This window comes from Panthera tigris, chromosome E1 (genome assembly GCF_018350195.1).
Source record: "Panthera tigris isolate Pti1 chromosome E1, P.tigris_Pti1_mat1.1, whole genome shotgun sequence".
In the NCBI taxonomy this organism is placed as follows: domain Eukaryota; kingdom Metazoa; phylum Chordata; class Mammalia; order Carnivora; family Felidae; genus Panthera; species Panthera tigris.
In genome coordinates this window covers 39964014-40026600 of record NC_056673.1, presented here as the reverse complement: position 1 = coordinate 40026600, position 62587 = coordinate 39964014, and the positions used below count along the sequence as shown (strand labels likewise).

At 53.4% G+C, this 62587-nt stretch overlaps 3 protein-coding genes across 3 annotated transcripts; all 3 read left to right on the top strand.

The window, feature by feature from the left end:
* Positions 1-9513: 9513 nt before the first annotated feature.
* On the top strand, positions 9514-15406 carry KRT9 (keratin 9). Its single transcript, XM_042966389.1, has 8 exons — positions 9514-10146; positions 11269-11351; positions 11470-11626; positions 11900-12061; positions 12772-12897; positions 13023-13246; positions 13625-14028; positions 15122-15406. Exons 1-8 carry the CDS (start codon positions 9514-9516, stop codon positions 15139-15141), a joined length of 1809 nt encoding a protein of 602 aa, XP_042822323.1. The 3' UTR covers positions 15142-15406.
* Positions 15407-47160: 31754 nt separating this feature from the next.
* KRT19 (keratin 19) lies at positions 47161-51023 on the top strand. The gene is made up of 6 exons (XM_042967234.1): positions 47161-47645; positions 49348-49430; positions 49647-49803; positions 50108-50269; positions 50384-50509; positions 50640-51023. Exons 1-6 carry the CDS (start codon positions 47229-47231, stop codon positions 50892-50894), a joined length of 1200 nt encoding a protein of 399 aa, XP_042823168.1. The 5' UTR covers positions 47161-47228; the 3' UTR covers positions 50895-51023.
* A 4843-nt stretch (positions 51024-55866) lies between these two features.
* Positions 55867-60292, top strand: KRT15 (keratin 15). The gene is made up of 8 exons (XM_042966950.1): positions 55867-56578; positions 57460-57542; positions 57683-57839; positions 58322-58483; positions 58570-58695; positions 58892-59112; positions 59419-59444; positions 59977-60292. Exons 1-8 carry the CDS (start codon positions 56063-56065, stop codon positions 60066-60068), a joined length of 1383 nt encoding a protein of 460 aa, XP_042822884.1. The 5' UTR covers positions 55867-56062; the 3' UTR covers positions 60069-60292.
* The last annotated feature ends 2295 nt before the right edge of the window (positions 60293-62587 follow it).

The following is a 62587-nucleotide window of genomic DNA, read 5'->3' as shown; positions in this document are numbered from 1 at the left end:
CCTCCCCCAGCCCGATAAGCACACACACACTTGCACATAATTCATGAGGTTCCTGGGTCCCCTAAGGCTCATCAGTGGAGGTCCACAAACCCAGTAAGAACTCATGCTTTACTGAGACGTTGTCACTTTCCATCCCACCTGCTCTTGTCTCTAGAGCTGGGAGAGAAACTGCCTACTTTCAGTTGACATAGGGCAGGTTGGTTACCATCTCCATGCCTCAGTTTTCACATCCATAAAGTGGGCACAATGACGGTACCTACCTCATGGGCTTTTTGTGAGGATTTTCTGGAAGAATGAATGTAAGGCCACCAGCACAGGACCCGGCACAGTGCAGGCTCAGGCACAGCTGTGAGTAATACTGGGGGAGCTACCTCTCGCGTGTGGTGATTTGCCATCCATGATGAGGGCATTTTTAGAGGCTTTGGGAACAGACAGACTGGATTCTAACCCTGACTCTGTTCTGTATTATCTCTGTGATCTCGGAGAGTCTGTTTCCCCACTTATATAGTAAGCGTGGGGAACTCTGTTTCTTGCAGTTAATATGAGAATCCAGCAAGTAAATGCACAGTAAGAACCTGGGCTGTAGGTTGCAGGAGACTTCTCTGGTGGAAGTGTCTTTTTTTCTTTTCTGTAGGGAGCTGGAAAAGGAGGAGGAAGGGGAAGATCATCTGAGTGCTAGTGAAAATTCCAGAGGTAGGTAGGGCTCATTGCCCGGAGCTAGGAAAGAGTTGACTAGTCACTGTATCAGTTTCAAGAGCTCATTCATTTGGCTGTGTGAATGAAACTTCTCGGGGGGTGCCGAGGATGGGACGTGGGTTAAAGAAAGACTTAGTCCTTGAGAGCAAGGGACCCAAAAGCCTAGGTTTTGGAATTAGACACCCTGAGTTGGAGTCCCAGCTCCCACACTGATTAGCATGGAAGAGTTTGGACAAGATCCTCTTTTACAAAATGGGGAATGAAAACCCTTACCACATAAGGCCAATGGTAGATAGAATGATCTCATGCAGGCAATGAGTTTAGCTTTGTGGTTGGCACATAGTCAGTGCTCTATAAATGGTACAGTAAAAGGGTGAGTTGTTAGGAATTGGAATGAAGTGATGTTGATTTCTCCTCCCCTCATCTTCACCCCAGGGAAGAGACGCCTGCTTTGTGCTCCTGAAACTCTGGGATGTCTTTTTACCTGAGTTTTGTCATTAGGAAGAGTTTACCTGGGGTGATCTCTGGGGGAGGGTGTGTCATTTTGGGGATGAATGCTTAGTTTTGGAGGTATGTGAGGATAGGCCACTCAGGGAGGAGGGTGCTTGGAAAAGTTTCCTTGGATCCTGGGAAGGGGTAGTTTGGTGGTCCTAAGAATGATAGTGCCCTGGTGCAGAGGGCCACACGTTACCCCCGAGGATGGTGGACTCTAGGGTCTAGTGTTCCCAGCTGGGCGATGAGCTCACATGTGGCAGAAACCCGGGGAAAAGTTCACATTTGGGAGGCCACACGGACCTGGACGAAGAGCAAAACCTTTCAGCGGTTGCCAACGAAGACTGAAGCCTAGAATGTTCCAGATTGCGTAAGAATCCCCAGACATCACTCTGTCTTGGAGGTGGTGGCAGACTAAAGCTTCTCCACCCCCAAAAGAGATTTGCCTTAGAGGAATATAGAATGTGAGATTTCTTAGACTTGAAGGTGGTGGGGTGAGCTTCCTCCTCTTGACTGGTTGCCATTGACGTTTGGAGGGAGTATAGGGGGTGTGGGCTTGCTTGACAGTAAAGATGGCGGCTGGAGGCCACCTGGCTGACAGCAGGGTCAGAAGTGGGAAGCGAGGAGCTCAAACATGGGCCTCGAGGGACTTCCACCCTATCTGGGCCCCAGAGAAAAAGAGCAGGTGGAGCTGCCGTACCAGAGTCCCTCATGGAGGCCACCCCTCCTTGGGGTCCCCTGCCATCATACCCCACTGGGAAGAGCAGAGTCAACACTCTGGGCCCTGCTGCTGACCAGTGCTCTTGCCCACAAGGCCTGGCACCACAAGAACACACCCGAAGACCTGGGTCAGCCACTCTGACAATGGCGAGACTGCCTCCCCTCCCACCACCCCAGATCGGAATGACAGGAAACCGAGAAAGTGACTCCACAGCACAGTCTAGTGGAGGTAGGAGGAGTGGCCTCTTAGCGGGCCGGGGCAGGTCACGTGACCCTCTGGCTCCACTTCCGCAATTTGGGAAGAGCCATCCTCTCTCCCCGCCCTCGCACAGCGCACAGCGCAGAAGGGCAGTGCTGGGAGAGTCAGGGAGACGGCTCTTCCAACCTCCTCAACTTAGGGCCACAGCGGCCCGCTCTAGGTCATACAGACTGAAAGTGGACCGGGTGCTCAGGCCTCTGGTCCCTGACCAGGTTTGCGCTCCATTCCTGTGTGTTCTCTCTCAGGCAGGGGATGGAGCTGAGAGCCCCAGGGGACGAGCATGAATTTTTTTCCCAACTCACTCCGAGGTTTCCATCTTATGGGATAGGCCCACCTTGAAATTCTGGGTCCTCGTTAGTTTGTGGGAGAAACTTGACTTTTTATTGTGAGAGGAACTTAACTGTGCCCTGGGAACTCTACAGGCCCAAGTGGCACATCTCCCTATGGTTATCGGATCTGGCGAAAGGCCCCTCCCCAAGGCCACAGATGACCTGGTTTAGGCAACGTAGCCAACTAGTCCTATAGGCTAGCGTCAGAGGGGGCAGCCCCAAGGAAGCCTGAGGCCCCGGAGGCTGGACGTCCTGATGTCCCGGCCTGGCCCACCTCACTGAGCTTAGATGTTGCCACAGAGGGGACAAGAGGACGCTAGGGACTCCAGGGCAATGGCCTGGCTTCAGGCAGATAGGACAAACACGAGCAGCTCCTCCTTTGTCCTTTGCTGGGCCAGCACATTCCTGCCGGGGCCTTCCTGTGACGCACTATTAGCTGTAGGGCCAGACCGGGGAAAGGAAGCCTTTTCCTTTGAGGTACTCTGATGAACTTTGGGGGCATTTTGGCATGGGAGAAAGGGGCAAAAGACACAGAGAGATAGAAACAAATGCATACAGACAGAGTCAGAGAGAGAGAGAGAGACAAGATAATGACGGCCTTGGGCTGGGATTAAGCAGTGAGGATCCTCCCTCCCTCCCTCCCTCCCTCCCCCCTTCCTTCCCTCCTTCCTTCCCTCCCTCATACATAGTTGTTGAAATTTACATGTGGAGGAACTTGGGGGTGAATTGAGACGGACGGAAACAAGGAGAGAGACAAAGTGGGGGAAAGCAGAGAGAGACCCAGAAGGCGTGTGAGGCTGGGAGAGGGAGCCCTGAGCCCGTGTCCATCTTAGCTCCCACTCACGGCAGGACAAACCGTGTTCCGCCTTCTGTTTGTTTAGCTCTGTGACTGTGGCCAAGACACTCAGCCTCTCTGAGCCTCAATTTGGACACCTGTAAAATGATTTAAAAGTTAGTATCTACCTCATTCAACCGTTGTGAGGATTAATTGTGAAGATTACCATAGGGCAGGCAGAGCAATGGGGGTCTTGCCTGGAGCCGTGGAAGTTCCTGATGGAAGAAATCATGATCCTCCAACCTTTGTGTCCTCTTCTTCCCCGTCCCACTGAGCATAGGTCCTCGGTCTTACTAGGGGCTCAGCAGACCAGAGGGGTAGACTGATAATAAGAGAGAGGACTGAGAACCCAAGTTGTCCACCAGGTTCCGGGGGAAGGTAGGGGGCAGGCACAATGCCACTGACAGGAAAATGTCCCATTAGGTGCTGGTCCTACACCAGCAGCTTTACATTAGCTCTTTTAAACCTTGCACTTTGGCCGCACTGGCCTTCTGCCTTTGCAGTCACGTTGCTTCTTCCCGCCTCAGGACATTTGCACATGCTATCTATATCTTCCCGAGGACACTTCTACTCACCTTCACTTAAGTGTCTTTTTCTCAGAGAGACCCTCCCCGATCTCCCAGATGGGGTCACACCTTTGTCATGTGCTCCCCATTTTCCTACCAATAGTACTCACCCCAGTTTTGAATTATATACCTTTATTCTTTTAAAAAAATTTTTCTTTGAATATTTATTTTTGAGAGAGAGAGAGAGAGAGACAGACAGACAGAGTGAGAGCAAGGGAGGGGCAAAGAAAGAGGGAGACACAGAATCCAAAGCAGGCTCCAGGCTCTGAGCTGTCAGCACAGAGCCCAACACGGGGCTCGAATCCATGAACCGTGAGATCATGACCTGAACCAAAGTCAGGTGCTTAACCAACTGAGCCATGAGGTGCCCCTATATACCTTTATTCTTGAGGGTCTGTTTTATCCCATAACTGTCCAAGAAGGTAGGTAGGGCTTATGTCTGGCTTGCTCACCACTTTATCCCCAGCACTCAAGACAATGCCTGGAACACAGTAAGTATTCAAGAAACGATGAATCCAAACTTACAGTGAGGAAGTTGAGATTCAGCGAGGGGAAGCGACTCTTCCCAAATTGAGTGGGAGAACTTGGCTTCAGACTCAGACCTGTCCGGGCTCCAAAAGCTAGTGCCCTGAACCTCTTTGCCAGGTATGCCCTCGCACCCTTGCCCATGACCCCTGGTGTCATGGGGTCTGGTTAAGTGGGGGTGATGGCAGGCACTTAACGTGTGAGGAAAGAATTAGAACAGGTGCAGGCGCCTGGCGCTGAGCCAGTGGGAAGTCCCTGCCTAGATAGGTAATGGAGGGGCGGGCCCATGCGCCTCGCCCAAGCAGCCACGCAGGATGACTAAGGGCCTTCCCTGGGCCCCACCTGGGGCTCAATGACACAGCAAGTCTGGGGTGTGAGCGGCTGGTGGCAGGCAAGCAGAAGGGCTCTTGTGGCCAGTGGAAGCCTGTCCTTGTCCCCTCATCCCCCCAGTCCCCTTAACACCTGCCCTGTGAGGACACCTCGCAGGTGGGATCTGGTTCCCTGTCTGTCCCTCTGCCTGTCTGAGTCCCAGCAGCCCCTTCCCTCCCACTCCCCCTCTGCAGGCAGGGCTTGCACCGAGCAGGCTGGAACCAAGGGTGCAGGTGGCAGTCTCGCGTGTGGGGCGGCAGAGGCAGCGCCGCTCCTCCTCGGGTCCCTGGGCTGTGTGTGCGCCATTTCTCACTCACCTTCTGGAGGTTTCCTGCAGGAGGTGGTCGAGGTGGGACTCGGAGGGCAGCCCCTGGGCCCTGAGAGGGTGGGAGAGTGAGCCATGTCACATGGCCCAGAAGAAATCGCTCACTAAGGCCAGGGATCTGTCAGCCTCCCCCGTCCCTGAACCGATCTCGCGCAGCCTGGGTCCTTGTGCCAGACAGAGAACTTGGGGGAGGGAAGGGACGGCACCCAGGGGCTTCTGGAGGAGGGCCTCATTTCCGGGCCGTAGGGTGGTCCAGTACAGCAAGCTGCTCTTGGCATTGGAAGTAGAGCCGGATGCGGAGAGGACAGGTAGGGGTGGGGGGGCAGGGCTGCACATGGGGAGTAGCTGGACATTCATCCAGGGACCCCTCCAGACGGGCCTGATGCATGCACTGTCTTTATGGCCCTGACAACTGTGTATGGAAGGGCTTCTCATGAAGAAACAGGCCAAGGCCCCAGGGTAGGGAGAGTGCGGCCGGGAGGCAGCCCCTTCTCTCTCCACACCACTGCTTCCCTAAGCCCCGATGAGGAGTGCCAGATGGAGAGAGCAGAGAGAGAGCAAGGGCTCAGGAGAGGGTGGCAGGCACTGGAGATGTGCAGGGGCGGCCCAGATGTGGGAGAAAGGCCTGGACCTCTTAGCACCCAGGGAAGGGAGAGGAGCTGCCAGTGACCAGGGTTCCTTCAGTGCAGGCAGAAAATTGGCCAGAGAAGTCCAAAATTCAGGGGACAGCCAGAGGTGACAGTCAACCTGGAACACACGGCCTGTTAAGTCCTTGCCTTGCTGGTCCCCTGGGAGTTGGGCGTCCCCACGGGCGACCTGGCCTTCCTGTGTAGCCACAATGGAAGTCTGAGGATTACAGCCTGCAGCTCTGAGCTGAGGGAGGGTTAGGGCCAGCCCGGAGCTGGGGGAGTTGAGGAGGTGGCTGGGGCAGGGCTTGGAGGGCTCGGGAACAGGGCTGGGTAAGGGTCGTCTGTCACTAGAGCCATCTGGGCAGAGGTGCCCCCGCTGGGACCTTCTGGTCAGGCAGGCAGGTCTCAACTGCCTCGACACAGTCATGCATGGACGTTCAGGATCCCCCAGCACGAATGCATTTGCAGAGGATGCACGCGCAGGGCCCCAGAGGTGCTGCTCAGCTAGCTCTTGCCTCCCCTGTTCACCCCGGCTGCCCCGACCCCTCCTCCATCCAGCTCGGGCACCGAGACCTGGGCTTTGCATCCCAGAGTGGCAGCAGCTCATGGGGATCAGGGGAGGAGGTAAAAAGGAAGGGGCCTTCCCAGGGTTCCAATCACATGGCAGGTGCTGGGGTCACCAGCAGAGCTTGGCGGGAACCTGGGAAAGGTTTACAAACAACACTCTTGCCACCGAGTTTCCTGTGTGTTAGGCATTCACGAAATGCCTTCAATATTTTATGTATCACCTGTTTAATGTTTTATTTAATATTTAATATTGATATTTCGTACTGCCCATTTAAATAGTTAATGCATTTTGGTACATCTGTTCACCTTTCATGTCTTTTTGAAAATTTTATTTATTAAAATTTTTTTTAATGTTTATTTATTTTTGATGGGGAGAGAGAGAGAGACAGAGCACGAGTGGGGGAGGGGCAGAGAGAGAGGGAGACACAGAATCTGAAGCAGGCTCCAGGCTCTGAGCTGTCAGCACAGAGCCCGATGCGGGGCTCGAACTCACGGACCGCGAGATCGTGACCTGAGCCGAAGTCGGACGTTTAACTGACTGAGCCACCTAGGCGCCCCTAAATTTTATTTATTTAAAAATTTTTTAACATTTATTTATTTTTGAAGTAGAGAGAGAGAGAGAGACAGAGCTCTAGCGAGGGAGAGGCAGAGAGAGAGGGAGACACAGAATCTGAAGCAGGCTCCAGGTTGCGAGCTGTCAGCACAGAGCCCAATATGGGGCTCGAACCCATGAACTGTGAAATCATGACCTGAGCCAAAGTTGGAGGCTGAAGCGACTGAGTCACCCAGGCGTCCCTTATTTTTTAATTTTAGAGAGAGAGAGAGAGAGCGAGCAAGGGAGAGAGACAGAGGGAGAGAGAGAGAGAGAGAGAGAGAGAGAGAGAGAGAGAATCCCAAGCAGGCACCGTGTTCAGTGTGGAGCCTGACTTGGGGCTCGAACCCACAACCTTGGGATCATGACCTGAGCTGAAATCAAGAGATGGGCACTCAACCAACCCATCTCAACAAATGCATGTTTATGAAGGAAATCCTATGTTACTCTATTACTAGCAAAAAATGAAAACCAGAATCACTTGCCAGAAATGGAAGGAAATAAATAACTTAACTGGACACTGTTGCTTCCTGAAGGTTCTGAGCCCAAGGCCAGCTTTGGTCTGTGAAACAGCGATTGGTAGTTACAGATGGGTGTTGAAGGGGCTGTAGAATCCAAATGAGATTTTCTCCTTGACTGATCAGGAAATTGAAAAATGGAAAAAGGGAATGTTTTCTTACCATGTGACTCTATTATTTAGCAGAGTCTCTGTGCATTGCCTAAAAGCATCTCAAGAAACACTGGTCCTTTGTGAAGCCTAAGCATCCTTTAGCTACAGCACAGAGGTCATTGCCTTTTCCAGAAGCTGTTGCTGACCACCCCGGCCTCTCTCTTTTCACCTTTGTTTCTCTTTCAGCTCTTAGCACCTCCTAACTGGAATGACCGGTCGTCGTTCCTTTATTCCATATGTGTTGGGATCCTACTTGGACGAGACACGGTGCTGGGCACCAGGACAAGTACAAGATGCATAAGCACGGGAAACTGCAGTGGAGCAAAGTGCAAAGCCAGAGGGAGAGAACGCAGGAGGGCTTCCCGGAGGAGGGGGCACACAGATGGTTCGCTAGAGATGAGTAGGAGTCTCTGGGTAGAAAAGACGGAGGGATATTTGGACTGGAGCAAACTGGAAGCCCCGAGCATCATCTGAGGTTTGAAGGGTGTTTGGGAGCGTTGCGTGATTTGGTTAGGGGGTCTGGGGAACGGCAGCAGGTCAGGCTGGAATGGAAAGATTAGCCTGGGCCTTGAGTGTCAAGAGTGTGGACCTTCTCTTGGGGGTGAAGGGAAGTCAGTGGAGAACTGTGGTCACACCCAGGTTGGGAAAGACCACTTTCCCCAGGGGAGGAGCCCGGACTGAGCGAGGCAGGGAGAGCCGCTGCGAGCTGATGGTAAAGATCCAGGAGGGGGCAGAGTCCAGAGGGCCTCTGGGGCTGAAGGATCAGAGGTGGTGAAACGGTTTCTGGAGCCCTTCTCATGCGTCTCTTCCTAGGAGATGGGCACACCATTAACATCATCCTTTCACAGAGGAGAGAACGGAGGCACCGAGTAATTACATCACGTGGCAGAGCGGGCAGTGGGGGTTGCCTCGGGTAGTCTGGCACCAGAGTCCACTGCCTTTCTTACCGCTGTCTCCTGGCCCTGCTCACCAGAACACGCTTCTGACCTTCTGCCAGGAGCGGGGGGCTTGCGCATTCCAGGAGGGCTGGGAAATCGCACATCTCTGTATCTCTCAGGGCTCAGTACGGACTAGGCAGTCAACCAAGGTCAATTCCATACCCGCTGCTGGGCCCTGCTGAAGGATCAGGACAGTGGAGCCCCTTGCCTTCCTGCTCCAAGGTCAGCCAGCCTCAGTACCACTGTCTTTATTCAGTCTTTCTCCCCGCGTCCTTTGTGTGAACACCGCTTGCTATTTCCGAGCGCTGGTGGGCATGTGGCTGTGGTTGTGGTCTTTCTGCCATGTCATTTGCTTCCTTCGTCAGACTGGGGTTTCTGAGAGCAAGGACCGGGTTCCCCATCAGTCTGGGGCTCCGTGAGGACAGGGGCTGGGCTTCCCACAATCACTGGCAGCTCTCTGTGGGCTGGGGCTGTGCCTCCTCCATCCTCGGGGATGACCCCGTGGTCCCCCAGTCCTAGCCCACCCACAGTGGGCACAAGGTGGGAGCAGGGAGGGGTGCACACAGTGATAACCATCAGTGGGGGAGAAGACTCTACTCCTAGGAGTTCCTATCCCAAAGGGGCTAAGTCTCAGACCTGCTGCCGGGCCGGCTGGAGACCAAACTCCAGGATCTAGGTCACCCCCTTGGCGGCAGAGCTGATTTATGGTCCCCCTGACAGCCTAATATCACCAAATTACCCCACACAATGGAGAGAGGCTGGGCTGCCTCCAGGGAGTGACAGAAGGACGCTGAGCCTGGGTGGCATTGCCGCCTCCCGATCGCAGACCTCCTTCAGGTCTGTGGGGGGAGGCTGGTGCTGACAGAGGGCACACCCAGACATGCCACCTTCAGCTGGTGGTATAAGTAAGAAGCCTTGGGGACAGCCCTGTACCCTGCACTCGGGAACTAGCGGCACTCTGACGACTGCCTCCTATCCCACGAGCTGCAGCAGGGCCAGCCATGAGTTGCAGACAATTCTCCTCCTCTTACCGGAGCCAAGGCAGCTCCAGGGGCGGCGGGGGCAGCATGATGTCCTCTTTCGGTCGCGTCAGCTCCTCAGGGGCCGCTGGAGGAGGGGGCCGATTCAGCTCTTCCAGTAGCTACGGAGTGGGGCGCTCCGGGGCCTGTGGGAGGGGAGGTGGTGGCAGTTTTGGCTCCAGCTACGGTGGAGGATCTGGGGGTGGTTTTAGTGCTGGTAGCTTCGGTGGAGGTTCCAGGCGCTTTGGTGGTGTGTCTGGAGGGGGCTTTGGGGGTGGATCTGGAGGAGGCTTTGGAGGCTTTGGGGGCTTTGGGGGTGGATCTGGAGGAGGCTTTGGTTTTGGTGGCGGTTCTGCAGGAGGCTTTGGGGGATCTGGGGGCTTTGGCGGTGACTTTGATGGTGGTGCTGGTGGTATTCTGGGCGCTGATGAGAAGACCACCATGCAGAACCTCAATTTCCGGCTGGCCTCCTACTTGGATAAGGTGCAGGCACTAGAGGAAGACAACAATAAACTGGAGGGTAAGATCCGGGAGTGGTATAACAAGCAGGGACCCATGGTCTTCCAAAAGGATTACTCCCCCTACTATGACACCATCGAAGACCTCAAGAACCAGGTAGGTGGGGAAACTCTGATCTTTCTCTCCTGGTGTCTCTATCTCTGTCTCTCTCTTTTTCTCTCTCATACACACACACACACACACACACACACACACACACACACACACTCACATGCTTCATCAACTTTCAGAGTCTGGGAAGAAGAGAGGACAGGCTTAGGTTAGCATGGGGGAGCCTGGGACTGGTTGTGGGGGGTCTCCTCTTGGCCTGACCCTAAGTTGGGAATGGAGAGGCAGTGTGGAGGGAGCACAGTGATGGAGGCACTGCCCTGGGAGCCAGTGATGCAGTCCTGGGTCTGCCATCAATTCACTATGCCCTCTCTGGGAAACCTGATGCCCTCTCTGGATCTGTTCTCCTACACATTTAATGCATGGGATGGGCAGACCAGCTCTTGTCCCTGTTGGTTCGAAACTTCTGTAATGATATGAAAAAAAAAAAATCCTGTTTGGAGCATATCGTGTGGCTCAAGAGAGGGGGTAATCTGTGCGTGTCTCTCCTCTCACTCTTTAAGAATTTCGAACTTTCTAGTTTGGGAAACTTAGAAGTTGTATCTCTTCTTTCCTACTTGGGCTCCTAGAGGGGCCTGTCTTGGTCTTTCCAGCTGGACACAGACACACATGCTGGTTGTTTAAGGGGATGAAGAGGATCTAGAACTCCGGGGATGGAAGTAATCTACTTTTCCATACCCCCTACCTGCCCTTATCTACTCATCCTCCTATCACCCATTCATCTATATACCCACTCATCCATCCAGCCATGTTTCTATCTATCCACTTATTCATCCACTCAATCTAGTGAATGACCACCCTCAGTGTTGCCTCCGGCAGACAAAGTGATGTACCAGACTTGGTCTCTGTCCTTGAGGAGCTCTCAGTTTAGCTAATTTGCTAAATGAATGAATGAATGAATGAATGAATGAATGACTGTCACACTGAACATCCTTGCTGAAGTCTGTGAGGGGTATGTGCCAGGTACCAGCTGTTGGAAGCTTCTCCTACGTTTTAAGCATCTTCCCGGATGGGGCCATCATCTCTTATGGCTTTGCCTGGCCTCTTGCCTTCCCAGCAGTGGGTCATAGCAGAGGAGCATGGGTTCCATGCCGTCTCCTCTGTTTTTAGATTCTGGACACCACAGTGGGCAACCATAAGACTCTCCTGGATCTTGACAACATTCGCATGACATTGGATGACTTCAGGATGAAGTGAGTCCGGCTGCCACTCCCTCTGCTGTCAACAATCTTTCTCCACCCCCTAGTGCTCTAAATGTCCCAGTAGGGACTTGTGCCCTCTTGCTCATTCCTACCCATGGCTGGTCTGCAGGTATGAGATGGAAAACACCCTGCGACAAGGAGTGGAGGCTGACATCAATGGCTTGCGGAAGGTGCTGGATGATCTGACCATGCAAAAGTCTGACCTGGAAATGCAGTATGAGTCTCTGCAGGAGGAACTGATTTTCCTCAAGAAGAATCATGAGGATGTATGATACTGGCTACTTATGGCTTATTGAGGAGTGGGAGGAATGGAAGTGCAGAGACAATGGGGGGACAGCTATGGGGCATTGCCTGGGAGACACCCTCTCCGTGACTTTTGAGGACACTCTCCCAGTGCCTCCTTAGCAGTTCCTATGGTGGTGGTTGGGCTTTGCCTTCCCAACTGTGCCCCTTTTTTGTACCTCTGGGAAAGAGGGAGAGCTAAAATGTGGTGGAGAGGATCCTACCCCTTGACCTCATAGACCCATCATCCCTGGCAGGAGATGAGTCAGCTGACTGGGCAGAACTCTGGGGATGTCAACGTGGAGATGAATGCTGCTCCTGGCAAAGATCTCACCAAGATCCTCAATGACATGCGCGAGCAGTATGAGAGGATCAGTGCTAAGAACCGTAGGGACATTGAAGAGCAATATGAGACTCAGGTGAGCAGAGCGGGCTGCCCATTCAACCTTCTCTCCTTCTTCCATGCATCCCTCCATTCCTCCACCCTATCCCTCTCTCCTCCCACCCCTCCATCTCTCGGTTCAGCTGTCTTCCATCCAGCTTCAGTCATTGCCCACAAACATGATTACTGAGTGGCTTGTCAGTGACAGCTTTATGTGAAGTCCTAATGTCTCAGACATGAGCCAATAAGATTGCTGCTCTCAAGAAGCTCACAATTTATTACATGTGTGAACAAAGGCAGGGCATGAACAACTCATGTAAGTCTACGTGCTATCAGACCCCCCAGTAGAGGTGCGTGGTGTGCCTCTTATACCACACTGAGCTCTCTGATGTCTTCCTTTCTCCTTGAGCCTCCAGAGCCTACCACACGACCCTGGCACATGAGGGCATGGTCTCTAGTGTGTGTGTGTGTGCTTGTGTGTATGTGTTTGGGGGTCGGTTTGAAATGAGGTTAGAAAGGTGGTTTGGGGACAAGTGTGAAGAATCTTAGAGCCTTTCTGAGAGGGAATGTTAAGTTGAGAGAATTGGATTACTCTGGCTGGCTAGCAGACCCAGGACTCAGGATAACTTGTCTTTGGTTTTGGCTCACTCTTGGTCCTGGAGGCAAAGGTCCGGGTGAGTGGGGCAGAACCTTCTCCATTGCAGCTTCTGGTCCAGCCTGGTTCTCACTGAGTTCTTGGGTTTTCAGATGAGCCAGATGGAGCAGGAAGTGACGAACAGTGGCCGGGAGATGGAGTCCAGCAACAAGGAGGTGACCCAGCTCCGGCACAGCATCCAGGAGATGGAGATTGAGCTGCAGTCTCAGCTCAGCAAGGTTGGCTGTTCTTCTCTAGACCCTCTGCCAACGTGAGGCACAGGAGGCTTGACATAATCCCCAGGAGTGGGAAGGGGAGGAGCTATGATGTAGCATCCCTCTTATAGCCTCCTCATGCCCCCTAGAAATCGGCCCTGGAGAAGTCCTTGGAAGACACCAAGAACCGCTACTGTGGCCAGCTGCAGCAGTTGCAGGAGCAGATCAGTAACCTGGAGGCTCAGCTCACTGAGATCCGGGGAGAGATTGAGTGCCAGAATCAGGAATACAGCGTTCTGCTCAACATCAAGACACGGCTGGAGCAGGAAATTGCGACTTACCGCAGCCTCCTTGAGGGTGGCCAGGAGGACTTGTAGGTGCCCCAGGATTCTGTGGAATCCCTAGGAATTTATAAGTCCCTGACATTGCATCTGTCTTTCTGGACACAGGCAGTTGGGAAAGTTCCTGTAAACTGGGTCTGATGGGTTGAGGACTTCTTCATTCGGTGGGGGAGCCTCAGGGCATCTGGGCTTTGGGAAAGGAGGTTGGTAACAATGAGAAAAGGGACTACTCCGTGTTCCAGGGAGAGGGAGGCTCTCCTTTCCAGCTGTGGTGCCAGCCTAGTCTGTCCTCTAGCTTGCAGAAGGAAAACTCAGGAAGATTCCCATTTGGGTCTTGACTCTGTCCAGGTCCATCCTTGTATATGTAGTGGGGTCTCTCATTTTCTCTCTGTGTTATCTTTCATTCTCAGTGAATCTCATGAATCTGGACAAAGGCGCTCTGGAGGTGGCAGAGGAAGTGGATATCACGGTGGAAGTGGAGGCAGTCATGGAAGAGGATCCTGGGGAGGAAGTGGAGGTAGCCATGGAAGAGGAAGTGGAGGCAGCTATGGAGGAAGAGGTAGTTCTGGAGGAGGAAGTGGAGGTAGCCACGGAGGAGGAAGTGGTGGCAGCTGTGAAGAAGGAAGTGGATCTGGAGGAGGAAGTGGCGGCAGCTACGGAGGAGGAAGTGGATCTGGAGGAGGAAGTGGCGGCAGCTACGGAGGAGGAAGTGGATCTGGAGGAGGAAGTGGTGGCAGCTATGGAGGAGGAAGTGGAAGATCATCTCAGTCCCAGTCCTCTTCCTCAAAATCTGGTGAATGTGATGATACACAAGGTAAGGGACAACTCTAGCTCATGGGGTCAGGGAGGCACGGGTGTTAAGCTGTCATGGTACCACCCCTTTTTGAGTATCTTTGAGCTTCTCTAGGGTATACATACTCTGAACAGAGCTAGGTTTTAGGGAAGTCTCTAGTAAGGTGTTATAGACTTGCCCTTATTTCTTAATTATCATTAATTTTGACAAACCTTTGGGTGAGGCTAGGACCAAATCTACATGGCCTGAGTCTCCATAGCTTAGGAGTTTGGTTGGAAATTGTGCATTATCTTATATATTTCCCATCACACCCTATGAGGTGGTATCATTATTCCCATTTTAGAGATAAGGGAAATGAGGTTCAGAGAAGAGAAGTAGCTTATGCAAGGTCATACAATCAATAAATGAGGAACTCAGCTCTGTGGGTCTCCACAGCCAATACTTTCCATCATCATGAGGATGGGAAGACCTGGATTGGCAACATTTCAGGTAGAAAAGAGGTTCAGGTACTGTAGTCAGTGGTTGGCTCATACAAGTCAGTTATATGGTGCAACTATCTAAAGGGGCATACACTGAACAGCAAAGTCTAATGTAAGAGTCACACCGTGAAGTGGTCTCTAGGTCAGAGAAAGTTTCCCCTTGTGCATGTTGAATTTTATGAATTATATGAAATTGTAGTAAAAAGTCTGGGTAACATGACCGGGGATGTTTAGCTCAGAGAAACCTTGAGGTGCATGGAAGCTGTCCTTGTCTAGGGTGTCTGGTGTGGTTTTGTGCAACAAGAGGAACCACAGGGCCATGGATGGGCATGTATGGGCAGAGGCTGGGCCATCCTTACCTCAATATCCAAGAAATGTACTAATAAGGCTATTGAATGGAAGAGGGACCAGGCTCATGAAACTTCATCTTCAGAAATGGGAGAGTATCAGTCAGGGCTGCTGCAGGAGAGCTTTAGGAATTGGATGGGGGCCACTAGGACCCCAAGGTCCTTCCAGCTCTTTGAGCTCCAGTCTCCTCGCTCTCAGTTTGCCTATCTTTCTCTAAGTCTTGGTTTCTCTGTCTCGTGTTCTAAGTCCTCCCTTCTCACCCTTACCTCTCTTCCATCTCTCTACAGGCTATCAGATTCGATACTAGAGCTCCTGTAAATGTTTTTGGCTCCGCCTCAGCTGAGTGTCCCCCAGACGGGCAGCCCCCCGACAAAGCCTGCTTATTGCCTTCTGACATCAAGGATGGCTGGCAACGAGTCCCAGGACTCATTTGGGACTGGGCTGAATGGGCATGTGTGCCTCTGGCTGCTCACTGGCTCCCTCCCCTAGGAGGGTTGGGGAGACCTGTCTTCCAACTGTCTGGTCTGGGGGTGATCCCACTTCCTGCCTGATCTCAATTTCCCAATAAAGCTTTCCTACTGCAAATCAAACTTGGACTTTGACCCATTTGTTCTTTGGGATTAAGAAAGGAGGTGAAGGGAGAATCAACTGAATCCACTTTGCAAAGTGTTGGTCAGGTTTTCTATCAGTTGACTTTTGCTTGTAACAAAGCAACCCACGATTTAGTGGCTTAAAATAATAATCATTTATTTAGCTCATGATTTTGCAGTTGGTAGTTTAGACTGGGCAGTTCTATTTTCCTTCAAGCATCTGTGGCCAGCTGCAATTTGGCTAGCTGCTCTGCCTCTGGGGCTTGGCTACATGCTGCCTGGGGGTGCTGGGGGTGAATGACACACATACTTCTCATCCTCCAGTTGGCTAGCTCAAGCAAGTGTCTCAGGAGAGTGAGTGGTAGTGTGCAAGGCCTCTTGGGGCTTGGGCTCAGAGTAGTCACTTTGGCTCTATCTTACTGCCCAAAACAATCCCAGCCTTGGCCAGATTCAAAAGCAGGGGAAATAGACTCTTCTCGATGGGAGGAGCTACCAAGTCACAGGGCAAGGACATGGATATAGGGAGGGCAATGACTGAGGCCAGTTTTTGCAAACAATCTGCCATAGCCTATTAGCAGGTCCTATGTCTGGTACAGAGAGAAATAAGGCAAACACAATGTGGTTTTTGCTTTGGAAGATTTCACAGATGGCAAAAAATATAGCCCAAATAAAAGAGCTCCAAGGCAAAGTAAGGGATATTGTATATCCCTTGACATATATCCCTGTCAACAATGTTGACAGCAGCCAACAATGTTCTCCAAAGATTCTGACAGGCCTGATATAGAATTACTTTTCCTGACAAGGGATGGACAGCCCCTCAGCCTGTGTTCCGGATATTATCACAGCTGATGTTAAACCCCCCAAAGCTTGGAAGCTTAAAACAATAACATTGATTTGGGGGCTTGGTGGGGACAGCTCACCTCTGTTCCACTTGGTGTCATTGTGCCTCACAGGCTGGAGTCATTTGAAGTCTTACTCACCTGTCTGGCACCTGGGCTGGAAAGACTCAAATGTGGGGGCTGGCCCTGAAGGGGCTCCTCAGTAGCTTTGTATGGAGATTCTCAGTGTGACCCTTCCAGCAGGGTAGCTTCAGGGTAGCCAGAATTCTTACATGCTGGAAGAAGTTGTTTTGCTTTATTATCTAGACTTGGAAGTCATGCAGGGTTCCCCTCTGTTGTAGTGCTCGGGCCTGCTTAGATCCAAGGGAGGAAGCATAGACCTTGCAGGGGGCAGGATTCTAAGATGACCCCAGTTATTCAATCACACATGAACCTAGGTATTGCTGCAAAGGGATTTTGGAGAAATAATTAAGGTCTCTACTGTGTTGACCTTAAGATAGGGAGATTATCCAGTGGGCCTGACATAATCATATAAGCTCTTTAAAAGGAGAGAGTTTTCTCTGGATGATCATAGAAGAGGAAGTCAGAGATGTGAAGCGCAAGATTTTGATTTGCCATTGCTGGCTTGAAGATGAAAAGGGGCATATGGCAAGAAATGTGGGTGGCCTCTAGAAGCTGAGAGCCACCCAGAAAAAGGGGACCTCAGTCCTCCAGCTGCAAAGAACGGATTTTTTTCCAAAAACAAGAAAGAGTTTGGAAGCAGATTTTCCACCAGAGTCTCCAGATGAGGACTCAGACTGGCCAACATCTTGATTTCAGCCTTGTAACACCCTTCACAGAAAACACCTGCAGAGCTGTGAGCTAATAAATGGGTGCTGTTTTAAGCTTCTACATTTGCAGCAATTTTTAAAGCAGGAATAGAAAACAAGTACAGATCCCATATCAAGATGGAGGAGTGTCAATGTCACATTGAAGATCAGCATGTGGAATGGGATATAGTGATCTTCGGAAAATACACTTTTAAAAAACACACTTTAAAAAAAAACACTTTATTTATTTGTTTGGAGGTGGGGAGAGGGGCAGAGAGAGAGAAGGAGAGAGAAAATCCCAAGCAGGCTCCATGCTGTCTGCCCAGAGCCCGATGTGGGGCTCGATTTCACGAATCATGAGATCATGACTTGAGCCGAAATCAAGAGTTGGATGCTTAACCGACTGAGCCACCCAGGTGCCCTGGGAAAGCAAAATATGCCACAGATTGGCCAAATTATTGGGGGAGAGGTTGCATAAAGGTAAACTTAGGACAACAAGTGACACGGAAGCTCAGGAAAACCCAAGACCCTGGGGTTTATGAAGATGGAAGCTGGATAGTGTCTCTGGGTCCAAGATGGCTCTAGCAAGTTGCTGGAGCAGTGAGAATTTGTGATCATTTCGCTAGTGCTCCACCCTTACTGTGCCACTGGTTACTCTCTTCTCTGGTTCTCTTCCTGCTTCCAGCTGTCTTCCTCTCCTACCACTTTAATCTTCTCTCTACCTTTCTACCTCAAGATTGTCCATCTTGAGTCTGAGGCTTCCCAAGGGAGAAGCCAGAACCTTGCTTTCCCAACCTCCCTTGCAGCTAGGGCACGTGCATGTGACCCAGCTCTGCCAATCAGGTGCTCCCACACAAGACTTTGATTTGAACGTGAAGGAATCTAATATGGCAGGAACAGAGCTGGGGCAGAGACACACAGGGGATGTTTTTTTTTTTTTTAATTTTTTTAACGTTTTTTATTTATTTTTGGGACAGAGAGAGACAGAGCATGAACGGGGGAGGGGCAGAGAGAGAGAGAGACACAGAATCGGAAACAGGCTCCAGGCTCCGAACCATCAGCCCAGAGCCTGACGCGGGGCTCGAACTCACAGACCGCGAGATCGTGACCTGGCTGAAGTCGGACGCTTAACCGACTGCGCCACCCAGGCGCCCCAACACACAGGGGATGTTTACTGAGGCCACAGTAGTGGTGGCCCTGCAGGGATATGCAGTGCCCAACATGAACAGTTTGAGCTGCAATGTCTGTCCAGCGGCAACAGCCGTGGTGTCTTCCTGGCAAAATCCTTTAGAACGATTTGAGCATTGTTTCTGGTTGCATATACTCCAAGTCTGATTCTCTGCATATCCTGGGAAAGACGTACTTCTTTCTCTGTAGATGAAAGCAAACACATTCTGTTATTCTTTGCTCATTGGGATAAGGAAAGAAGAGTTTTCCACATCAGGGGCCAGAGACTATGGTGGTCTGTTCTAGTACATAGACCAAATGTGGGTCAATGATTGCTATTGGAATAGCCATGTGATAAATCGTAAAATAATCATTCCCTCACATCTGTTCGTATTCTACACAGGGAAAATGGCAAGTTAATTGGGAAGTGATCAGAGGCATCAACTCTGAATTTATCAAATCTTTTCTGAGGTGCTAATCTCTGTCATTCTCTTAGAAATGTCGTGTTATTGGCTCTTCTTTCCACACTCATCTTTACTCCATGGATCAGGGAGCCATTTATTGACTATATAGATTCCATTGCAGACACTAGGAAATAACCACAAGATGGGTCTAGGGTACTACTGAGCTCACGAGAAGCAGACTTAAATCAAAACTCCACTTGTGGGGCACCTGTGTGGCTCAGTTGGTTAAGCATCTGATCTTGATTTTGGCTCAGATAGTGATCTCACAGTTTGTGGGTTTGAGCCCCGCATCAGGCTCCATGCTGACAGTGCAGAGCCTGCTTGGGATTCTCTCTCTCCCTCTCTCTCTGCCCCTCCCCTGCTCGTGCACCACCCCCTCTCTCCTTTTCTCTCAAAATAAATAAATAAACCTAAAAAACCCCCTTAACTTGCTATCTGATCCTCTGTATTGGTCAGGTTCTCAGGTGCAACCAACAAAAGCAACTTTGCCTATTTTAACAAGTAAGGGATTTATAAGAGCTCTTGATACTTTGAAGAATCAGCAGGAGACAATTAGGAAACAAAATTGGGGCTGAGTTTCTAATGTCTCCCAAAATGACACAGCAGAATGGGTCTGCCAAGGGCATTGCTGCCTCTGGCATGAGTAGGGAGTTTCCAAGTCAGGATGTGGCCTGCTGAATTAAGAAACAGCATCCACAGCTAGAGCTTCAGAACCAGGCTGTCTGTGCCATTGAGCCAGCAAACTGGATGTCCCAAGTGGAGCCCATTTCTTCATATACCTCCCTTCTAAATTAAGGATCACATGGTGCAGAACCTCATTTCAATGGCAAAGGAGGCTGGGAAATGTAGTTTTTGGATGTACCTGGGAAAGAATAGTGATCAAAATGACAGATATAACATAAACACGCATAAGCTTCCAGTCTTGAACCACAGTGTTGTGCTGCTAACCTCCAATTTTCAGGGATTAGAGTTAGTGTGGAGCCAGTGTCCAATAATCCATGAAAGTCTGGGTACTTTTCTCCCCCCAGTACATAGCTACTCTTGTAAATGCCCACAGGTTCCTATGGGGAAGATTAGGAGGTAGACATACAGTATGTGCTTATAATTTATGGCAGAGTCCTTCCTCAAGGGTACCCAGACTTCCTTTTATTCAGAGTTCTCTGCATCTATGAGACAGTTCTGATTTAGGAATTCAATGAGTCTGTCATTCTCCGTTATGGGGCTTACGACAAGCCTATTCTTGACCTAAAGGTTTCTTTTTGGAGTGTGGGGTAGGGAAGTGGGGCAGGTGTGGAAGACCGACTTGCTGATATCAGTCCCACATCCTTCTAGTAAGCATTCCTGTACTCTAAAGGCCGATAATCTTAGAACTATCTTTCCCAGACTCCCTTACAGCTATGGCTGTAGGAGAAATTTAGGTTTTTCCCAACACATACACTTCTGTGGGACATGAATCGAGTGGGGAGAGGTCTGGAGTGGAGAGTGTTTTTGCTGGTATAGACCTACCAGGTATGACATGGTCCCGGAGTCAACAGAACTATTTCTGGCTTACAGATTCCCAAGGTTTCTGATTGTGGCAACCAGGAGCTCCCTTTCAGTCTGGTTCTGTGGTGTTAATCTGGGAGCTATTCCCAGGGGCCCAATCCAGAGTCTGTTCCTCCAAGCTTCTTATGATTTTGTAAGCACCTAATGCTCTGTATTAAATTCCTTTTGGTTAAGAGAAAAGTGAGATTTGTTTCTGTTACTTAATACTGAATCCTGACTGAATCAAGACCTTGGTGGGCAGTGCATATATTTTGGTCCTAGAAACCCATGAACAACTGACCATAATCAGGGATCCAAATCTCTGGATCCCTAGAGATTTTATCATTCTACCTTGTGTTCTAGCCTGCTAGCATTGAAATGCTCTTACTTGTCTTCTGCCACATAGAATCCCATTGTTATTGAAGTAGAAATCCTCATTCAGCTGTATCATCTCTTACTTGCACCCTCAGAGAATACTGCTGTTGTGCTTTTCAAAGATGCTGTGTTCCCTCTTGTCCAGGTATTATTATTATTATTATTATTATTTTGGAGAGAGAGAGAGCAAGCAAGGGAGAGGGGCAGAGGGAGAGAGAGAGAATCTTAAGCAGGTTCCATGCTTATCGCAGAGCCCAATGTGGGACTCAAACCCACAACCTTGGGATCATGACCGGAGCTGAAATCAAGAGTTGGACAGTCAACTGAGTGAGCCACCCAGGTACCCCTTGTCTAGGTATTTCTTAATTTCCAGAGTCTACACAGTGTCTTCTGGGCTCTCATAGCTGGAGAGTTGTTGGATACTTTCCACGAGATAACTCCACTCCAACATTTCTGTTTCCCTAACTGGTTGTATTCCTTCTTCCTTATTACAACAGGGGTTTTCTGGAAGCTCAGCTTTATTTCGTATGGGCCACCACTGAGTTCAGTGTCTGCCATTCAACTGAGCAAGTATTTAGACCCACTCCCAGATATTCAAGCTAATAGCTGAACGGTGACTCTCTGGTGAATGCCTCCATATTGATTAATTCAGCCTGATCAAAAATTAGAATTAATTCTCAAACCAGTGTTTACATTTCTGCTGATACAGTGGGTAAGCCTTTGGGTGAGCCTTTTTCTCTAAGCTTTGACTTGATAGCTGACCTTCTCTTCCAGAGATCTGACTTACTTATAACTTTGGAGGCTATAAAGGCTGTAAAGGGTGGTAGGGTGGAGTGTAAAGATAATTTGGAGTTTGGGGTACTTTAAGCCAACAAAATCCTGTTATATTTCCATTCCAATTCCGTGAGTGCTCCTGTTTCCAGATCAACGGCCTAACTTTTACATAAGAGACTTAGCAAGGCTGTGATTTCAACCGATGCTGTAACGTAGCAATTTGGGGAATTCAACTTTGAGATGAAATCTTCACTCCTTCTGCCTGGAAAGTACAGGAAATAGACCTTTTTAGCGTAACCATGGAAAGTCCCTGGTGTTCTGATTGCCCATAAAGTCCAGGACCTGGGAATTTGAGAAAACTACCCTAAGGTACTTCTCTAAGCTCTCCGGTACAGTTAGAAGAAAACTAGACAACCCTTATCTCATCACTACATGCCTTGGGCTTCCAAAGCCCCATATTTTAATAATAGTTGGATTTTCACTGCCTTCAGACCCATCTAGGTCAGATAACTATTTTGAATCTCATGTTACTCCTTCAACAATCTTTATGGGGTAAAAATGTAATTAAGTTCCTTCTCTGTCAGGCACTGTTCAATGAACCAATGAGGCAAACATTCTTGCCTACCTGGAGCTTACATTATAGGTAGGGGGAGGGGAACACAATAAATGTTAACACATTAATAAATTATTATGATATATTTTGAGGTGGAAAGTGCAAAGAGAAGCAGGGAATGGTGAGGGGGGGGGGTGGTTGGAATGCGTGGTAGGGAGGGAAGGATGGCAAGGTTAAACAGGGTAGCCAAGGTCAGGTTAGTCAACAGGGTGAAATATAAGCAATGACCTGACAGAGCAAGGGAGATAGACAGGCAGGTGTGTGGCAGGAGATCAATCTGGGCACAGTGCATGAGGGTGTGAAGGCCCTAAGGTGGGAAGGGAACATATTTGGCATATGATTAGGTTTTATTTATTTATTTATAAGTTTATTTACTTATTTTTGAGAGAAAGAGAGGGAGCACAAGCAGGGGAAGAGCACAGAGAGAGAGAGAGAGAGAGGGAGGGAGACACAGAATCCGAAGCAGGCTCCAGGCTCTGAGCTGTCAGCACAGAGCCCAATGCAGGGCTTGAACCCACAAACCACAAGATCATGACCTGAGCCAAAGCTGGACCCTTAACTGACTGAACCACCCAGGTGCCCCTGATTATGGTGCCTGAGTTCATCATCTGGAGGGGAGCTTTCAGGAGAACTGTCCAACCAGGTTGTTCCTTTTGTGAGCAAGTGACAAACATTCACCCCGTTAGGTCGGCGAGATTTTTGAGGTCGTTACAGAAGCTAGTGTTGACGAACATGACTAACACTCGGGTTTCTGGCAGGGGTGCAGCACCGTCTGAGCCACGTCTTTAATGTTTATTTATTTTTGAGAGCGAGAGAGACAGAGCGCAAGCAGGGAAGGGGCAGAGAGAGAGAGAGGGAGACCCAGAATCTGAAAGTCAATGTCTCCATCTGCAAGTCAAGGAGAGAGGCCTCGGAAGACACCAAACCCGCGACACCTTCATTTTGGACATCCAACCCCCAGAACTGTGAGAAAACAAATTTCTGTTGTGTAAGCCGCCCAGTCTGTGGTGTTTTGTGTGGCGGCCCGAGCAGACTCAGCCAGACACGCAAGCAGTGGTTTCTTAGGAGTCTTTTGCCGGCCTTCATTTCTTTTACTAAATTCTGAATCAATCAGGTGTTTGGTTTTTTTTAATGTTTATTTATTTTTGAGAGAGAGAGAGAGAGAGAGGGTGAGTGTGGGGGAGGGGCAGAGACAGAGGGGGACAGAGGATCCGAAGCAGGCTCCAGGCTCTGAGCTGTCAGCACAGAGCCCGATGTAGGGCTCAAACCCATGAACCACGAGATCATGACCTGAGCCGAAGTCGAACGCTCAACCGACTGAGCCACCCAGGCGCCCCATCAAGCAGGGTTTTTACCTGCACAGATCAGAAGCCACACTCTGAAGCCAGTTTGTTAAGGTGGGTCACAGAGTCCCTGGGAAGAACTCGCAGGGAACAAGGATTGCAGGCTGTGCAGCCGGAGGAAGCCTCCCTCTTGCACCATCTGCGGGCACCGATTCAGCGACATGTTCGACTCGAAGCTGCCGCTAAGGCCCTGGCATGGCTGCTGCTAGAAGCTGGGTGTCTCTGTGGCCGCTCCTGCCGGAGTGGATCCCACGGGGCACATCCCTGTTTAGATCATTAGCTCTCGGCCCGCGGGCTTATGCCATGGGTTTGTTTGGAAAGGTTCTGGTCATGTGGCTGTGTTCCTACTGCAAGGGAGCCTGGAAGGCTATACGGGCAGGTGGAGAGGGGGGGCGGGGGAGCACAGCCACCATACGGAGAATTCCTTTGCAAAGGAGCCGGATGACCAAGAACAAGAGAAAGGGGCAGGGACAAACAATTATCAAGCACTTACTGTGGACAAGACGCTGTGTCAAACACTTCCTATATATATTACCTTTGTTAGTCCTCGCTGCAACCTCCTGATGCTGTTTATTTTTTCATTTCCTCATGACAAAACAAGTTCTGTTCCGTAGGGTTAAATCACTTGCCAAAAAGATCACATAGCTTCTAAGCGGCAGAGCCAGGATGTGAACCTAGAAGTCAGTTCCAGCAAAGCGGAGGTTATCATGCCCATTTTACAGAAGAAGAAACTCTAGCTCAGAGAGGTTAAGCAACTTGTCTGAGGTGACACAGCTTATAAGTGACTGAGCTAGGACTCAAATCCAGTTTGGCCTGGCTCTGAAGCTGGTGCTCTTCCTGCCCTGTCTGGCCTCAAAGGACGATTGAGCTCCCACTGAATTCAGAGACAAGCAGAAGCAGAAGCTTGCCTGTAAGCCGAAGCTTGTCGCAAATGCCCCGTGTGGGAAGCGATGCTGGCATAAAGCGCAGAGAAGATGGGCAACCTCACACATGGAGATTCTTTCCTGGGACCTCAGTTCCCCGCCCCCCTCCCCCCCCCCCCCCCCAGAAGGCCCTGGGTCTGTGCTTGACGCAAGGAAGAGTGGGTAAACGAGAGAAGAGAGCGAAGGAATGAAGAGTGATAGCTGGATGGTCTTGGAAAACCTTTGTGACTCCAACGCTCATGACTCGCCAGCTCCCCGACCTCACGAGGCCCCCCGCCCCAAGGCTGTCCTACGTGTGGGGGCCACTGGCCTTCCTGGCCCAGGGCCCTGGTGCTGTCCCCCCACCTCAGGCCTGGACAGGAAAACGTTCCCTTCTCTGTTCCCTTACTAGACTGGGAACCACTGGGACTGTCTGGGGACTCTCACGATGAACACCGGCGCCAGGTAGGAGGCAGGAGAGATGGTCTGGCCTGAGGTTAGGAGTTAGTGAGGAGAGGCGAGGTGAGGGTGGGAATCTCGAAGCTGCCTCCTTATGGGCCTCCAACTATTTTAATCTCCTGAGACCGTTTCATTCAATGGTTCATTCATTCAACAAATCTGTATTCAACAAATTCTGTATTTGGGCTGGAAGGAAATAAAACTGTGAGGAAAACAGATGGAGTGTCTCTGCCCAGGGGGCTCACGGCCGGGTGCGGGAGGCAGACAGGCAGGTTGGTAATCGCGGTCTGGTGCGGTGAGCACGGTCCGTGCCGGGAAGAGCCCAGGGCTTTGAGAGCATGGCCTCCTGACCCGGCCCTGGCGGCCTGGGAGGTTCCTACGACAGGCGTGTTCAGGGATGTTCCGCGTGCCACTGTTTCTCAAGACACAACTACGAGAGGTAGATGCCGTTGCTTCCGTTTGCAAATGAGGAAACTGAGGCTCAGGAAGGGAAGTCACTTGTTCAAGTCACACATACCAAGGTTGGCCTGGCTCCGAATTTTGTCCTCTCAGCACTGGCCTCTAACAATTGTTAGCACCTTCTAAGGTCAGAGGTGGGCTTCCGATGGGCAGAGCTGTTTTGAGACAACCGTGCAAACAAGCAAGAGCGAGCTCTTCGGTCTCTGGCCTCAGTTTCCCCCCCACAAGCACCCTCTCTGAGCTTGTTAAAGGAATGAGTGAGTGAACAGCTATGGAGGGGATGAGGGCATTGGACCAGATGGTGCCTAAGGATCCCTCTTCCCCAAAGAATCTGCTTCTGACCTTCATACCTCATCAGATGGCTTTGACCCTCCTGAGAGTTCTGGAATCTCTTGCCCAGGAGTCTCTCAATCCAACTTTGCCACCAGCACCCTCAGCCTCAGGGACATGCCATTCTCACTTGGACTCAGGCCAGAACCAGTGCAACACGATCCTTTTCCTGCCTCCCCCTCAGCATGACTAACACGTGTGGGGGATTGTTGGAAGGAACTTTTGTCAGGACAGGGAAACCTCAGGGAAGTGAATCAAGAGAGCACAAAACCCATAAGAATGGGTCAAGTCTGAGACAGACTCAAAGGTGGAGTGGAGGTGGAGAGAAAGTTGGCTCCTCCAGTCTCCCTGTTCATTGGGAGCCCCAAGTGGAGCTCCTGTCTCCCTTTATCAAGTCATCGTCCCCTTCATTCAACACGTACTCATGGAGGCTGCTTGGTGGTGGGACCACAAGAGTGATCCATGCAGGGTCTGCCTCATCGGGTCTTGTGGAGAAGACCAATGAGGACCAGAAACCACAGTGCCGGCACGGCGTGCTGAGTACCTCCCGGGGGAATCTGGGGGCTTGGGCACACACTAGGGGTGCCTGACCTAGTCCTAGGATTCAGGGGACATTCCATGGAGGAAGCGCTGGGCTGAGACCTGAGAGATGATTGGGTTTATCCAGGTTATAATTGATGGAGGTGTGTTGTACCAGAGTGCATGCGTGCTGGGGTGGGGTGAGTGCTTTGGGCAGGGGGACCTACACCGGTCAAGGCCTGGAGGTGGCGCCGTGGCACAATGGAGGACCTGGAACATGCTTCCTAGGGCAGTGTGATGAGGGGCTGCTGAGAGGCGAGGGCGAGGGCGAGTTGGCGGAGACATTGAGGTGCGAGCTTGTAGAACGTTCACACGTGTTCAAGTGTGACATGGAAGAATGGGGCTGGGGCAGAGGATCCCGGCTCTACTGGTTAATGATTCTGAAACGCATTAATTTCAAAGAAAACCTGCATTTCCCAAGCTTTCTGCTCCCTGTGGGGGCCTCCTATCTCTCTCTCCAATGTCATGGTTCCCCCTCTGCCCCAGGGGAAAGCTACTCTCATTTTCTCTTGGGTCCGAACTCCAGGAAAGCCAAATCTTCTTTTCTTTTCCCTTGGTTCCCTCCCTTTCTCTTCTTGCTGATGTCTGAGATGCTCTGGAATTTTCGGAGGGAAAGTTTGGCCTCCTAAGAAAGGCTTAATGGAAATGAACAAGGAGTATTCAGAGTGGATGTAATCCTAGGAGATGGAGTCACGCTTGCGGGATTAAGGGCAAAGGAAGAGACGCCCGGGTGGCTCAGTGGGATAAACATCCCATTCTTGATTTCAGCTCAGGTCATGATCTCACGGTTTGTGAGTTCAAGCCCTGAGTTGAGCTCTGCTCTGACTAGTGGAGCCTGTCTGGTATTCTCTCGTTCCCTCTCTGTCTGCCCTTACCCTGCTTGTGCTCTGCCTCTCTCTCTCAAAATAAATAAGCTTAAAAAAAAAAAAAAAAAAAGGATAAAGGAAGACCACAGTGGCTGTCTCCAGTAAAGCCACACCAGGCCCTCAGTCCCCTTCCCAGGCCGTTCATGCGGTCGGCAAATATCCTGTGATATTTGGGTAAATAGAATCCAGGTCCGGCGATCCAAGGGCTGTGATGAGGGAGGAACACAGGCTTGGCAGCTCATAGCAGGGCATGCAGTGTAGATGAGGGAGCACCAGGGAGAGGATTAAGGAGCAGGTGGGAGAGGACAGAGTGGAGGTGCTGGTGGTGGGGAGGGTATGTGGGGAGGCCTGCAGGTAAGAGCTGGCCTGGTACTTTCAAGAAACCAGAACAAATCTGGAGTGGGGTGGGGGGGCGGGTAGAAAGTGCTGAGGGTTGAAGATGGAGAGGTAGCTGCTGGGCTGGATCCTGAAAGGTATGGAAAACCATGCCAGAGAGGTGGGCCCACTGAAGGGTCTGTGCTCAGGCTGTGCAATCTTCCAGTGTCAAATTCCTCGAGTTATGTCAGAGGCTCCTCCTATGCCCACATCTCCCATTGTGTGGGGCAACTGCCGGGGAGAGGGGAACTTGGTGGAGGGTCCCCTCAGGCCAAACACAGACCTCCACCCCCCAGAGTGTCCTCTCCCACTGGTGGTTCTGGGAGGTTCAAGTGACTGTCTTCGGACCCATAGCTATGGAGAGACTCACTGCCCTCCTGGATTTGAGCCCATGTGCCTGGGATTCCATGACCAGCGGGTTTTCTTTTGGCATCCTGTCTCTGCCCCTTGCAAGGGATTTAGGGCTGTTTCTTGGTCTCATGGGATATATGCTCCTATCTGCCCAGCTTTCTTTTTTAAAAAAAAAATTTAAATTTTATTTTTAGAGAAAGAGAAAGAGAACAAGGGTGGGGCAGAGAGAGAGAGAGAGAGAGGGAGAGAGAGAGAATCCCAAGTAGGCTCTGCACTGTCAGTGCCGAGCCTGATGTGGGGCTTGAACTCACGAACCATGAGATCATGATCTGAGCCGAAACCAAGAGTCAGATGCTTAACCAACTAAGCCACCCAGGTGCCCCTCTGCCTGGCTTTCCAACCCTGATCTCCAAGGGTCCCAATAAATTCCACTCCCAACAGAACTGAATTAAGAGGATTGTTCTATTCCTGGAAATCTTTAACCGCTCGGGTTACACTGATTCCAGCAGGTCTGGTACTGGGAGGCAGGAGGCTGGGCCGAAGCTGTGGGGGCATGGTGGGGGCAGGTAGCCGAGCTGGGCCGAAGTGGGTGCCAGTTTCCTTCACAGCCGAGGCTGCAGTGGCCCCTTGTGGCCGTCTTACACACAAGGAAAGTGAGTGTCAGATACACTACAAGTTTAGAGCTGGGTGGGGAGGTACCTTTCCTTAGAAGGATGGCCTCCTCCACTCCTTTGTTGCTCAGAGAAGGAAAGACACAAGCCCAGGGTCACACAGCTAGAACCCAGGCCCTTGGACTTCCAGCCCTCCTGGGGCTCTTTCTCCTGTACCACTTCCAGCTCAGCGCCCTTTTGCTGTGCATAGGAAGGCCCGGGAGTAGTCTGGAGTGTAGCGCCCACCCTTGCCTACAGAGGCCCCCTCTGATCCTTCTCGTTTCAGAATTGAGCAGGGGTACAGAAAGGGGCCGGCGGCAAGGAGACGGCCTGGTGGCAGGGCAGCGCGTCCCCATGAGGCCTCCAGGGGGCGCTGTGGGACCGAGTTGGCGGGTCCCAAGCGCCCGGTGTAGGGGCGGAGCTAGTTCCGCACACTGGGGACAAAGGGCAGCCAGCCAGCCTGCGGGGCTTGCGGGGAGCGTGCAACGGGGGCCTCCGTGGCCCGCTGCCTGCGTTTTCCGAAGCCGTGGCTGGCTTCGAAGGGGACACCACCACCTCTTTCCGTGGCTCGGACGCCAGGCCTCCGATCCTCCTCTCAACCCCCTCGAAACTGCACTTTCCAGAAGCTACCTCTTCTTACTGAGTTTCCGAATGTCCAGGCAGGATCGTTTTCCCTGTGACTCGGATGGTGAACAGTTTCAGAGAGGCCGAGGGATTGGCCAAGGCCAGCCAGCTGCTAAAAAGACAGAGCCGGGCCTCCATCCAGAGCTTCTAGATTCAAACTCCAGCCCCCTTTCTGGCACACTCGGGGTTCCCAGAGTTTGGCTCAGGGTAAATGGGAAGGGGTGCTGTGGAAGGCAGTTGTGGGGGAAGCTTTGGAGTCCCCTCCACGACTCCCTGACCTTTCTGTCCCTCCTCTTCTCATCTGTAAAATGGTGCTAATCATTTCCCTCCAGAGGTTGCTCTAGAAAACAGACATAAGGATGTACAGAGACGGCTAGAAACCAGGTCTGCGGTAGCCGGTGTTGAACACCGGGATGCTGCCAGCCCTGTCCTCTGTATAGCCTTCTTCCTAGGGACCCAGGCTGGGAATGTCAGAGCCCTGCTGTGCCTCCCTGAGGCGGGGGTGGCCGGTGCACGGCCTTTGACTCTGGGGCGCAGAGTGTGGGGCAGGCATTGATCAGCCTGGCGGAGCCAGTGCAGAGACGGAGCTGAGAGGGGCCAGGTCTGGTGGGGTCAGAGGCAGGGCAGGGTGTGAGGGATGTGGGGTGAGTCATTCTCCAGTCCAGCTGCTGTGGAGTGAAGGGGGAAGGAGTGAGGGGGTTGACCAGGCCCGGCGGCACCAGGCACCACGATACCAGGCAGGGAGGCGGCCCTGAAGCAGAGGCGAGGCTGTGGCCCTGTGCCCACCCCCACCCTGCCGGCTCCTGTCCTATCTGGTGCACCCCAGGAACGGGGTAGGCCAGAGGAGACATGTGGTCTGGGAATTCTCAGGGTGGGCCTGTGCGGGGAGTGGGGCCCCTCTCTGGGGGCGAGGTCCGGGATGCATTCCTCCCCCAGCTCGCTGCCCCCCCCCCCCCACTGCCCTCCGCCCCTTGCGAAAGCCTTTCTTCCTGTCCCTGCGGCTGGGGGTGGAGAAGAATGCTCTGTGGGCCCCTCCCAGCCCATGGGGTCGCCATCTAAGACAGGCTGAGACGGTGTCCACATGTGTATCAGGCCCCACGGCAGACTGCAGCCACCCCTGCCTGGGTCAGGGTGTCCACAGGATACTGGGGACGTTCAGGGTCAACAGGATGGACTTTAAAGAAAGAAGTTTTGGAAATGTGGACAAGGGCAGGGATGGGCCCGAACCTGGGGCATGGGAGCTGGGGGCTGGGAGGGGAGTCAGAAGAGCAGCAGGAAGCTGAAGGGACAGGCGAAAAGGGGTGAGGGAAGAGCGGTGTGATGATGGGCTGGTGATGGCAGTGGGGGGAGGGCTGCCTACGGTGTTTAAGAGGCCCCCCACCCCCCACTCCCAGTAGCTGATCAGCCTTCCTCCCTCAGAGCAGGGTGCAGACGGGTGAGGGGTGCACCTGGAAGGACCCAGGGGAATGATCAGGATGACGGGGACCCAAGATGAATAAGCCAGCTCCTGCCCTCAAGTAGCTCACTCGCTGGAGGAAAGAGAGCCAGCTGAGCTCACCGTGGGAAGAGGACAGTCGCAGCAGAAGCCAAGCTCCAGACAGGCCAGGGGGAGCAAGGGAGTTGGGTAGGCGGGGCCAGGGAGCACATTGGCTTTAAGGAAGAAACTTCCTTTTGCTGCTGTTACAAGTTGCCACAAACTTAGTGGCTTAAACACCTACTTGGTGTCTTAATAGTTCTAGAGCTCAGCAGTCTGAACTGGGTCTTACGGGCTAAAGCCAAGGTGTCAGCAGAACCGTGTTCCTTCTGGATGTTCTAGGGGAGAGTCTGTTTCCTTGCCTTTCCGGCTCTTATAGGCTGCTGCCTGCCTTGACTCTGGGCCTCTTCCTCCTTCAGAGTGCATCATTCTGGGACAGCTGGGTTGAGCCACTGACTTTTGATTTGGGCTCAGGTCACGATCTCACAGTTCATGAGCCCCGAGTTGGGCTCCGTGCTGAGTGTGGAGACTGCTTGGCATTCCCTCTCTCTCTCTCTCTCTCTCTGCCTCTCCCTCTCCTCTGCTCTCTCTCTCTCTTTCTCAAAAATAAACTTTAAACACTTTTTTAAAATGTTTATTCCTTTTTAAGAGAAAGAGAGAGACAGAGCACAAGTGGGGATGGAGGGAGACACAGAATCCGAAGCAAGCTCCAGGCTCTGAGCTGTCAGCAGAAAGCCGGATGGCAGGGGCTGGAATTCATGAACTGTGAGACCATGATTGGAGCCAAAGTCGGATGCTCAGCCGACTGAGCCACCCAGGTGCCCCCCTTCCATGCAAATAAACTTTATTTATTTTTTTTGAGACAGAGAGAGACAGAGCATGAATGGGGGAGGGGCAGAGAGAGAGGGAGACACAGAATCGGAAGCAGGCTCCAGGCTCCGAGCCATCAGCCCAGAGCCCGACGCGGGGCACAAACCCACGGACCGCGAGATCGTGACCTGAGCTGAAGTCGGACGCTTAACCGACTGAGCCACCCAGGCGCCCCAATAAACTTTAAACAAAGTGCATCATTCTGCCCTGTTTCCATGGTCCCATCTCTTCTCTCTGACTTTGACCACTTTGCCCTCCTGTTATAAGGACCCTGGTGATTACGCTAAGCCCGCTCAGATAATCCAGCATAAATCTCTCCATCACAAGATCCTTAACTCAACCACATCTACAAAGTCCTTTTTTTTGCCACTTAAGGTGCATGTGCAGGTGTCCCGGGGATTCGGACATGCACATCTTTGGAGGGCCATTATTCTGCCGACCGCAGGTGGCACTGGAGATGGGGCGGGGCTTCGACAGGTGAGGGCTGAGGGAGAGGACCCTGCAGGTGGAGGGCCAGGGCCTGAGGGCTCCTGTGTATGCTTGCAGGCAGGAGTGGTTTGGGGGAACAGACCTGGGAGAGCTCAAAGGCCTGTGCCCGCCCCGTTTCTAAGTAAACCAGGTTGGCCTCCAAGGTCATGAGGCAGACTTGCCTCCTGAGAGACGGTGAGGCTGGGGTGGGATGTTCCTCCAGGACTTAGCGCTGCTCTGTTCTTTTCAGGTATAGAGGTCAGAATACCCTTGCGATTGTTTCCCAGTGGTGTCCTCCCTGGAGCCCTGTCCCCTCCCGCCCATGTGAGTCCCACCGCAGACATCGTCAGAATCGCAGACATCGTCAGAAACGGCACCAACCTCTCCTCCGGCGGCGAAGGGCAGATCTGGGCTTGCTCCCCTCCGTGGCCTGTGCTGGCCTTCAGCTCTGGTCCCTTCCTCCAGCTTGACTCCCCAGCCACCTTGAACTGCTCCCTGGTCCATCTCTCACCCATTAGGCCCAGGTCATTGCCAGGAGCCCCCCACTGCTTTCCCCACTACTCAGCCTCAGCTCTTGGGAAGCCAGCCTCCCCCTTCCTTCCTCTCCTCCAAGCATGGAGGCAGTGAGCAGCTTCCGCAGCATCTTCTGTAATAACCCGTGCCTGTGGAGTGACCCTCCGGTGCAGGGATGATGGACGCATCGCATTCACTCCTCCGTTTCAGAGACGAGGAAACTGAGGCTCGGAGAGGTAAGTAACAGGCCTTGAGTGACACAGCTTTAAAAAACATAGTGGATCCATGGATGAAGCCCGGGAGTCATTTTATAGAGGAGGCAATTGAAGCTTGGGGAGGTTCAGTAACTGGCCGGGCTAATGAGCGGTTCCCAAACCAAGGTGTGGCTCGTTTCTAAGGCCAAGCTTGTCACTGTCTCACTCCGTGGTCACTCATTAATCTTAACTGCCACACTATGCCACTTAGTCTAGCCGGGGGCTGGGCCTGTGTCTGTCATCTCTGTGTCCCGCACCAGCAGAGGTCCAGCTCAGGGCATGTGCCTGGCCAGATGAGTGAATGAAAGAATGAATGTTGCTTCCTGGGCGTGGTTCTGGGCAGAGCGGGGGCACTGTTCAGGGAGGCCACCTGCAGCCGCTGAGATACAGAAGGAACTGCAGGCTTGAGGCCATGCTAGGCCGGGATGGGCTCCAGCCCATCCAAATTTCTTGGCAGATCTGAACATTCAAGTTGGTTGGTTGGTTGGTTGGTTTTACAAATGTATTTTATGTATAGTTTGGGGGAGAGGGAATACGCACCTAGACTAGGAAACTGTCAAAGTACACAGGGGATAGAATAAAACCTTGGACTGGGATTAACTTGTTCCGCAAGACAGGATTAACGTGTTCCGCAAGACGAGCAAACATTTCTAATAAATTTGAACTTGATAAACGAGCAATGTCTTGCAATACGAGTAGCACATGACACCAAATGTCACATGATCACAACTGAGCCAATGGCTCTTCTCTCTCTGTCTCTGTCTCTCTCCCACTGTGGGATTATGGGTGATCGTCTCCCGTGCTCAGATGCTCAGTCTCAGGCCGCGGGATCTGGCGGAAATCAGTGAGTTTTCAGAACGTTGGAAGGTGTCCAGGTTGGCACTAGAGTATTTTTTGTCACTTCCAAGCACCTGTGGGCAATCCTTTGCTTTTCCATCTGAGAGTCAGTTTAGGAATGCTTTGCTTCATTCTAGGTCAGGCTGCCTGCAGATATAGACCCTTTCCTCTGCTGCCTGATTGCCAGTAACATGAAATACGGTATATGAGAAGAGTTTATTAATACTGTACTGTAGTCAACAGCTGTGTGAGTGTATACAATGGCCCCCATGCAGAAAAAGGTTGAAAGGGAAGGTGGTAAGAAGAAGGAGATGATTATGGTGGAGGTTAAGAAGGAAATCATCGAGAAGTACGAACGAGGTATGCAAGTGGCCAAAATTGCAAGATTTTACAAGAAGTCTACGTCTGCATCTTGTCTGCAGAGGAGGCGGAGAAAAAGGCAGAGGAATCCCTCACTTCCAATGAGATTAGGGAGATGAGTAAAAGGTGGGAAATGGTGCAAAATTTGTAGAAAAGCACCACCCAAATAAGGCTGTAGCAGTGCGGGCGATGAGTCTGTTTAACGACAATGCAATGTCACATTTCCACGAAATCCTCAAAAGGAGGCAAAAGATGTCATTGGATGGGTTTCTTGTTAAAGGTGCACAAAAAGAAAAAGGTTCCACTGAGCCAATAGATAGCAGTGATTCCGTTAGTGATAGTGAAAGTCGTCCTCCACAATAACCCTCCGGTCTCTTGTCTCCCTCACACCAGCCACAAAGGTTTTCAAAGGTAAGTGCAGGTGAATTTGTTTATATTTTGTATTTTCTTTATTATTTTGTATTATATTACAGAATTGTAATTATTTTTATATGACTATTTTTGGGTTGTAGAACGAATCATCTGAGTTTCCATCATTTCTTATGGGGAAATTTGCTTTGATATACAAGTGCCTTGGCTCACAAGCATGTTTCCAGAACAAATTATGCTCGCAAACCAAGGTTTTACTGTACAAAGAAATGGTAGTCTTCCTGCCTCCTTTGAATACAGTGTCCCAGCTCCTGCTCCAAGCAGCATCCTGTGCTGTAACATTCTGGTGTGCTTTTCTAAAGATATCCTTGTGGGATATCTGCATGGCTCAGTCGGTTAAGCACCGACACTTGATCTCGGCTCAGGTCATGATCTCATGGTTTGTGCAATCAAGCCCCACCTTGGGCTCTGCACTGACCGCAAGGAGCCTGCTTGGGATTTCTCTCTCTGACGTTCCCCGCCTCCCTCCCCTCAAAATAAATAAATAAACTTAAAAAAAAAAGATATCTCAGCATTTACAAACCTATATGTGTTTGTGTTCTCTCCTGGAGCACACTCATGAAGGGTAACAAATGATACACATTACTGTGCCTCTTAATTTTTCATCTTTTGTGATAGTTACACAGTAATCCTATTGTATAGAAGTATCACATAATGGATATTTAGGTGTTTCCACTCTTTCGCTATTACAAATGTCACTGCAATGAATATCCACGACATCATTTTGCATGTGTGCAAAAGTACCCCAGCAAGATAAACACCTGTCAGAGAGGTTGGTCGGTCAAAGAATTAGATTTAACATTGTGATAGGTGTTGGCAATCACTGTTCATACTGTTTACGCTGATTTTACCACCAGCAGCAATGTGTGGGTGTCTGATTCCCCATATTCTCAACAAAGGGTAAGAGATCAGCCCTTTTCAATCTTTGCCAGTCTGACACATGTAAAAAATGAGATTCATGATAGTCTAACTTTGCATTTCTCTTACTGTGTGTGAGGCAGAACATTTTCCTATGTCTAAATGCAATTTGTATATTCTTTTCTGGGAACTGTTGGCTCATATTATTTGCTCTTTTTTTTTCCTCCTGGGTTATTGGTCACTTAGTTATTTGTAGGAACTCTTCATATATCTTAAGGATATTGGCCCTTGGCCCAGGATATATCTTCCCTGCACATATCTTCCCTATGGCTGTTCCCACAAGGCCTTTGGTGAAAATTTCCTGCTTATCACTTTCCACCTTTGACTCTGGTTACTTGTCTATTTGCCTTATCTCCTCTATAATTATCTCCATATGCCTGGTGCCTTGCACTTGCATGGTCTGGTTTAAAGCATGTAAGTTCCATGCAAGATGAATTCCCATTCATGTTAGGAGACCATTGTCCTTGGATTTATTGCATTGATTCTGCACGTCTTGCAACCAGAGGCTCTGAGTTGGACTGGTTATGGTCTATCTTTTCAAGGATGCTTTACTAGCTGGCTGCCTTGGAGGGAAGAGATAGCATCTCCCACTTGAGCAGAGGCAGGCTATTTTTTCTTGTTCTGCATAATAATGATGATACTTCCCTCTGGAGCAAAGATCACACAGCTTTGCTTGCTGCTTATTATAAAAGATTTGGTTTCCCAGCACTTGGGCTTTCTCAGCTATGATTCCAAGCCCAACGCACATGGAGCACCAGCTGGGTCAAGCTTTGCATCAGCCCGTGGTACTTGATAGGGCAAGAGGAATCAACACAAACACACATCTCCAGCTTGCTTGCTGTGCCTTGAATAATCAGGTCCTTTGTCTCTGATCCAGCAATGTCTGTTCTGCCAGCGTCCATAAAACTGTGGCGAGCTAACTTGTTAGCTTGCCAAAAGAATAAATCTCAGACCTTTATGGCTCTTGACAATTTGGCAGCTGGGCAAGGTGAGGCTTTGATCACCTGAGCCCAAGGTCACCCAGATAGAAAGTAGCAAAGCTGGGCCTGGAATTGGGTCTCTTCTGTACCCCACCCCTGAAGTTTTGGCTGTGCATAGCCTTCCCCTGCTGGCGGGTAAACTGACTATGGCTAGGCTCTCAGGCTGATTTATATTTGTGTCATCCCACACCTCTTGCATGGTTTTAACATGGGGGTTCTATGCATCTCATTCTCGCACTAGTGGTTCTCAAGCTGTAGTGAGCCCCTGAAGCACCTGAGGGGCACCCCGGAAATGCAGATTTATTAAAAGTGTAGGCTCACCCACAGAGATTTGATTCAGTAACCCTGGGGTGGGATCTAGGCATCAGCATTTTAAACAAATCTCTCAGCTGATGCTTTCCCTGCGGGGGGTGTCTAAGGACCACGGGCTGAGAGTCACTGCCGTGAATAGGCTGTCACTGCAGGTTTGTGGGCAGAGTGACTCGATTGAAGCTGTCTGGAGATGGATGAGCCTGGAACTGGGAGAGGCAACGCGACCAGCTCTGAGGGAGGCGCCCTGGATTAGGGGGGCCTGGGATTGGGGGGGCGGCAGAGGGAAGGAATAGAGGAGGTGTTGGGACACACAGCTGGGATGGCAGCCCTTGTGTTCCCAGCCTTGGGGAAGTCTGACTCATCTCACACTTTGCATGTGTCACCTCTTGACTCAAAAGCCATTGTTGCTACTGCAGGAAAAAAAAAATCCAGTGACCTGGTCTGCAAGGCCCTTCCTTGTCTGAGTCTGGCCAGCTCTGCAGCCCCCACAGCCTCTTTGGCACAGAGGTTAGACCGAATGCCACAGGGCCAGACCTCCTGGGTTAAAATCCAGCTCTGCCACTTTCCAACCTTTAAGCTTAAGCAAGTTGCCCTCAGTTTCCTAGTCAGTGAAAGGGGGATGTTGCTATTTGCCACAAATGTGGAGCCTTGATGATTTACATGCGTTAGTGCATTCTAGGCCTTCCAGTTAGGCCTGTAGTAAGGACTCAGTAGATTTGGGCTTTTTTTTTCCCCCCGGGATCTTTCTTCTTGGAACTTTCTTCCCATCTGCCACCTCTGTGTCCTCCACTCCCTTCACTGCTTATGGCAGCTCACCCTGGGCTCTCAGAGACCTCCTCCTCCAGGAGGCCCTCTCTGCTCACCCCCCTGCCTCACTCTGGGTGCTGTCCTTCCCTGAGCTCCAGCAGCCCTCCCTCAATCTGTGATCTGCGATCTGCGATCTGCGTCCCTCCTCTGACCCTGGCCTGCCACCTGCTCTTGTCAGGAACCTGTGGTGTTTACCTCCCTCTCCTCTGCAAGCTCAGATCTTCCCCTCGGGGCAGACAGCCTGGATCCAGGACACCTGCCTGCCTGGAAACCAGCTGTGTGGCTCAGGCAGGTAGAGTCCCCGCTCCCATCTCAGTTTTGCTAAAGCACCGGCTATTGAGCTTTAAAAGAGGGAGACCTGGGGCCCCTGGGAGGCTCAGTTTGTTGTCAGACTCTTGATTTCTGCACAGGTCATGGTCTCATGGTCCTGAGATTGAGGCCCCCCCTGTCAGCGCGGCTGCTTGGGATCTTCCCTCTCCTCTCTCTCTCAAAAATAAATAAACATAAAAAAATGAAAATAAAAGAGGGAGACCTTCTGTTTGAGCAAAATCCTACAGGAAGCTGTGTGGAAAACCAGTGAGGGTGGAGCTAGCTGCTCTGGGTGAAGGAGTGTGCGTGAGTGTGCACACACGTGTGTAGGAGCCTGTGAGTGTATGAGTAAGGGTGCGAGTGTATGTGCGAGCACGTGAACACATGACCAGGGGTGTGGAGAGCAGGCGAGTGTGTGTGTGTGTGAAGGGTGTGTGTGCATGTGTGCCTGTGTGAGGGTGTGCACGTGTGTATGTGTGAACGTGCAAGGGTGTGGGCGCGCGTGTGTGGAGTGTGTGAGCGTGCGTGGGGGGGGGCACGTGTGCATGTGCATGAACGCGTGAGTGTGGGCGCTCAGCGGCGGGTATGCCCAGGGCTCTGCGGGCCAGGCAGGAAAACTTCTGGGCGAGGGGGTTTCTACACTCCGGTCTTAAAAGTGCAGGCGTTCGTCTGATGCGTCTTTCTGGGCTCACAGTAGATGCTTTCTCAGTGGTCAGGATGAGGATAAGGACAAGGTAAAACAGGCCTGGCAAAACTGGCAAGTTTTGGGTTCCTGAAGCTTCTCCTCCCCCTCCCTGAGCTCAACCCTTCCTTCAGAAACTCCAGATACAGATCTCTCTGTCCCAAGGCGTTTGTTTGGTTTCTGTGTGCAGGGGCTCTGCCTTGTGTTTACTGAGCTAGGACTGCTGTCTTTGATGGATGTTCTGGTCTCCACAGGCCCCTGCCCTAATCCCACATGAGGCCTGCAGAGGAAGGACCCCCCTCCCCAACTCCAGCACATTCCACTGGAGGGGGGCTGGGTCTCAGGCAGGGACTGGAGGGCTTCCTGGCCATGGCTCCAGAGCTGCTTCCCGGGTCGCTTTGGCAGTGGCCCAGCCAGAAGGCCTCAGGCTGGTGCTTGGGCAGCTTGGCAAGGGCTGGGGCTGGCATCTGATAGGTCCTGCCTGGAATAGCAGTGCCCAAGAGAACCAATACGACTTTGTCCTCTGTTAATGTGTGTGTGTGTGTGTGTGTGTGTGTATCTTGGGCGGCATGTATATTCCCTCCCCAGAAACTGCCCAGTGATCAAAATGCCCCTTAGATACCAGGCCTCTAGTAGAGAGTGGGCCTCACCTGCTCTTTCTCTGGGAATAGGGAGGGCATCTCCCGAATCAGATCCCAGCCCCAGTCACTCCTGTGATCCCTAGCTTCCGTCAGCCCACCTTGTTATGGGTTCTTTGCTGTGTCTGTGTAATGAATGTTTACCCTGCAGCCGGCTGGATCCAGGAGGAGCCAGAAGGGTCTGGGAGAGGCCAGGGCTCAGCATTCTGTCTCTAGAGAAGCTCTCAATTCCAGCTGCTTTCAAGAATGTCCTTCTTCTTTCTGCCTGTCTTCCTCTCTGGGGAGGAGGCAGCTTTTTCAGAAACTCAGCTAACCCAACCTTCCCTACCCCAAGTCTGCTGGGCCGGACTTGCCAACTTGAAGGCAGCAGAGCTTGGGGGCAAGTTGGAATTGAAAATATAAAAATGTCCCTCACCTCCAATAATAGAGGTGATACATGTTCATTGTTGCTTTGTTGAAAACTTAGAGAACCACAGGTCAGAGGTCACCCCCCCCCCCCAACTCCCAACCCCATCTGTGGGCCTGTGAGGGAAGGGCCTGCATGGGCACAGCCTCTGTCCTTCCCCCTCCCGTGGTGGGTGTCTGTGCAGCCAGACAGGGGCACAGTGAGTACTTGGTGAGTAGAACTCAATTAGAACCTAATTCTGCCAGGGGCGCCTGGGTGGCTCAGTCGGTTGGGTGTCCGACTTGGGCTTGGGTCATGATCTCATGGTTCGTGGGCTCGAGCCCCGCGTTGGGCTCTGTGCTGACTGCTGGGAGCCTGGAGCCTGCTTCAGATTCTGTGTCTCCCTCTCTCTCCCCCTCCCCCGCTTGTGCGTGCGCTCTCTTTCTCCCTCTCAAAAACAAACAAACAAACAAACAAAAAAAGAACCTAATTCTTCCAGATTATCCAGTTCTGGAGACAACCCTGGGGTGACCACTGTCTGTCTGGAGGGGGATGGGATAAGCCATGGCCTCAGACCAGTCCTCCGACTGCAGTGCAAGTGCCAGCTCAGGCCTGAAGCTAAGAGTCCCCTGGATGCCTCTTCTTCCCGCTGCTTCAGGGGACCCCACTGGGCGGGACCCCAAAGCTGGCCCGGTTGGCTTTGCTTTCAGAATGTCCCCAGGCCACTTCCCACATGCCGGCCCACATGGCCCCAGAATAAGCTCTCAGCATCTCTGCCTGGACTTCATAAGAGGCTCATCGGATTTCCAGCTTCCACCCTTCCCCACCCTCCCCATCCATCTGCAGGGACTAGCCCCAGGGCTCCTGGTGCTGCTCTGATCAAAGCTCCCAGCAAAAAAAAAAAAAAAAAAAAAAAAAAGAAAGCCCAGCCCCTGAGAACAGAACTGGATCCCCTCCTGCTCCTGCTCTCGCCTGGCCTCCTCTGGGCCTCTTCTCCTGCACACCCCTCCTCCGGGGCACCCCTCCCAGCCAGGGGGTGCTGGGTGATCCCGGAATACACCTGGCTCATTCTTCCTCAGGGAGCAGAATTCCCTCTGCCTTGCCCTCCGCCTGGCTCCCCCAGGGGTCTGCAGGCTCCTTTGCCTTCATTCAGATCTCTCTGTCTCTGTGCCACCTCCTCTGTTCCTGGCCTCTCTCCGCTGGTGGCCCCTCACCCCTTCCCTGATTAGCTCTTCCCCATGCACCCCTCATTGCTGGAGTTAACCTTGTGCCTGCCCCACCCAGATTGAAAGCTCAGCAGGGCAGGGGTTTTTTGAACATTTTGTTCCTGAAGCCCAGAGTCCGAAAAGTACCTAGCACATAGAGGGTGGTTCATAATTACTGGTTGAATGAAAAAAAAAGGGCTTCTCCTTCTCCTCTTTCCCAGCAAATACCCATTAAACGTTCACTGGGGCTGGAGTTGACCCTGGAACCAGATGCAGTGGTGAAGCTTGGAAGTCTGGGGAGACAGAGCTGTGCATCTAAGGTGGTGAGTCCAGCGGGTTGTCAGGGGTGGGGGGCAGTAGTGGGAAAAACTGGCCCAGTCTGAGTGCATCAGGGAGGACGTCCCAGAGGAGGTGATGCCCAAGCTGAGGGCTTGGCTTGAAAGAGGAACTGCAGTTCCTGGCGTCTAGGGAAAGGGAGGAGGCTGGTGGGGAGGGAGGATTCTTCAAGTCTGCGGAAGTTCCTGGTCCCTCCTGGAGTCAGGGATGTTGCCCCTCATGGCCACGTGTCAGCCTCTGGCACACAGTAGGTGTTCATGAAAACTGCTGAGGTAGCCAGTGTCCTGGAGCCACACCTGATTTTGAGGAAGGCATTTCAGCTGCTGAACAGGAGCCTTGTGGGGGGCAGGGGCGTGGTAGGGGTGAGGTTGGCAAGGGCTGGGCAGAATTCTCCTAGGGATTCACAGGATCAGATGAGTTTTGACATGGAAAGGGCCCCAAGTTCCAGGGTCTTTGTCGCTGCTTCCCTGGTGGGAAGGAAATCAGCTGACTGGAAAGGGAGCTGAGGATCGAGGCCCATCCAGGTGGAATCAGGGCAGGCACCAGTCTTCTTTCTGTCTGTCTGTCCCGTGTCTGGCCCTCCAGGCATCCTGGCCCGGGGGGGGGGGATGGGCTGAGGCTCCGCACTGGGCTGCAAGTGGGGCCCGAATAGTCTAGGGCCAGGGCAAAGGCAGAGAGGCCTCCTGGCCGAGGAGCCGGCCTGGCCCCTCCTTGTGTGCACAGGACCCTGAGCCTGGTCACGTACACCGAGCCCCTCGGGAGGGGTGGGGTGGGACGGAGAGGCACCCGGTGTTCCCAGAGTGTGGAATGTGGCACCTGGGGGGAAGCTGGCCCTCTCCCTTCCCCCACTGCAGGGACAAGGGGCACCTCCCCCCTCCCCCCCCATTGGCCCTGGTTCCTGTCAGGCTGGTTTTTCCTCCCCTGGGGACTTGAAGAGGAACACCAGGGGCCATCCAGACCGGCCTGCCCTGCCCCACCTTTTATGGGTTCCCACTTGTGGAAAGTGACGAGATGAGCAGTCACAGAGGCAGCCAGACCTGGGCTGCTGGCCTTGGGTCCCTCTGCCACCACCCACCTGGCCTGAGCAAGCTCTTCAGAGCATGGCCAGTATTTTTTGTCTTCGTCCTTCACGACCCAGGCTCACTCCTAGGCTCCCAGGACTACATTCAGGCTCTCTTTACCTGTAATGATCTCAGCAGACCCGAAACTGGTCTCCCCACCCCAGACCACGCCCCCCTCCCCCCCACCTGGAACCCGCAGCAATTTCTAAAGCATACATTTGACTACATCACATCGCTGATTAAAATAATCTCCTATTGTCTTCAGGATCAAGTCCATCTCATTGGCTGAGCTGACAGCCCCTTCCTCCCACCCCTGCCCTGACCCCTGTCCTCCCTCACATAGTCCAGCCGGACTGAATTGCCAGTGGTTCTCCAAGCTGGCCAAAGTGATTCCATTCTTCCAGGCCCCTGTTCCCTTGCCCCCTGCCTGATAAACACCTACTAGTCTTTTAGCCTCTTGCTCAAGGGTCATGCCCCCTTAGGAAAGCTGTCTCGATGCTCCCAGGAGGAAATGAATGCTCTCCCTTTGCCCCCACTTGCTCCTGTGCAGACACGATTCCCAGCACCGACACACTTGATTATACTGATCTGTTTGAGGCCTAAATGCCTACTGGCTCAACAGTTCTAGAAAGATGGCCCACATAGTGGTTACTCGCTCCCACACCTCTAGAAATCCTCCCAGTTATTTCAGAAGGTCCTCAGAGGGACGCCCCCATGTGCTGACAAGGTGGCTGCTGACCGTAGGCTCATGTGGGGTACACTCTGCTTCTCCCCAGCTCTGGCCCCGCCGGTCCACGTGCACTACCTGGGGTCAACATCCGTGTCCATGCTGGCAGGCCTTGTCTGGGTGCTTCTAAAGCTTCTGGTCCTTGGGGAGCTAGAGCAGGGGTCTCCCCCATCCCTGTTTCACCTCATCAGGCCCGAAGGAGCCCTCCTGCACCCAGACTCTCTCCAAGTCCCTCTTGAAAAGTTTCTGCCACATCTTCCCTTCTACCCTCTGGCTTCATAAAGAGGGAAAATCCGTGCAAGGGACCCCGGGGGTGGGGACAGGACTTAGAAAGCTTTTTGGGGGGGCTGTCTTTTCCCCACATCTGCTGCTCCCCTTTCCGAAACTTCCTCTCTAGTGTATGAGTGAGACAAAGACGTCAGTGGTGTGTGGATGGAGGGGAAGAGGCATTTACTCTATTAAATAAAATCAGTTCTAAATGTCCATCATGTAGCGTTTCTTAAGAAATTATTGCCTGCTGGGGCGCCTGGGTGGCTCAGTCGGTAAGCGTCCAACTCTTGATTTCGGCTCAGGTCATGATCTCATCGTTCGTGAGTTTGAGCCCCCGCATCAGGCTCTGTGCTGGCAGTGTGGAGCCTGCTTCAGATTCTCTCTCTCCCTCTGCGCCTCCCCAACTTGTCCTCTCTCTTTCTCTCTCTCTCTCTCTCTCAAAATAAATAAACTTAAAAAAAAATTATTGCCTATTAATGCGTAACATGAAACAAGTTAACACGTAAATGCATCCTTGTAAAAATTAGAACAGCAGATGGGGCGCCTGGGTGGCTCAGTCGGTTGGGCGTCCGACTTCAACTCAGGTCATGACCTCACACCTTATGGGTTCGAGCCCTGCGTCGGGTTCTGTGCTGACAGCTCAGAGCCTGGAGCCTGCTTCGGATTCTGTGTCTCCTTCTCTGACCCTCCCCCGCTCGTGTTCTGTCTCTCAAAAATAAATAAACATTAAAAATTAAAAAAAAATTACAACAGCAGAGATAAGTATGGGTTGCCTTCACTCAGCTTCTCTCCAAGGAAATCCTTGTCTTCGGTCTGGAGCACGTCCTCCCGCACCTGTGTGCTTACATGTGTATTCATATGCATACGGAGAAATAGCCATCTTTTTTTAAAATGTTTATTTATTTTTGAGAGAGAGAGTGACAGAGCATGAGCGGGGGAGGGACAGAGAGGGAGACACAGAATCGGAAGCAGGCTCCAGGCTCTGAGCTCTCAGCACAGAGCCCGACGCTGCGCTCGAACCCCAAACCGTGAGATCATGACCTGAGCCGAAGTCAGACGCTTAACTGACTGAACCACCCAGATGCCCCCCGAGGTCCACTACTTACCTGTAGGACCTTGGTCAAGTTTTTAACCTCTTTGAGCCTCAGCTGATCCTCAGGCCGGGTCAGCTTTTCTTGTGACATATGGATTGTTAATTCATAGGTGTCACCTGAGAAAAGATTCCATGGTCCAGGATATTTGGTAAATTCTGGTTGGACAAAGTTAAATAATAATACTTATAATACATAATAATATATATCATTATAAGTATCATTATATAATCATATCAATATATTGTTACAAGTAAATGATAATTAACAACACATACACTATTTATTATATAACGATTGTTGATTATTGTGATATTACTATTTCATAATTAAATTATATAATAACTTTTTTTGAGTGCTTACTATTTGTCAGACACCCTTACAAGGACCATCTCATTTAACCCTGAAAACAACCCCATAAAGGAGGTTACTATTATTATCTGTATTTTACAAATGACGGACTAAGGTCATCAGAGCCTTTGGTACCACGCATTGTCACTCTCTAAGAGGGAGTGGGGACAAGCAGTATTTCTGATGTTTGTCAGTGGATCCCCTTTTCCCAAAGGGATGTCATGGTGCTGGGGCTTTGTAGACATGAGGTGGGGGAGGTTGGGCAGGATCCGGTCTGGGATTCTTTCATGCTTTAACATTCCCTTCCCACTCCTGACACTGTGTGCCCCTCCCCTGGAGGCGAGGGAACCTTGGCGTGGGGACCAGGGCTTGGGAAGGGAGCTCCTTGGTCAGGTTTTGCCCTCCAGCAGCCAGGGGCCGATCAGAGACTCAGGGCCGTGGGCAGTCCGTTACTGAATGGGAACAGCAGCTTGACCCCTCAGTTACATCTCTGGGGACAGCAGCCCGTACAGGTTGTTAGCTCCTGAGTTCTTAATGTACCAGAGAACTGGTCCAAAGCCACGCAGCTCAGGGTGGAAGGTGTTGGGCACTGTTCTGGCTGGGGAGCAGGGGAAGGGGATTCTTCCTGACCCCCCCCCCCCCTTGCATTTCAGCCTGGGGTCTACTGCCTTTGGGGTTGGTATAAGATTTTGGAAATGGGACCCAAAGGAGTTGTTCTGGAGCTGCGGCTTCGTTGGAAGGGAGAGTGGAGCCCCTGTCCCACCCCAGGGCCCCGGCCGCCGGGCTGAGGGGTGAGAGGCTGGAAGCCAGGCTCTGACACATCCGGCTATGGATCTGCCAAGTCATTGTCCCTCTTGGAGCCTCTGTTTTCTCCTCTGTAAAATGGGCTGGGCTGCTGTGAGGATCCAATCAGACCTGAAAAGATGTAGGCTGTACTCCCCTCAGTCAGTTGTTATGATTATGGCCCTGGGGCTCGCACGGGGCACTCTAAGCTCCTCTGGAGTTTTGGGAGCTCACAACCCCTTAATATTTGGGGGTGGGGGGCTTTGGTCCTCTTCTTTTGTTTCCTAACACAAAGCCCCTTCCCAAAGCCTCCTATCAAGCCAGAAGAACAGAGATTCCAGCTCGGGCTTGGTGTTCCTAGCAACCATCTGGCCCATGAAGAGCAGGCCACCTTCTCTGGGTCAAATAAAGAGTGACTCACCTCAGCCCAGCCCTGGCGGCTACAACCTTTGTGAAGGCCCTGCCACACCCTGCTTTCATGGCCTGCCTTGGGTCACACCCGTCTTCTTTTCACCTTTGGGCACCCCAGACCCACTTACAGGTCTGATTCACTAGTTTAAACAGCCTCAGGCTGGCCTTCCTGAGTGGCTCAGGGCTCTTGCTGGTGGGTTAGGGGTGTGTGTAGGCGGTTTCCTGTCCCCTGCTCCTGGCTATAAGTTGGTGGCTGGAAGGCAGTTTGTTGGGGACTGGTTTCAGAGGCCTTCCTTTAGCCACAGGGGACCCAGGTGATGATATGTAGAAAGGAGGACTGAGATTTCACGGGGGAAACTGAGGCACGTTGATGGGAAGTGACTGGCCCATCTCCCTAACAGCATCTCAGAAGGGCTTAGGGCCTCGGTCCTGTGACTGAGTGACCGCTCTGACCTAAGGAACCATGGAGACATTTCTGAGGAGGGGTGAGGTCCTTGCGGACAGGAACTGGGGTGAGGCGCAGGCAGTGTCTGGCAGGGGGCCCGGCCTTCCCAAGCGATGAAGAATAGGTGGAATTGTTGAGCGGGATGAAGAGGGGTGAAGAGCGGGGCTGGGGGCTGTGTGTGGAGACGAGGGCTCCTTCCCCTATGATCCAAGCTCTTCACTCCGGCCATGAGAACTTCCGGAGAGCCTGGCAGTTCAGCCATTCGTCCATGTCTGAGGCTCCGGGATTCAGCCTGACACCCTCCTTCCAGATGCTCACACGGAGGGAGGGATTCCACCTCGTTTCTGTCTCTGGGTGGCAGGTGCTACATGTCTCATGGGCAAGTTATTTGCTTCCTTCAGGCTCAGATTCCCCATCATGGATTTCAGGAAATCTGTGTTGAATGAATGCATGATTTGCGGGTGGAGGGTGGGGGCTGTCCTGGAGGGGGTGGGTGGTAAGAGGCCCCCAGGGGGTCTGCCCCAGGTGGGGTCAGGCTTGAGCCTGGGGCTCCCAAGAAGCCCCATATCGCCCAGCTGCAGAAGCTTCCCAGCAGCCAGCAGCTGTTCTCAGGAGCCTGCTCTCGGCCCTCCCCATCCCCTCGCACACACACCCCGCCCCAGCCCGAGCCCTGGGATTTGTATGGCTCCAGCGGGCCGGCAGCTTTGTCTCAGAAGGCCAGCAGCAACAGTCCCCTCCTCTCTGGGAAAGAGAGGGAGTCAGGGTGTGGGTGATCCCCACGGGGCTGTAATTCCAAGTGGGGTGTAGGAATCTCCTGAATGTACTGGAAGGAAGGGTTAACTTAGACCCCCAAGGAAGGGGCTTCAAAACATAATTCCAGAGGGGGCCTCTGAGTGATGGGGGAGGGGGAGGACTGGGTGTAGGAGTCTACTGTCGGAAGGACTTAATTCCTGGAGGGGCTGTCAAACCTGGGGAAATCTTAATCGGGGAGGCCCAGAATGTGACTGGGAGGGTGTCCTTGTGTGTGATGGGGTGAAGAAGGGAAGGAGTGTGACAGGAAGTGCTCCGTCGGGGCTCTGGAGTGGGCAGGGGTGGGGCACTTCGAGGGGGGAGGGTGAGGGTGGGGGTGAACACTGTCTCAGGCCACTGGGAGGGAAGAGCTGGAGGCAGAGCCGCCAGGAATCGACCAATGGGGAGAGTGCCCGTATTTGCACTCAGGAGCTTGCAAATTCCTCGGGGCTCAGATATCCGCCCTGACGCCCTCCCCCCTCCCCCTCTCCCTGCCCCCGCCCGCCCAGGGCATAAAAGGCGCCAGGTGAGGCCCTCGCCACTCCTCCCGCCAAGCGATACACCTCGGGTTACTGAACTATTCCCGCTGCGTCCCCATGGCTTCCTACGCTTACCGCCAGTTGGCCACCACCTCGTCCCTCGGGGGCCCGGGCAGCGGCTCCCTGCGCTTCGCGGCGGGAAATGTCTTCCGCGCGCCCAGCATCCATGGGGGTTCGGGCGGCCGCGGCGTGTCCGTGTCCTCCGCCCGCTTCGTGTCCTCGTCCTCCGGGGGCTACGGCAGCAGCTTTGCGGGCGGCCTGGCCGGGTCCGACGGCCTCTTCTCCGGCAACGAGAAGCTCACCATGCAGAACCTTAACGACCGGCTGGCCTCCTACCTGGACAAGGTGCGCGCCCTGGAGGAGGCCAACGGCGACCTGGAGCAGAAGATCCGCGACTGGTACCAGAAGCAGGGGCCCGGGCCCTCCCGAGACTACAGCCACTACTTCAAGACCATCGAGGACCTGCGGGACAAGGTGGGCGGCGGCCCAGCTTCGGGAGGTGCACCTGTCGCGCAGACCCAGCCCCGCGGGCCGGGCGAGGCCCGAGGCGGGCACGGCGGGCACCGGAGCCACCACCCGACAGGGCAGGGCGGTAGCGAGCCCGTTAGGACGTGGGAGGGCCTCAGGGTGGGGCAGAGAGCTGGGGGCAGGTGAGCGGGGGCAGGACAGTGGGACAGGAAGTGGAGGCTGGGGCTGAGGGAAGGGGGTGGGGTGTGCAGCGGCAGCGGGGGCGGGGCTGGAGGGTGGGGAGGTCTGGGAAAGGGGGTGCGAAGGAGTAGGAGGAGGTGGGACAAGGCTGTGGGCTGTCCGGAGGTCTGGGCCAGAGGCCGCAGTCACAGACAAGAGTTTGGCCTGGGAGGGACCCATCCGCTGCTGCCCCCGGCGTGGGCCCCTCTGCATTGCATTCCTCTGGTGGGGCAGGTCTGCTTTCCTTCACGCTCCGGCTGGAGCCCCTCCTGCCCCGCCCAAGAGGGCCACCCGGATTTAGGAGGAACTTCTAGGAAGAATGGGAGGGGACAAATGCTGTGGCCTAAAGACCTGGTGAAGGCGGGACACACTCAGAGGCCCCGGGGGTCCTTTTCAGCAATAGTTCTGTGTGGGTGGAGAGTCCTGGGGTTGGGGGGTGCACCACAGGTCTTACAGGGAGCCCCGAGGCCATGCGGAACTGAGACCTCTGCCTTGAAGAAATGTATCAGAAGCCAGTGGGACATTTAATGGTCCCACAAGCTGGGTCTCCAAAGCAGGCCCAGCGCCTGCCCTGTGCCCAGCATGGTGCGGGGTGCTAGGGGCATAGAACAGATAGGCCAGACTTCTAGACGAGGGGGGACAGCTAGAGATGTAAACAACAAAGTAGAATACTGCTTGCACACTTTAAAAATTGTAACCTGCCGTAAGAAATACATTTCAGGGTGTACCCCCATGCGTTCTCTCTCTGTGATGCACACACCCAAAATGGAAGCAAAGCTTTCTTGAAACAATTCTTACCCTGCTGTGGTCCATCTCTTCTCATATTTTATATTCTGTTCAGTTTCATTAAAAAACTATGCAAATCACCACTCACTGTACTGGGTGACTAATGAGCCATGACCTGCTCTTTGAAAAACATGAACCCAAGTACCATAATCAATGATGTGAATATGCCCATCACATCAGAGGGACCTCAGATGGGGGTCAATTTGGACAAGGACTCCTGAAGTTCATTTCCACCTCTGTAAGATAGGCATACCCACTGACCTGGCATGAAAGATGAAGTGCAAAGTGCTTGGCACATAATAGATGCTCAACACACGGGAATTCGCTTTCCTAAAGCAGATTGTGCTTTGCACGGGGGGTTCAGAGAAAGGTAACCCAATACGCCATCTGGTTTGCAGATCATTAGCATCTGCCTCCCGACCATTTAGAGTACAGGTCTCAGATGCTTTCCTCCCAGACTTACCTCTGCCCTCCCACACCTGTCCCCTACCCCCTGGCTCAGCAGTCCCTGACCACGGTTTCTCCTGCTCTAGCTCCTGGGCAGGGACTGACTTCAAGACCTCCCAGAGAGCAGGCCAATGGTCAGCTGAGTCTCTAGGGGGTAGGGGCACACCCATTTGTTTTCCTCTGTCTTCTGGGAAGAAAGTGGGTGGACAGAGCCAATATGCTGAGCTGGTGCCAACCTCCTGCCTCTGTCTTCCAGATTCTCGGTGCCACCATCGAGAACTCCAAGATCGTCCTGCAGATTGACAATGCCCGTCTGGCTGCTGATGACTTCCGAACCAAGTGAGTATGTGTTTGCCCTGGAGGGCTGCAGAGGGGGCAATGCCAGGCCCTTTGGGGGCTCGGGGCAGCAGGGGACTGCTCTCTGTCCTCGCTCACCCCAGCTGGCCTGGAGTAAGCCCCACCACCTCCACGGACTCCTGAACCATGAGGGGAGATGGGAACTCTGCAGGGGTTCGGAGGAAACGCTGGCCTGACTGCACCTATTTCCTCTGAAAGGCTTGAGATGGAGCAAGGCCTGCGCCAGAGCGTGGAGGCCGACATCAACGGCCTGCGCAGGGTGCTGGACGAGCTGACCCTGGCCAGGACCGACCTGGAGATGCAGATCGAAGGGCTGAAGGAGGAGCTGGCCTTCCTGAAGAAGAACCACGAGGAGGTGGGTGTCAGGCTGTGCCTCCTGTCCATCCCACTCCAGCTTTCCAGGGCTGAGGACACTTTTTTGTCCTGTATCCTCTTGACCGTGGCCGTACTTGCTATACCCTCGGCATGGCCCCGGGCATGGAGCAGGGCTTCCGGGGGTTCCAGCAGCGGATGGAGGCCACCTCGTCTGTCCTGCGGTGGTGGTTCCTGGTCTGCACCTGAAAATCAAGCCCTTTCTGCCTGGGGGACGGGGGAGTGACTTGGCCCAGGCCCAGCAGGCTCTGGGCTCCGACATGCCCATCTCTGCTGTGTCTTTCCAGGAAGTCAGTGCCCTGAGGGGCCAGGTGGGTGGCCAGGTCAGCGTGGAGGTGGATTCCGCTCCGGGGATCGACCTTGCCAAGATCCTGAGTGACATGAGAGGCCAATATGAGGTCATGGCTGAGAAAAACCGAAAGGATGCTGAAGACTGGTTCACCAGCCGGGTACGGCGAGGGGAGCGGGTGCCCTCTGGGGAGGTGGCAGGGAGAGAGGGCTTTGTGCTCTCAGACAGAGGTCTGCCTCAGTGCTGACTCCTTCTGCCTCCTCTCTTATTGCAGATGGAGGAGCTGAATCAGGAGGTGGCCGGCCACACAGAGCAGCTGCAGATGAGCAAGACGGAGGTCACCGAACTGCGGCGCACCCTCCAGGGTCTGGAGATTGAGCTGCAGTCGCAGCTAAGCATGGTTTGTGCCCCCTGCCCCGTGGGATGCACGCCGGGGCCCTCGCAGCCTTGCGCAGCCCGGGCCGTGGGTGTGCCCATGCCCTCTCTGGGAACCGGTCTCCGCTGAGTCTCTTCCCTCTCCCTGCTCTCAGAAAGCCGCCCTGGAAGGCACGCTGGCGGAAACAGAGGCCCGCTTTGGAGCCCAGCTGGCCCAGATCCAGGCTCTGGTCAGCAGTATGGAAGCCCAGCTGAGCGACGTGCGTGCGGACACTGAGCGGCAGAACCAGGAGTACCAGCAGCTCATGGACATCAAGTCACGGCTGGAGCAGGAGATCGCCACCTACCGCAGCCTGCTGGAGGGCCAGGACGCCCACTACAACAACCTGCCCACCTTTAAGGCTCTCTGAGTCCGGCAGCCTCCTGAGCTTCCTACTGTCCCGCAGAGAGGTTCCCCTGGGGAGGGGCGTGTGGGAAGGGACGGGCCCTACCCCCAGCTCTTTCCCTGACCTGCCAATAAAGCTTTATGACCCAAGGGAGGAAGGATGTTGGGTTTGTTGTTTCAGCCCATAGAGATGGGCCAGGACTTGGTCCTGTTAAGGTTTTATCTGGATCAGAGTGCACCCTGTCCTAAGAGTGGGAAGGGGTGGGGTACACGCTAACTCCTACGGTCATGGTAATTCCTGTTTGCGGAACTTTTCATTTATCAAACCTGTTCCTTGAAACAAGCCTGTGATGGGGGCTCAGTTGGTTGAGCGTCCGACTTCGGCTCCCGTCATGATCTCACGGTTCGTGGGTTCAAGCCCCACATCGGGCTCTGTGCTGACAGCTCAGAGCAGCCTGCTTCAGATTCTGTGTCTCCCTCTCTGCCCCTCCCCTGCTCGTATTCTGTCTCCTTCTCTCAAAAAAAATGTAAAAAGAAACTTGTGAAGCAAGCATTGCTCCCATTTTATAGAGGGATAAACTAAGGATCAGAGAGGTGAAGTGGTTTGTTGTGTGTGTAACTGTTCCAACATGGCAAAGGTGGGATTTGAAACAGTGTTTTGTTTTTTTTTCAAATTTAGTTTTTTTTAATGTTTATTTTTGAGAGACAGAGTACGAGTGGGGGAGGGGTAGAGAGAGAGGGAGACACAGAATCAGAAGCAGACTCCAGGCTCTGAGCCGTCAGCACAGAGCCCGACTCAGGGTTCCAACTTGTGAACCGTGAGATTATGGCCTGAGCCGAAGTCGGACACATAACCTACTGAGCCCCAGGTGCCCCCAGAGTTAGTTTTCTTTCCACTTTACTCCCTCATGGGTGGGTGTGTGTATTTGTGTGTCAGAAATTAATGTTTATTTGAGCACTTAGTATGTGCCATTTAATCAAACAACCCTCAAAGGTAGTTAAGTAGGAGTACGCGTCATATAGAGCAGGAAACGGGGAAGTCAGGTAACTTGTCCAAGGTCACAGAGTGTCTCGGTTTCCTGCTTACTAGCTCGCCGGGCCACCTTGTACCCCAGTCTCCTAGGATTTGACACTCCCTTGTGCTGGGTCCTCAGTACCTTCGGGTCTTGTTCCGTGTGAAGTCCTAGGACCGGGATCCCTTGGGGGCAGCTCCTGTTGATAATATTTCTTCACCAAGCCAGGAACGGGGGCAGGCATCCCACTGAGAAGGCTGAAGAGAGTGTACCTGTTGTGCATCTGTGTGCGTGCGTGCACTAACACATTCATGCATTTCTGGGCAGCCCCACATAAGCCCCCTACGCCCACCAGCTCATACCTGGGCCCAGAGCCTGGAATGGGACCCGGCCGTGACCTGGACCTCCCGCGTAGACCCCCAACCTGGCTTGCCTGAGGCTGGTCCCAGGCCAGCAAAAGAACGTAAGTCCCAGCTTCCTGGTAGAACTCTGCTCTTGTGGGGGTGTGGTCTTGCCCCTGTGGTTTACAGTTCAGCTGCCAAGAATTGAGGCCAATTAAAGGTAAATAAGTACTTCCCCTTGGCTGAGAGGTTCAGCCTGAGTGGGTCTGTTAGGTCCCAGGGATCTGCCTGCTGGCAGGTCCGCTCTGCGAAGGAGAGGGTCAGGTGAGGAGCACTCTACCCCCTGCCCCCAGAAGGGCTCCTGTAGGGGACTGAACTGGACCCTTGTCTGCTGTATGTATCCCGCACTGTGCTAAGGAGCCTGGGATCCAGGCATACCCTGTGCTGATGATCCTGAGGTGGTGGTATTTCTAGTTTTCCGTGGGTCTTAGAGGGGTTTGTTAGCTTGCTATAAGTCAGAACTGGGGACCCCAGAGCTCAGATCTGTCTCGGGGTCTAGAGCCCCTCTGCCACCTCCCTAGCTGTTCTGCCCTGGCCTCCAGCATCTATGACCACTCCCCACGCTCCCACCCCCTCCACCTCACTTAACGTTGGAGGCCTGGCCTCACTTGGAGGCTGGGTCTGTCCAGAGATTTCTGTCCCCTGTTCCTGAAAGCCTCTGTTGTCACAGCTGAAACCCTCCCCTATGCCCCAGAGGCCCCTGGAATGTGGTGTGGGGCAGGTCTGGGCTCACACAGGTGGGTCAGGTGACTGGGTTGCAGGTCTGGGTATCGGGAATGAAGCCTTCCTTTGTGTGTGTATGTGTTGGGGGGGGGCAGGGGCACTTTTCTGCCTCGGTCTGGGAGCTGAAACTAGGGGTACTGTGTTGACAGAGAGTCAACTAGGGGAGAGGGAGGGAGGGGGAGGGAGAGAGAAGGGGAGAGGATTTAGAGGGTGGGTCTTTCCACCCCCGCTGGGCATTGCATTATGACCACTGGGTTTGCAAAGCATTTCCTGTCAGTCATGTGGCTCCATCCCTGTGAGTCAGACTGGGCAGGAGTTATTTCCATTTTCCTGATTGGTAGACTGAGGCTCAGAGAGGAGGCTGGATTACCCAAAGTCCCATACTGAAGTCAGCCACATACCTAATAGAAGAGGAATTATCCAGGCCCCAGGACGTGTGCTCTCTCCGTCCTGACACCTCCCTGGTGGGGGAGAAGGGGGGGGCAGGTGAGGGTGGATTTATGGAGACCACACCCTCACGTGTCATTGAATGTTAACGGTGGCCCTGTAGCAGGACTCCGTGTTCATGGCTCCAATGGCTCCGTGATTTCTTTTTGTTTGTTCTGGTAAAATACACATATAATTTACTCTCTTAACCATTTGAGAGTCTATGGTTCTGTGGCACTGACATTCACACTGTTATGCAACCATCGCTATTGTGTATGCTCCTGTGTCGGTCTTGTAAAACTGAAACCCTAAGTCTGTTAAATAGTAACCCCTTGTGTGACTCTGACTATTCTAAGTACCTCATGTAAGTGGAAAAATGGCCCAATTTTAAGTCGGGAACCTGGCTCAGTGAGGTTGAGTCACACCCAGAGGTGGAGTCCAGCCCAAGGCTTTTTCCACTGGGCTGCTTGTCCAGGAGAGAAGGCCCTGAGACAGCCTGTTTGCAGTGGGCAAAGGACAGAAACTAGCACAGCATGGGTGGGCTGCCTGGGGCAGGGCCCCAGGCTGCAGCCTGGGCCGGAACCAGGTAGAGCTGGGTCCCCACCCTTGCCTGGCCTCTCTACCCGCTGCTAATGAGCAGGAAGCAAGGGGCCTCAACCTTGAGCTTGCAGGAGCTGTCTGCACTGAAACCAGGGATTCGTGACTGGGATAGCTCCTGCCCCCGGAGAGGCCTGATGGTGTGTAAAAGCCCCTTTTTGAGGGGTGCTGGAGAGGAGTCAGGGTGCGGATGAGGGGCTGGCCAGGTGCCCATCCCTCCCTCAGCCTGGAGTGATGGCGTGTAATTGTTCCCGTGTTAATTGCTGGGGCCGTGATGTCTGCAGAGGCTTTAATGAGCTGTGGCTGATCTGACTTTGATTATTTTTCTTTCGGAGGGAAAGACAATGTCCTCCCGCCCAGGAGACAATACTGCACTGTCTGGGCCCAGTGCTCAGAGGCCCAGCTCAATCACCCCCTCCCACCCAGGCCTGTCTCTCTTACCACCCGAGCTCAGATGGCAATCCCGGGTACTGACCCACACTATCTGCTTCCTTAGAAGATGGGGAGCCAAGAGGAGGCAGGATGGGGGCTCTCAGGTCTCAGGTGGAAGCTGACAGTGCCCCTTGCCACAGGAACCTGTCCAAGGTTTCACAGCAGTAACTGACGGAGCCAGGAATTGAACCCAGGCCTTAGGGACTCTGGAGCTCTATCCACCTCAGTGTGCTTCAACCCTGGAAAAGGTATCGTCCTGACTCTCCAGATCAGCCTTGCTTACCTCCCCAAACCCAAGAGCCCTGGAGCCAGGGCTAGAGGGTCAAGCCATGCCTCCAAATGGCACTACCCACATGTAACAGGTATCCCTGAAAGCCGGCCCCTGGGTTGGTGGCAGAGAAAAGGGATTTCCTGAGTGATTTGCTCCCGCCTCTGGCCTCAGCATCCTGCTCTGTAAAGAGGTGTCTTCCAGTCGGCCTGCCAGGCCTCCCAATCTCCTCCCCCCCAACACTCAGGCACGTAGAACCCTCCGGATCGGTCCCTCCCCGGCCCCACAGCGCTTGACAGGACAAACGGAGTTAATCTGGCTTTGCTATGCAGGGACATGCCTCTCTCTGGAGAAGGCAGGGGCTTCCCGGACAAGGCTCCAGTCTTATCTGCAGAGGTTTGCCCCAACGTGTCCCAGGAGCAAGCAAAGGTTCAGTGACATGTGCAATTGGCAGGTGGCGGGATTATCAATCAGCCCCCTGTCAGCCCTGAGGCTCCTGGTCTTTGGGAGAGTGCCAGGGTGGTGGGGCAAGGGGCTGGTGGGGGCCTGGGGTGGGGAGGAGAGGAGGGGATGGAGGAGGAGAGTCCTGCTGTGTCAGGGAAATGACGGATGTTAGCTTCTCTGATCACCTTAGCTGGAAATGCGCTCATGGCCCCCTCTCTTATCCTCAGCCTGTGCCCATGGCCCCTGCATTCCTGGGTGTGCCTCTGCCCACCCATCCCCAGAGGCCACTGCTATCCGCCCCCCCCACCCCCCAGCCCTGTAGGCTCACACATGGGGTCTGGGAGTGGGATAACAGAGCAGCGATAGGGAGGGGGCTCCCAAACTGAGAGCATGGAGCTGGCCGCCTGGGGTGAGGGTCCTGGGCTGGAGGCAGCAGAGAAAACTCCGGGAGGGCAGAGCTGGCCTGGGCTGCTCTACCCGTAGGCGGAGGCCTGGTAGCTGTGGAGTGACAGGAGTTTTCTCCCCAGCAACTCTTCACGTTCTCCTGGGAGTGCAGACGTGAACCTGCCTTCGAAGTGTTAAAACCATGGCCCCGGGGCAAAACACCATTCATTCTGAATCATCTCTTTTGTTGCATTTAAAAAAAAAAAAAAAAAAAAAAAGAAAGGAGAAACTCCACACCAGCCAGGCAGAGGTGTGCAGGCGGCTGTGTTTGAACACAGGAGTTGGCTTCCTTTTGGGGGAGGAGACGAGGTCCCACAACAACTCGGAGGGGTATATAAGGAGCCACGGGCTGGGGGGAGACATTCCTGGGGCCCTGCTTCCAGCCCAAGCCTGCGGCTCCACCAGCACTTCTCCAGGCTGCTGAGGACTCACCCGCTGCCCGGCCATGAGCACCACATTTCTGCAGACTTCTTCCTCCACCTTTGGGGGTGCCTCTACCAGAGGGGGTTCCCTCTGGGCTGGGGGAGGCGGCTTTGGTGGGGGGAGTCTCTACGGGGGCGGTGGAGGCCGCAGTATCTCGGCTTCTTCTGCTAGGTTTGTCTCCTCGGGGTCCGGAGGGGGCTACGGCGGCGGCATGAGCTGCGGCTTCGGTGCAGGGGCTGGTAGTGGTCTGGGCGGAGGCTTAGGAGGTGGCCTTGGAGGCGGCTTTGGTGGGGGTTTTGGCGCTGGCTTTGGTGACTTTGGTGGCGGCGATGGCGGCCTCCTCTCCGGCAACGAGAAGCTCACCATGCAGAACCTCAACGACCGGCTGGCCTCCTACCTGGACAAGGTGCGCGCCCTGGAGGAGGCCAACGCCGACCTGGAGGTGAAGATCCGGGACTGGTACCAGAAGCAGAGCCCCAGCAGCCCGGAGCGGGACTACAGCCACTTCTACAAGATCATCGAGGACCTGCGGGACAAGGTGAGTCCTCCAGCATCAGAGAGAGGGGAGCAGGTGGCTGGCGCCCTGCATACATCTCCATCATCTTTCTTGCTGCCTCAAGGAAATCCTTTTCCTGCCCAGGCAACGACTGTCGGTGTATAACTTGGAGAGCAGGGAATGCTTTCCAGGTGCGGAGGCCAGCGTACATCCGCTCAACTTGGCAGTGAGAATCTGCTCAGGAACACTGGTCGGGGGAGGGTCCGAGGTGGGAGCAGTTACACACACCAAGCAGGGGTCTGCATAAAGCTCCCTTTTGCTTCTTTTGCAGGAACAGTTGAGGGTAGCTTCAGGGGCCTTGAATGCCAGGACCACCTCCCTCACCCTTTGAGGAGGTCTTTGGTGCGAAAAAGCTCTATTGGGACTTAGGAGACCTGGAACTCATTATGTGCTCTGCCAGTTACTTACTCACCCTCTCTACTTACCTGGACTGGTTTCCTCAGCTGTAGCGTGCCTTCCTGCCCTGCTCCCCAGGGTCCTACTGGCTGTGGAATGTTCTGTGGGTCCATGGCTGTGTCAAGTGTGCAGGAGGCCAGTGACCAGGGGAGGCTGGCAGAATATTCCCGAGAAGGCTGCTGAACCCCACCGCACCCAACTCCTGGCCAGGCACTTCCCACAGGGGAGTCCAGGCACTCCTGGCTCCTTGGTTTTTCATGCCCTGGAGGCAGGAAGGGTGGTGAGGGCTCACACCAAGTATGGGCACTTGAGGTGAGGCTGAACTCTGCCCCGGGGAGCCTACAGGCCTCTGTTGCTCGTGTCAGAGGGGAGACTGTCAGTAAGGCGTCTGACCTGGGGTGCAGGGTGGGGAGAGCAGTAGGGAAGAGGAAACAGTGCTCCAGATACCAACTCCCTGTCTCCTGCAGATCCTGGGGGCCAAGATCGACAACTCCCGGGTCATCCTGGAGATCGACAATGCCAGGCTGGCGGCAGATGACTTCAGACTCAAGTACGCTCCTGCCTCTCTCTCCCCTCCAGATTCACCCCCTTTCTTGGCCTTCTCTCCCTCTTCCAGCTCCAACAGCCCACAACCCTACTCCAACAGCCCACAGCCCACTTCCTTACTCTGGGCTCCCTCTGTCTTCCCAGGTATGAGAACGAGCTGGCCCTGCGCCAGAGCGTGGAGGCCGACACCAACGGCCTGCGCAGGGTGCTGGACGAGCTGACCCTGACCAAGACCGACCTGGAGATGCAGATCGAGAGCCTGAACGAGGAGCTGGCCTTCCTGAAGAAGAACCACGAGGAGGTGGGGGCCGGCAGGGGCTGCTGGTGGCGGGGGGCAGAGTGGGGCCATGGGCACCTCCTCATCGTTGACCGAAGGGCTTGGTGGTTCAGATATGCTCCCCTCTACCAAAAACAGTGTGTGTCACCATGGAGAGCAAGGGGTACTGTCCTTTGGGAACCCAGATCCCTTTCCTTCTTGGATCCATAGCCAGGCCAGGTGGTCAGTGGGACCCGCTGTCCTGATTTGTTTCGTGAGCTCAGACAAGGGCCCAGCTGTCTTGAGTCCTCCCGTAGGACCTAGCAAGGAAGAGAGACCCTCAGAGCCAAGAGGCCCATGTGCTCAAACCTCTTCACACTCACTGGGAAACAGAGGCTGGGGGGTGGGTATGCAGGAGGGCGAAGGGCATGTCGTGAGTCAGGCACGAAGCCGGGATTGGCATGTGGGAGCCCGCTCTGCCCCCTCTTCTGCCCTCCGTCCCTAAGCGGGCCCCACCCACTCTGCAGGAGATGAAGGAGTTCAGCAGCCAGCTGGCCGGCCAGGTCAACGTGGAGATGGACGCGGCCCCGGGCGTGGACCTGACCCGCGTGCTGGCCGAGATGAGGGAACAGTACGAGGCCATGGCCGAGAAGAACCGCCGGGACGCCGAGGCCTGGTTCTTCAGCAAGGTGGGCCTGAGCTCACGGCCCCGCCTCAGCTCCCCACGTCTCCCAGGGCGCCTGTGGGCCTCACTGGTCTTGTGCGTGGCCTACAGACGGAGGAGCTGAACAAAGAGGTGGCCTCCAACACAGAGATGATCCAGACCAGCAAGACAGAGATCACGGACCTGAGACGCACTTTGCAGGGCCTGGAGATCGAGCTGCAGTCCCAGCTCAGCATGGTAGGGCCTCCGATCCCCCCACCCGGCCACAGCCCAGCGCAGCCGGGCCTTTGCCACCGTCCATGGCTCATTAAGTCTCGGGGTTCCCAAGCCTCCTCCCAGGGGGTTCTCTGCACTCCGTTCAACACCCGTCTGCATGCCCGCAGCATCTTCCTTCCGGGCCTGATGTGGGGTCTGTTGACCACCCCCCCTCCAGAAAGCCGGGCTGGAGAGCTCGCTGGCGGAGACGGAGTGCCGCTATGCCACGCAGCTGCAGCAGATCCAGGGGCTCATCGGCGGCCTGGAGGCCCAGCTGAGTGAGCTCCGCAGCGAGATGGAGTGCCAGGACCAGGAGTACAGGACGCTGCTGGACATCAAGACGCGGCTGGAGCAGGAGATCGCCACCTACCGCAGCCTGCTGGAAGGCCAGGACACCAGGCAGGGGCCAGGGTGCAGGGGGAAGCCTGAGGGAGGGGCCGGTTGGGGTTGGGGTGGAGAGTCTTCGGGGACAGCAGTGGGACAGGGAAAAGGAAATGGAGGGGGTGTTAGTGTAGATCAGAATCTGTCTGCTTGGGGTGGCAGGTCTGAACAGGTTCTCAGGACGTGCCAGCCTCTAGAGAAGTCAGATGTGCAGGTGGTGGGGGTGGGGGCCGCTGGAGAGGATTGCTTAGCCAGACACCGGGGCTCCCTTAGGGAGACCTGGGCTCATGCCCTCCCCTTACATCTGCTTCCCCTCTCTTTCAGGATGGCTGGATTTGGCACCAGAGAAGGTAAGAAGGCTTAACTCTTCCTGCATGGGGTGGGGGGGGCGGGCAAGGCGGCTGTTGAAGCCACCGTTCCCCTTGGCATGGGGTGGAAGCAGGAGGAGGCCAAACATGCCAGTGGGGCAGGAACACATCCATTTCAGGTGATACCTCTTCCCCGGGGGACCCTCCATCAGCCCCAGTAGAGTCAGGGCTGAAGATTTATTGAGAACCTTCTGGGTTGAGCAGGCTTTGTCCAGGGCATAGCTTCCTCCAGGCCCCACCTTCCTGCACTTATGGGAAGAAGCCCCCAGTTACTACCTGTTCACCCTGACTTTCTTGCTCACTGTGGGGCATGAACTGCCGCTGCCTGCCTCCACGATGAGTGGTTCACCGCCAGACCTCCTGGCCACTCTCGAGGGATTGGCCAGCGGCCATTCTCAGGGGTGCTGTCTGGTTCTCCCCGAGCTCAGCCAAGGTCCTGGCTGCCTTGGGAGAGCGAACAGCGAGGGTCGCCCCCCTCCCCCCCAACTCTCAAGCTTGCTCCTTCTTTCTACAGCCTCCCTGGGAGGTGGTGGTGGCAAAGTTCGCATCAACGTCGAGGAGACAGTGGACGGGAAGGTGGTTTCTTCTCACAAGAGAGAGGTCTGAGTGCCTGGCGCGGGAGAGACCTCCCTGGCCACCCCTACCTTCCCCAGGCTGGATGGAGGACCGGCCAGAGGGACCAGAAGAGCAAACCCCAGTCCCTGCTTTCAGAGGGTCCGGCTCTCCCTGTTGGGTGCTCAGCATCCTCCCCCTCCCTCTCCCCACCTGCTCTAGAACAGGGACAGGCAAGAAGTAGCTGTATTGTGTAACGAGCTGGATCGTACCACGTCTGCCCATGCAATAAAGAATTGCTTTTCCTTTTGCAAATATCTCTTGGTAGTACGTCCAGTTTTTCTTGTTGGGGGCCTCTGTGGGCCTAGGACCCACATGATGACATCTCCTACTTTGGCCTCTTTCCTGCACCCAGGACCAATTCAGACTGTTGTAGTGACTTGATGTTCTGGCTCATTCCATCTAGTGATCATGGAAGTAGGAGACGGGGGTTGCCCTCAGAGCAGTTGGGTGCACCCGGCGGAGGACTTGTCACATCGAACAATTATTTAGCGAGCAACTGACTGTATAGGTCGTACTGGTTACCACCGTGTGGTTGGCACTGTGCTACGTGACCCCACCCACGCGTCCTATTTAAGGCAATTGTGGGCCATCAGGATTTACGATTCCCACCTTAGAGATGAGGAAGCCAGGGAGGTGAGTGACTCTCTCAGGGGCCTCATGGATGGACGGTGAGCAACAGGGCTGGGACTGGACCCTACATCTGTATGACTTTTAAGTTCAGCGCTTGTTCCGGGACGCCAGGCCCTGGCCCTGCACGGCTCACTGCCAGGACCTTCCTCCTTATTTCTGGTCCTCCTACGTGTGTCCCTAGCACCTCCCCTCTTTTCCAGTCAGGCACACCTGACCTCCAGAGTGGCTGAGCCAGGTACTATCGCTGCCTCCTGCAAAGAGGGACCTTATCTACCCCCTTACCCCTGAAGCTGCCATCTCCTTCCCATAAGGCAATTACAGTGCTCAGAGGGAAAGACACCAACTCTGGGAAGCCCTCTCTGATTTCTCTAAGCTTAAATCCAAAGCAACATCAACCCCTATTGCCCTCCTCAGTCCAAACCTCACCCCTGCTCCCCCGACCCCAGCATCTCTGCCTTTGGGCTCATTGGAGCAGCAGTGACATCCACACACACCGAATTTGTTGCTTCTGGTCTGAGGCTGGTTCCTCTGGGAGTCATAGCCCCAGACAGAGGGCAAGGAATGAGGAAGCAGAGTGTTCTGGGTGCTGTGGCTGGGCTGGGCTCTGGTAAGGACTATGGGGAGAGGGAGAGCCTGTTTCTTAGTCCTGCTGGGAACAGAATGTTGGAGGTGCCTCTGTTCTGAGAATCAGATCATCATTAAGCCCTCTGAGCGGGCCGCCCTGAGTCTTGCTGGGTGAAACTCTGCCCAGCAACCCTGGTTGGAGAGAGGGTGGCGTCTGTTTCTTCGGGAGGAGATTTAATCTAGAACTTGTCTCCTGTGTACACACTTGGAGGCCAGACTTCTCTGGGGCTGGAGGAAGGAAACAGAATTTACGAAGCCTCTATTCTGCAGGGCTCTGGGCGGGGCATTCAGAGGATGGCATCTCAATGACTCTCCTGGAGGCTTCGTGAAGGTGGGGTGGGCCCTACACCCTCAGTTTTCAGAGGAGGAAACAGGCTCAGGGAAGTTAAGTAGCTTGAATTAAGTCACAAGCTGGGAAATGGGAGGCTGAGCCTGGGAATGAGCCCTCTGATTTCAGACCCTTGCTCTTCTCTGGACGTCATGAGGGTGATGGAAACTGGCAACACCTTTCTTAAGAGAAGCCCTCTCTTTTTTTTTGTTTTTTGTTTTTGTTTTTTCCGACAGTTTTTGACCTAACATTTGATTTAATTAACTAATTATTTATTTTTTCTTTTCAAATTTTTATTTGACTTTTAGTTAGTTAACACAGTGCAACACTGCTTTCAGGAGCAGAATTCAGTGATGCATCACCTAGGTACAACACCCAGTGCCCATCACAAGGGCCCTTTAATACCCATCCCCCATCCAGCCCATCGCTGCCCACCTCCCTCCATCAACCCGTTGTTTGTTCTCTTTTTTTTTTTTTTTTTAACGTTTTATTTTATTTTTGAGACAGAGAGAGACAGAGCATGAACAGAGGGTCAGAGAGGAGGGTCAGAGAGAGAGGGAGACACAGAATCTGAAACGGGCTCCGGGCTCTGAGCTGTCAGCACAGAGCCCGATGCGGGGCTCGAACTCACAGACCGTGAGATCATGACCTGAGCCGAAGTCGGCCACTTAACCGACTGAGCCACCCAGGTGCCCCTGTTCTCTATCTTTAAGAGTCTCCTGTGGTTTGTTTCCCTGTCTCTTCCTTCTTTTTCTTTTATGAAACCCCTTTCTTAACGTCTGTGGGAAGCCAGTTCAACTGTCATACAGCCATTACCGTCAGAAAGATTACTCTCACATCTAGCTTTGGTCTCCTGTGCTGTGGCTTAAGTTCACACCGAAGCCCAAAACGTCAGGTGTCATGTTCCCTGACATCCTGACAACAACCA

Bases quoted from the DNA above. Each gene is read 5' to 3' on its own strand.
- KRT9 (XM_042966389.1), top strand. From the start codon at position 9,514: ATGAGTTGCAGACAATTCTCCTCCTCTTACCGGAGCCAAGGCAGCTCC. The intron at 11,627-11,899 runs GTATGATACTGG...CATCCCTGGCAG, and splicing joins TCAAGAAGAATCATGAGGAT to GAGATGAGTCAGCTGACTGG. The intron at 12,062-12,771 runs GTGAGCAGAGCG...TTGGGTTTTCAG, and splicing joins AAGAGCAATATGAGACTCAG to ATGAGCCAGATGGAGCAGGA.
- KRT19 (XM_042967234.1), top strand. From the start codon at position 47,229: ATGGCTTCCTACGCTTACCGCCAGTTGGCCACCACCTCGTCCCTCGGG. The intron at 49,431-49,646 runs GTGAGTATGTGT...TTCCTCTGAAAG, and splicing joins GCTGATGACTTCCGAACCAA to GCTTGAGATGGAGCAAGGCC. The intron at 49,804-50,107 runs GTGGGTGTCAGG...GTGTCTTTCCAG, and splicing joins TGAAGAAGAACCACGAGGAG to GAAGTCAGTGCCCTGAGGGG.
- KRT15 (XM_042966950.1), top strand. From the start codon at position 56,063: ATGAGCACCACATTTCTGCAGACTTCTTCCTCCACCTTTGGGGGTGCC. The intron at 56,579-57,459 runs GTGAGTCCTCCA...TGTCTCCTGCAG, and splicing joins TCGAGGACCTGCGGGACAAG to ATCCTGGGGGCCAAGATCGA. The intron at 58,696-58,891 runs GTAGGGCCTCCG...CCCCCCCTCCAG, and splicing joins TGCAGTCCCAGCTCAGCATG to AAAGCCGGGCTGGAGAGCTC.